We start from the raw sequence: 54,278 nt of genomic DNA, 5'->3' as shown, positions 1-54,278 counted from the left end.
AGAGGATTGCTGGACTGTCCCAGGGCCGAACAGTCGCTGGCGTCTTACCTAGCTCCGGATGCTATATGGGCTTGACAGCTTCCTCCCAGCTGCCACATAAGCAGCCTAAGTTCACCTCCCAGTTACTGCAGAAGAACTATAAAGTACTTGGACAGGCTGCCCATGCTCAGTCAGAACACTGTGTCGCTGCTCCTTGCCTATGTGGCTGAGCTACAGGCTGAGGTTGGTGCTGCCATTGACAAGGGCAAACCAGTGAAGGACTTGTGGGCTGAGATCCGCACCGCGATGGATTTCGTCATGAGATCCACCTGCTGCTCCAACCAGGCTATCGGGAGGGCCATGGGTTTGACTGTGGTAGCCCAGAGACCAGAGACATCTTTGGCTCAATCTGTCTAAGATCCCGGATACGGATAGACATGCATAGGCATGCTTTCCTGGATGCCCCGTTGGACCCGAGCGGTCTGTTCGGTTCCGCAGTCCAGGAATGCAGACTCACTGTGAGTCAAAGAACAGCTACCTCCTCCCTCACAAACTCGCTCTGTCGGCTACAACTTTGGCTGCTGCACAACGCTCTCACTCGCCACGGCCAGCAAGGCACGCACACCAGTGGCTGGCCCAACATGTCCCAACAGCGACAGCTTGCCTCAGCCACAGCCACCCCCCTGCAGCGGTGCAGGGCGCTTGGGCACATCTTCTAACGTTTCAGCTGACACTGGACGACCACCATGCCGTAGCCCAATGGCGAAAAAGAAAAAAACGGCGTAGCGGGAGTGCAAGCCCTGCACATGCCTGCGAGGTATCAGGCCGGCTATCTCACGCCTTGCCCGACACTCACGCATAACCTCCCCACGCATAGCTCTGGGGAAGTTCACCAGTACGGTTTGTCCCACAAGCACATGCGTATGTGACTAAAATAAAGGCTTCGTGCCAACCACGTGTCCCCTCACTCAGGTTATCTAAGTCCCACGGTTCCTCTTTTGGGTCTAGATTGAACACACACTTGTTTCCCCACAAACACGAAACATTTGTCTGTGGTAGAAATAAAACCAGTGCACCCACATGGTTGTTCTGTGATAAACCTTTCTCGACCACTAAAGGGGAGTAGAATTTCTCCCAGTCTGGCGCCTGCATGTGAGGTGTCCCTGGGTTCTGTCTATGATAGAACAGGGCTACAAAACACAGTTTGCTCAACGGCCCCCAAGTTTCCGGGGACTACTACAGTTAGTGGTCAAGTCAAAAAAAGTGCTGAGAAAAGAGATAGAATCCCTTCTCGAGCAGAACACAGTGCGAACAATCCCTCAAAACAAGGTGCATTCAGGGTTTTGCAGCAGGTACAGTACTTTGTTGTCCCCAAAAAAGTCGGAGGCTTACATCCAATTTTGGACATAAGAGTTGCTGAACAGTCACATACGCATATACATTTTCAAAATGCTGATGCACAAACAGCTCCTGGCGTCAATGACACAGGGGGATTGGTTCACGAAGCTAGATCTGAAGCGCACTTATTTTCATGTGGGAGTCTACAAACCTCACAGGCAATCCCTGCGTTTATATTTCGAAGGCAGAGCCCTGGAGTTCCAGGTTATAATATTTAGCTAGCCACTGCGCCCCGTCTTTTCACAAAGGTGATGCAATCCATTATAACCCCCCTCAGGGAACAGGGTCTAAGGATTTATGGGTACATAGACGACATACACACAGAGCTGTTCCTAAAAAACATCTAGAGTCTCTGGGCTTACTCATAAACTACCAGAAAAGCGTGCTTATCCCAGCCCAGACAATAAGCTTTCTGGGCCTCACCCTAGACTCTGTCTAGTTCAGGGCCACAGTCACGCCTCAGCGAGCAGAATCATTCCACAAATGCCTCTCCTCCTTCCAGCTGGGGAGGAGAGTGAAATTTCGCACTTGCCTTCGCCTTCTAGGCTTGATGGCATCGATGATAGCAGTAGTGCCACTGGGCCAACTGTTTATGAGAGACACGCAGAGATGGGTGTTCTCACTGGGTCTGTGCGTGGAGCGGGGCGCACACAGGGACAAAATGATACCAGTCTCCGCATCATGTATGCAAGCACTGAGAATGTGGCGGGACCACGCGCTGCTCTAGCAGGGTGTTCCGATGGGGCTGGTAGCAGTGTGCAAAGAGTTAACCACGGATGCGTCACTGACTGGCTGGGACACCACACTAGAGGACCGGGCTGTGAGCGGCTCATGGTCAGCACTACATAAATGTTTTGGAACTGATGGCAGTGTTCCAGCATTTTCTCCCAATACAATCACACCACCTGTATTGATTTGCTCAGACAATACACCGTCACTTTGACTTTACCATCTTGCCTATCTTATTCTAACTCGGTCGAACGCTCATTTGAAATCGCTCAGAGCCACTCATGTCCCTGGACGACTAAACATAACAGCAGACAGACTTTCGAGGGCCTCCCAATCCAATCAGGAATGGAGATTTCACTCATTGATAATAGAGCGTGTATGGGCCCGCTTCGGACAAGCGGAGATCGATTTGTTTGCATCAAGAGAGAACACTAACTGCAACCTGTTCTTCTCCATTCAGGACAGGGACGCACCATTGGGTACGGATGCGCTAGCTCATACATGGCCGAATGTCCTTCTTTATGCATTTCCCCAGTTCATCTGGTCCCAGACGTACAGGCAAGGGTAAGGGACGGTGGTCTCACCATAATACTGATCGCCCCGTGGTGGATGAACAGGCCATGGCTAGCTGATATTTTCCAGCTTTTGGTCGGAGAGCCTTGGCATCTCCCCAACCGCACGGACCTCCTGTCTCAGATGGGAGAGTTACTTCACCTGAACCCAAGCGTATGGAACCTGTGCGCCTTCCTCGTGAGAGGGAAACACTGAGTTCCGCAGGGCTGCAACATACTGTCATCACGACCATTTAGAGTGCCAGAGCTCCTTCTACGAGGTCTCTGTATGACTTAAAATGGTCAGCATTCGAAAAGTGGTGCGATCAAATGCTTTCCAGTGCTCGATCGCGGCAGTCCTCACGTTCATAAGAACTATTTGAACAGAGTAAGGCTCATTCAACGCTTAAAGTCTACCTGTCAACCATTTCAGCCTGTCATGTAGGCTATGACGGCATCTCCCCTGGAGCGCACCCTCTTGCATGCAGATTTCTAAAGGGTGTCTGCCGCCTCCGTCCGGTGTTCAGACCTATTTTTCCGACTTGGGACCTGGTCTTGGTGCTGAACGCACTGTGTGATGCACCGTTCAAACCCTTACAGCAAGCAGAAATAAAGATTATTTCCTATAAGACAGCCCCCCCCGGCAAAGACAGTGAGTGAGATTCATGCTTTTCCCACACACCCGTCATGCGTTCAGTGCAGGGTTACTTTACGACCTAATGTTGCATTCATGCCAAAAGTGCCTATGTCTTATGGCTGCTCAGATCTGCAGCTCTCGTCTTTTTGCCCCCCTCTGTTCTCTTCGGAGGAGTAAGAGACACTTCATGCGATTTGTCCCGTTCGTGCGTTGTGCGTGTATTTGGAAAAGACCCAATCATTCCGGCGCAGTGAGCAACTGTTAGTGGGCTTTGCAACTGGGGCCAGGGGACGTGCGCTCTCTAAACAGAGACTGTCTCATTGGATTGTGGGTGGAATCTGGGTGTACAGTAGCAGCGTCCTGGGCCGCCTTCCTGGGTGTTCCAATTCAGGCTGTGTGTGCAGGCTTATACGGGCTTACAGACACTGCTTGATGCAGGCTTTTCAGACTGTAATGTCACGTTGTACCGGGTTGTAGCCGCAGTTCTCTGAGGGAGATGAGTAAGACAAAGACCAACGATGTCTCACTCATCTCCCTCAGAGAAACGCGGCTATGAAATAGCCTTACGTTTCTCAAAGTCAAGGTGGGTTCCTTCAAAGCTGTCATTTGAAGGATGTTACATTATCATGTCCCGCGGAAGTACTGTTCCAATGTCAAGCATCCATCAAAGTCTACCAAATTTTACCAAGGCCGTATTCCTTCGTTTTGCCGAATTTTCAAGGATGCATGTGTAGGGTAACCTGACTCTCGCCAGATGAATTTCGTTCCAATAACTAGCATACTCGAGACTCTAACTTCCTACTAGATCTTTTGGTCAGAACCCAAGTTCGTTTGGACCGATGGTTCAGTGATTTTTGCTAATGGGAATTTTTCCTCTGTGTGCTTGGCACACCCACAATCCTGTGCGCACATTTATAGAGGATTTAAAATCTGCACTAAACAAGGCAGTTTACTATATTTCAATGTAAACATTGTCTTATTGGCCCTCATTTATCAACCAAGTGTAGAAACTAGCGTAGATCTGAGCGCAGAAATCATTTCATGACGGGGCTCAGGTATGATTCATGAAACGTTTGTATCACTCCTATTCCAGCGTAAGAAACGTGTGTTGCTAAATGTGGCGGCTGAAAACAAACGTATTTAAATATCACGCCCCTATATACAGTATGTGTCAAGTGTAGAACTTCATTCTAAGCTGTGCCATAATTTGTGAACCCAATTTAAGCTTAATGCCTTAATTCATTTGTGTGCTTTATGTACAGTGTGCCTTATTCATTCTAAGCCCACTCTGCTACCAGTCCCCATTGATGGGGTCAATGTGGAGGTGGTAAGCACCTACAAGTATCTGGGTCTCCACCTGGACAATAAACTGGACTGGTCAGCCAACACTGATGCACTCTACAAGAAAGGGCAGAGCAGGCTGTACTTCCTGAGGAGGCTGCGGTCCTTCAATGTGTGCAGCAAGCGCCTCAGGATGTTCTACCAGTCTGTTGTTGCCAGCGTCCTCTTCTATGCAGTGGTATGCTGGGGAGGAAGCACAAAGAAGAAGGATGCGGGGCGAATTGACAGGCTGGTAAGGAAAGCTGGCTCTGTAGTGGGAGCTGAACTGGAGTGCATCACTTCAATATCTGACAAAAGGACCCTGAACAAACTGATCAACATCTTGGACAATGAGTGTCACCCACTCCACAGCACTATTGTTATGCAGAAGAGCCTAATCAACTGGAGACTTCGCTCACTGCCTTGCACAACAGACAGACTGAGGAAGTAATTTGTCCCCAGGGCCATTGAACTGTTCAATGCTTCACTTAAGGGAAGAGGAGAGATAGACTTCTCGGTAACACTTTACTTGATGGGTGAGTTCATAACACATTCATAGCAGCTGTCATAAACTGCACATAAAGCATTTGTGACTGTTTTATGAGACATGACTCAACATTCATACCAAACCTTTCATGAATGTGGAAGACAGAACGACAACAAAATCGTAAGGCAGCATTGCCGTTTTCAAACCTTTTACCTGATCACGTCACATGTATTTGTGTAACCTGGATACCATTAATTTAATCACTCCAGCCTTTGTAAATATTTCATGAATATCTTATGAAGTCTACATCAAATGTCACTTTACTATACAAGTTGTGAAGTATTCGTAATCACAGAGTTTAACACTGGGAGGTAAACTAGCCTACATTCAGCTGACCCCTATTTGTGTAACCTGGAGCGGTTGGACATTCCCAGTAGCAAAAAATGAGAAATCATCTGCAAAGGTTACATCATAAAACAAATACATTTTTATGAAACAAAAATTATTTGCTTGACCATGTTCTGACTTTTTGACACTGGAGTAGCCTGTTGACTCAGATGTGATGTGAGGTAAGAGGTTTTGAACAAAAATGGCAATGCTGCTTTGCGATGGACTTGTTGGACTTTTATTTTGACAAGTTGTTATCATTCTGTCTTCCACATTTATGAAAGGTTTGGTATGAATGTTTAGTCAAGTCTCATGAAACAGTCATGAATGCTTTATGTGCAGTTTATGACAGCTGCTATGAATGTGTTATGAACTCACCCGTCAAGTAAAGTGTTACCGACTTCTCTGCATAGTCTGTCTGCCTCTTCACCCCCTCCATGTTTGGATACTGTCTGTCCACTAGCCACTTTTTACCACTGTCTTTCTGCCTCACTGTTTGCGTGCTATATTAGCACATTAGCACATATGCATAACCCCTCCCTCCATGCCACAGCCGAACTGTGGCCACACTTATACCTTTTCTTAAAATAGTTATATATATATAGATATATAGACTTATTATTGCACTGTTGCACTGTTGGACTTACTCATTTGCACTATCACCATGACCACTATCACCATTGCACTATTACCGTGACACTCACTCACACAGAGCACCTTACCTTACCTTACTATGCACAGAGAATCACAGGCTCAGTCCCTGCCTCAGTCATTGCAAGCGCCTCTTGATTGATTAATCACCACTATGTGGATACTGTTTTTAGAATTGATTTAGGTTAAGTGTTAGTTAGTATCATTTGTATTTTAGTATATTTAGTATATTCTTTATCTTCTACTGTCCTTATTGCTTAGTTGTGTTTTTATATTACATACTTTTAATGACTTTTTCTGCTGTTAGTGAATGTGTGTGTGTTGTCTGTATACTACTGAGACCTTGAATTTCCCCTGGGGATCAATAAAGTATCTATCTATCTATCTATATGACTGAGCTTGTGTGTGAGCACGGAGTGCTGTGGATTTGCTGTGGACATTTATCTAACACTTTACAAAGTGCTTCACGTAATTATGGACAGCTGCGATTACCTGAGACACAACCCTCTTCGCCCAGCATTGGCGAGATGTGAGACTATGTGGGCCTGGCGTTTTGTTCTGCTGTCTGATAAAAAGCAGGTGCAACGAAGGAGAGGAGGTGAAAAATGGACTGAGAAGGCACGGACACACGGGAGAAAGCAGCAGAGAAATCGGGAGAAAGCAGGCTTGGCAGCGGAGATTCTGTGGAGACTGTGGATTGGAGCGTTATATCTACTGAGGGGTTTGCGGGTGGACAAAGCAGCGACGGAGCGCAGGTCGACGGAAAAGGAAGACAGAGCAACGAGATGCGGAACTTGATTCAACGCTTAACTAAGCTAAGTAAAGGAAAGTTGTCTTGTCTGAGATCTGTGTGTGTTCGCGACTGAGGGCTTTCTTTTGGTCCTTCCACAGTGCTGCAGCTATTTAAACAAGCCCGCGGAGCGGTGTAGAAGGCTGCCAGGTGTCAGCGAGAGATTGCATTGGATGACTGCATTCCACTTTCTATTGTCTCTACCATGAAGGTATTATATATAACTGGAGAGAGTGACTAAGTCCCGCCCTCCATACAAATGAATGATGGAGGCTAGGCTAGTAAATCCGGCCAATTCATAGTCAACGCCATCTTGAACACTGGGGTTCGGATCCAGCGCCAGTCGGCTCTGACCATGCGCCAAGTTCCAAAGCTGGAAATGACGCATGGACCAACGTCGATTTTTATTGGATATTCTGTAAAAAGAGAGTCGTCCTCCAGTAACGGCTCCCACACACAGCTGCGTTCCGTCAACGCATTCCAGTGGGTGTTCCCGACGGTAGCTATGCAAATGACTTGAAGTAAAACCGCAATGTGATTGGTTGGTGCCGTCCGTAGATTGGCTTGATTGGCCGGTGCCGTCTGTCGGTGCAGCAACAGCTGAACTTCTCAACGCGAGCGGCGGGAGAAACGCGACGCGACGGACCCACAAGTTCACCTGTCGAGTTACCATCCAAATGAGGCAGCGGAGTCAGAGGCACAGTAGACGGCCAGAGCATAGCCAGGTGTCCAACATCGTATGATTGCATACTTTCCGTAAATCCTAAATTATGTCCGGGGTCTGCTATTTACTTAGGCTGCGCAAAGCACAGGTATTTATTTGGGGTAGGCTTATTCGAGGCAGACCTTTATTTGTGTTATTCTTAGTCCTTTTTTCTGATTAACAAACTCGGCTGACACCATCAACGTCAAGTTAACGTTAACCAGCTTCCATTGGGCTGATGAGCGCCTTGGCTAGCCTGCCTTATGTCTCTGAAGTCCCTCATCCATCCGTGACGCTGCACATCCAATGTCTGGACGGAGGGATTGCTTAGCAAGGGGGCCTAACTTCAATCTGCAAGAGATCTGCAGCCACGACCACCGAGCTGCGGCTGACATGCGAGCTGCCATGCTAGCATCTACCGGTGCCTGGAGTCTGGATTGAGTGCTAAGAAACTCTGATGACAGCGTCAACCATGAAACAACAAACAACAAACGGTCACTGACCACCGAGCTGATAATCAGCAGGGTCGCCCATCACAAATTCGGACTGTCTTGTCCTTCCAGTGCTCTCCAGACTGCCAGTGAATTCTCCGGGTTGGTCAGTTATAAAGAACTTTGTTGGTGTTGCATCGTGAAGACACAGCTGTGCGCAGTTTTCACGCGGGTCATCTTTGACCTTGGCCATTTTCAGCCGGTTGGAAATTGGACTAATTTTATTTTTAATTTGTATTTATTTTATTTTATTTATTAATGTTGTATGTGTTGTATGTCTTGGTGTCACGGGTACGCTGGCGACTACGCCGCTCCGTCCGGCATCTATTGTCTTTGTTAGTCTGTGTCAATGACAATGTCTTATTGTGTGGAGCGCTTTGGGTTGCACTCTGTGGATGTTAAATGCGCTATACAAATAAATCTGACTTGACTTGACTTGACTTTATTTCTTACATTGTGCGTTTTATTGTGAGACATGCGTTTTCTTTGGAGCGGCATACCAGGCTATCAAAAGCAGACGATTTTCGGTTTTGGTATGGGATTTAATTTACTTTTGGACTTTTATTATATAGTTAAATGTTAAGACTGATGGGCACTTAAATCTAGAGGGTATTTGATGATCACTGTAAAGTTTCGTGTAGTTGAAAAAGTGTTGGAATTTCCAGCTGTTTATTGCGAGACAAGGCCTTTCACTCATTCATTGAACGTGCGCTGTGCTCTGGAAACCTTATTGCATAGCGAAGTAGCCTAAATTGAGTTTTTTTTTTAAATTATGCATGGTTTACTTTTTATTAAATTCGTAGGCTGGAATGCCTCGTGGCAATAATTGTGTTTAAATGTAGTAGCCTAGTGCTTCAGCCTCTGGCAAGCTCCAAAGGGGGCGGCTATGGGTTGAGAGCAACGTGTTGGAGACCCATGGTGTAACGAGACAAGGGCTTTATGCCACTGTTGTGTAATTTATTGTCTTTAATCATGTTTAGGCTATTTTTGTTCGGGACAAACAACAACGAAACAATATCAATACAATTTTCCTTATTTGTCATATGATGCATAAATAACCATAATATGCACGTCTTCTCATAGGCTCCTCAAGAAATACGCACTGAATAACGTTTGGCTGTAGCCGCCGGATAGGTCCCCGTCCATCAACATGTACGCGCATGAGAGCTCGTGCCCAACACGAATTTTCGTGCATGGAGCTGGTTCCAAATGCTCCATGCGGCGCAATACTTGAAAATGGCGTATGCTAACATGCCGAAGCTAACCTGCACGCTCTTGACCCCCTGGTCTCTACTGCTGTAACTACGTGCATTCGCGCGGTTGGACTCGGACTACGTTATTATGAACTGTGTTTCAAAAAGGCGCTTGTTTGGACTCTTATCAGCAACGCGCACCTCCCCTCACATAGACTAATGAACTGTGATTGAATATTGAATATGCAATATGTGCTGTCTATTTTGAGCTGAATGATGGATCCTGTGGTGTTATACTATTGCTTTTTTTATTGCTTATTTATTATAATGTACGGAGCCCCTAAGGGGACATGAGCAAAAAAACATCTAAAGTTTAGTTTCATGTGCTGACGTGAAACTTTCATGTGCTCACCTGAAACTTTCATGTGCCCACGTGAAACTTTCATGTGCGCACGTGAAACTTTCATGTGCGCTCATGAAAGATTCACGTGAGCACATGAAAGTTTTGTGTGCGCACGCAAAACCTTTTCACATGAAACTTTCATGTGAGCACATGAAAGTTTCACGTGAGCACATGAAAGTTTCCCGTGAGCAAATGAAAGTTTTAGGTGAGCACATAAAAGTTTCAGGTGAGCACATGAAAGTTTCACGTGAGCACATGAAACTAAACTTTAGATTTTTTTTTGCTCATGTCCCCTTAGGGGCTCCGTAATAATGTGTCCTGTACTTGTGAATTAAACTAGTTAAACTGCAGCAATTAGTGGTCTGCCTTTTCCTAACAGTGGATAACTTTAAATGCTGGTAGTTAAAAATCTCGCACCAGGTGTGACATGCTCATTTTGGAGACCTCGCCCCTAGAATTTACGGCATGAAGGTGCATGATAGACCTCTGAAGTTCGCCTACAAAAAGGAACCAAAGCTGCCATCTTTTCCCATATAAGGAGATCCGGGTGTTAATTGAACCTAACTACCTGCCCCCATGATTACGTTGTTTTTCCCACTGTGAGTGTTCATGTGCTTTGCCGTAAAACTTGGATGCCACAACAAAGGTTAAAACATCGGCTACTAATCTTAAATAAACAACTGTATTTGCTTAAAAATATGGTGTAAGCGCTTGTGAAAGAAGGATATGCAGCTTTGTGACAAAAACGGCAAATTCCCATGTTCACATTAAAATAGGACATGAAAGTCCACATGGACTACAAATGAACTATCCTACAACATGATGTCAAAAATGATGACAAGCCCCCAACTGGGCAACTCAGCAAAATCTTCCCCCAGTTTCCCACTTCTTATTCCCACATGAAGTGACGTGAATGATGTTTTCACTGGGAAAAATGTTTTCTCATGCACATGAACATTAATGTAAGGCAAGTTGAATTGCAAGTTAGCTCTAGGGTAGCAAAAATCTAAGTTTGCTGTCTTAACGTACCGGAAATCACAGGAGCCACATGAAGGCAGAGGATAAAAGTGTGTTGAGCAAAACGTCTACATTTCAGACTAATTTGTCCCCGCGAGAGTTTAACAGTTGCGATAATTCAAATCCCCCATGTTTTCCCGTAAAAAAATTGCAAGATACTGGATCTTATTATTCAACTTTGACACACGCTAAATCCTTTTTCAGCATTTTCAATCACTAGTTACTCTAGTAACCAGTCACTCTGGTTAATAAAATGGCATTGACCTAGGGGTGTGCATCTCTCCCTTATAAGATGATTCGATACATATCTAAATGCATAAGCTACAACTCGATTCAGAAACGATACATATAACGATTTGGTGTGATTCGATACGATGCGATATGATGTAAAAGGGCCCCAAAATGCAATACAGTTCTTAACATTTGTTTATTTTCAAATTTTATTTTACATTCTATAGTATCCAATTCTATAAATAATTATCAAATGGGTATAGGCTATAAAAGACTGTGGAGTTATTTTTGTTACTTTACAGCATGAGAAAAATTACAATTGCAGGTCATTTGGTTTATAATTTCTCCAAAAGACACAATAGGCCCTATTTCTCCAAAAGACACAATAGGCCCACTAAAATCTTGCAGTAGACCTAAACTGCAACATAGGCTTACTGGGCCTACACCTTGCAATTCCAATTAAATCAAACACTACAATATAAAGGTTGGTTGGTTGGTTGGTTTATTCTGCTAGCCTACATAATTAATGCTTTACTCTCTCTCGCGCGCACACGCACTCCTCATGAGCACACACATCTCTGGAGAGATATCATCCCAGTTAAATATCTCCTCTCTGCTGTGTCATTGCTTTTAAGAAGAGCTGTGCGTGAAATTAACTTGAGCTCATTCAGCTAGGCTTTATTTATGTCAAGTAGTCGCAATAGCACGGGCCTTACAACCGTGCTACCTCTCAATACTTTTGGCAACGTGTTATTATTTTTATTCAATATAATTCTTGCAACTGCGATCATATTTTTTAATGTGTCGGTTTTTCTTGCCATTATGATGAATCGGGCCCTACGCACTGAGAATCGTTTCATGTATATGCTTAGTACGTGTTTTAGTGACATCTGTTCAGGTGTTTCTTATTATTATTGCGGTGTTCTTAACGTGAGGGATAGTTATGACTCCCCAACTCGCACATTTTACATTGCACCAACCTTTCTTGGGCTTTCCTACATGGCCATATTAGCCGCGCAGTCAGACAGATACCACGCAGTCAGTTCGCCTTTCAAGTACTCTCAGCGCATGACGCGCACTCGTACACTGATGGTTATTGTGGCCTACTGGGTCTATGCATTTGTAATAGTTGCTGTCAATAATTTGGTCACCGTTGGTATAGCCAAAAGAGTTACGGGAATAGGGACATTTGTTGGCAACATCTTCACTGTAATTATAATGATTGGACTAAATATCCGTTTGTTTTTCATTGCAAAATTTCAACTGGACCGCGAACCACCAACTGCAGAACGAGAAAATAACCGTGCATCCATTTATCTCATTATTATAGTGGCAGTATTTTTTCTAGCTGCTTGGCTACCAATTTTTCTACATATTATCGTATGCAATTTTCTGGGATCAACGTGTTACGCATTTAGAAACGAAGGAACAGACCCATTACGTATTTTACCTCGCATCAATGCGGTTCTGACACCTTTGCTGTACATTAGGGGTTGCGCAGCTCTTAAAGCCACGCTGTTGACTAAGGTCTGGAGATTTTTTTGCCATCACAAGAGGTAAGAAACCTCGTCTTCCCTGTCCATACACACAAGCGCGTGTACACTCACACTCACAACCCACAGCACAGATGTGTCCAAGCCACAAACTAAATAGCTGGCTCGTTACAGTGCTACTCGTTTCAGTTATTTGAATGATGACATAATTGCATTCTTCATATATATTAAGTGACACATCATATACATTATACTATGATACGACTATTAAAGTCTACAAAGATTTGTTCTTCGAAGAATATTGTTTTGTATGACGTCTAAATACATTAAGTGAAATTAACCCGTGTAACAGGTTCAGCTTCAAGATGTTCACGTTAAAGCTTACCTATTGCATGCAATATTTTCTTGTCGTTCGTATATTTCATCATATTGTCAGCAAAATACTTTATGTTTTCAAATGTGTTGAACGGCTGCTATGACTCTTGAGACTGATTATACTGATAGAATTCAGGCCAAATGTTCTTTTTACTTTTTCAGCATCGAACCAGAATCCGTGGAGCGTCATCGTGTGCTAAACATGCACCCATCATCTGCCAAATAGGACCCATAGGATGCTTGATTTATGCTTTGAGCCAGACACAGCTGAAAATGACTTGATAAACGTGATATGTGAAATAGGATATAGGCTGAAGTAGTTTATAATGGCGCATTCGTTTATTAAAACTTGCATCGACAATCACATGCTTTAATATCTATTAAATGTCTATTGTATGGGAATGTATAGGCCGTTTACATTGTAATTTGATATCATGTCTGTTCCTGTGTTTCTATTCCTTGTGTCAAAAAGAATGCATGGTATGTTTGGTAATGTCTTAATTGCATGTTGTAAGCACTCTCAGTTCTCTTTCAAACTTTTAATCGTCAACAACGGACGTTTCGTGCTGTGCGCCCTTCTTCAGCGTATAATAATTGCTAAAGCTTGTACAATCAACATGCCAACATTATTATTATTATTATTATTATTAGTGGTAGTAGTAGTAGTAGGCTATAGATAGGCTACTAATAATGTTGTTATAATAATAACAATAAAAAGGCAGTGGTGTCCCTCACTGTAATTCAAACTTGAGTTGATAAATAAGAGGCTTGCATACTTAAAACTATAACTTGCTAATGAGTTCTGTCTACCTAATCGAATCACCTGAACTAAATACTGGTGGTGTATGCACAACACAGTGCTTTATATTTGTTGAAAAATGCCAATAAATGTGCTTTTGTTGGCCTTCAATTATCTTGTCTTTATTTGTGAGTGAACAGTTTGGCATTAGGCCTACATACCATTCTATGTCAATAAATGTGTGCAGTTATCAAAAATGAGAGCAAGTAATAATGAATGTACAATAGGAGTTGTATCAACATAAAACACTACTGTGTTTTGCATGCACTGGCTGTATACATTTCAAGACAAATGTAACACAACCTGCCTGACTGTCCAACTAGTCTGTCAGTCTGAAGGCTTTTTGTTTAAAGCAGCAGAACACAGACACACAACACAGAAAGCAAACACACAACAAAGTCTGAAGGTCTATAAGCATCATGCTTGACTCTAAAAATGAAAAACTGAAATGAAATGTAAGGATTGATCCATCTTTGACATATTGTAAATAAGAAATGGGATTTTAACCTATTTACGTTACTTAACAAAGCGTTTTTCAGGGTCAGTTTTAAGCTTGATTCACAGGTTGTCAGGAATGATGTCTGATGACAAGTGGCCAAAGGCCTTTATGAGATATGGATAATGGGCTAAGTAGTGGTGTTTTGGACAGAGCCTAGAGTTTGGGAAAGCTTTTTTTTACATTCACAGTGACTCTGTTAGACAATGCCAATTCAAGGCTATGTTTCATCATTCACAGGGACATAATGACATACCATAAGAGGAAGTCACCTCACAAGGGTCCCATTTTCAATGCCATTTCCTCTAATGGTCAGCTTGGTGATAAATGTTATAGGAATTAAGTGGGGTTTGTTTGTTCTGTCTGGAAATTTATAGGGGATTTGCTGGATTGTATTATTCAATGTGTCCAGTGTGAAATAACCCTTCTTAAGGAGCATCTTGCAGGTTGGAAATATATACACTATAAAGCATACAGTATAGCATTATATAAAGTGTATATAAATGATGAAGGAAATAGATTCTCAGAACAACAAAACATTGTAATAAAATTGTGAAAAAATAACTTCCGCATTTATAAACCATGCACTAACCGGAAGTGAGGTATAACATTTCCATTCAGTCTGTTGTCCCTGTAGATTTAGGTGCAACTAAAACACTGCCTGAAATTGACTTTTTTATGTCATTTTTAACTCACGCTGTTGTGTCAGACATACAGTGCATGCGAAAACAGCGCTTCACTTTTTCCACATTTTGTTATGCTACAGCCTTTTTCCAAAATGGATTCAATTTATTTTGTTCCTCAAAATTCTACACATAATACGTTATACCCCATAATACATAATACAAAGAAATCACTTGTACATAAGTATTCACAGCCTTTGCGATCAAGCTCAACATTGAGCTCAGGTGCATTCTGTTTCCACTGATCATCCTTGAGATGTTTCTACAGTTATCTTAATTGGAGTCCACCTGTGGTAAATTCAGTTGATTGGACATGATTTGGAAAGGCACACACCTGTCTATATAAGGTCCCACAATTAACAGTGCATGTCAGACCACAAAACAAGCATGAAGTCAAAGGAATTGTCTGTAGACCTCCGAGAGACAGGATTGTCTGGAGGCACAGATCGCTGCAGCAGTCCACCAATCAGGCCTCTATGGTAGAGTGGCCAGACGGAAGCCCCTCCTTAGTAAAAGGCACATGGCAGCACGCCTGGAGTTTGCCAAAAGGCACCTGAAAGACTCTCAGACCATGAGAAACAAACTTCTCTGGTCTGATGAGACAAAGGTCGAACTCTTTGGCGTGAATGGCAAGCGTTATGTTTGGAGGACACCAGGCACCGCTCATCACCTGGCCAGTACCATCCCTACAGTGAAGCATGGTGGTGGCAGCATCATGCTGTGGGGATATTTTTTAAGTGGCAGGAACTGGGAGACTAGTCAGGATTGAGGGAACGATGAATGCAGCAATGTACAGAGACATCCTGGAAGAAAACCTTTTACAGAGCACTCTTGACCTCAGACTGGGGCAATGGTTCATCTTTCAGGACAATGACTCTAAGCACACAGCCAAGATATCGGAGGAGTGGCTTCAAGACAACTCTGTGAATATCCTAGAGTGGCCCAACCAAATCCCAGACTTGAATCCCATTGTGTAAATATAAAATATAATTGTAAATTTACATCGTTCTTTATTTCTAATAAATTTGCATTTAAAATGTTGTAATTATGGGGTATTTTGAGCAGAAGTTTGAGGAACAAAAAATATTTGAATCCATTTTGGAATAAGGCTGGAACATGTAACATGTTGTATATGTGTATATATATATATATATATATATATATATATATATATATATATATATATATATATATATATATATAATTTATATATACATATAGCTAATACTATCAACTTTGATCAAAACACACATTGCTGAGCTGTCTGTAATTGAAAGTTGTACATAAAATTACTATACAGACTGCTATTACTATGCAGACAAATTGACGGATTGAGGTTTGGAGTCTGGCTGGGCCACTCTAAAATATTGAAATTGTTCTCTATTTACCATTTCTTGCCTTGTTTGGCTGTATGTTTTAGATCATTGAATGGTTTAATGCAATCCAATGCCGTCTATTGGGGCAGGTCTCTCGGCACACTGCCTGATCTTTTCCTCCAGAATCTTAATTTAGCCCCTTATTTTAGACAGACCTCAATCTGTCAAAAAAAGTGAGCACAAGGCCAGAGTGATGGCAAATAATCGTTCCTGTCTCAAAATCCGAATTTCTGTTTAAAAAGTGCAGTTTAGAATTATTGTGGACAGTGGAAAGGCTTGGTAGGTATGAACCATTTTGAGAGCTGTGAAGGCAAATAAAGATGTTTCCATTGACTATTTAGGGTATGAATAGTTTTGGACACGCCATTTTTATAAAAATGTTAAAATGTCTTTTTTTGATTCCATGTTTCTCCCATATTGTCTTACAACCTTTTGGCATGTGACAGTGTCATTTTCAGTCAGAACAAGCATGATGAAGAGAAAATCAACATTAAATCAATATTTGCCAGGGGTATGAATAATTTAACTGTATCAGTGATCTTACCCTGCTTTTCACCATCTCTTAAAACAATAATAGATGCACGCAGGCAGGCAAAATTGAAAGGTCACGTTGATAGCCTATGACGTCACCTTTCGGCAGCAGCGCAGGTAGACGAGGCTACCACCTTTACTTCTATATTACATTTAAACATTTTTTATTCTCGATTAATTGATTCACACGTTAAGTTTTAAATGTTTATTAGTAATTTTACGAAGCATTGATCATTTAAATAACCACTCAAAAGGGCCATTCCTGCCACAGGGCCATTCCTAGGCAAAGGGGCAGGGGCTCAGGCACCCATAGCGCACCCTTCTGCACGTGCATGGTCCAGGGCAGTTCCTCTGTCAAGTTGTTTAGTTAACTACAACAGTGTTAGTAGTATGCACGAGTCTCCATTCGTATGACTCTGACAACACTGAGACCATCCGTAAAAAGCAGAGAATGTCCAATGTTTTGGGATAATTTCAAACTTATAGAAAAGAAGACAAGGTGCTATGTGTCAACTGCAAAGCAGAACTGGCATACCACAACGGCACGTCAATGATGATTCAAAATCTGAGCCAAGAGCATCCAATTGTTAACACCAGCTCACCAAGCGTAGCTGAGACAAGGCAACATAAACATTGATGTATTAGCTAGTAAGAACATACGGTATTTGTAGTGGCTGTTGCCTAATGTCATGAGTCGATACGATGTCAAGTTGTGGAAACTTTAAGTAGTAAACTAATTCATGTAAAATTTCAAGTGAGCAATACACCAAAAAACTCATCACACACACACACACACACACACACACACACACACACACACACACACACACACACACTCATCTTGTCCCTCTTTTTCTCTCTCTCTCTCTCTCTCTCTCAGAAAAGCATACACACACACTACCGGTGTGTAAGGCTACCTCACCAAATAGGCCTACCCCAGACATAATTATTACAGCCCTTACAAAAAAATAACTGCATTACTTCAAGTGTCAATATTTGCAGTTCTTATGTAGGAAATGTACAGGGATGAATTTATTTATCAACAGCTCATGCATTCACAGCACCTCAGTGAGCCTCCTCTGACAGCTTGGGTCATCCTGCGCTCAGAAACACGAAAAACCTTGTTGGCCTATTTTCCATTATCTTCCCAGATCTATCGTGAGACCTACTACTGCAGTTCTTATGCAGCAGTGTCAAAAAACCCTACTGGCCAAGATTTATGCTCATTTGCCGTTGTAGGAGTGGTGGTAAATGTGTCGGTGGCACTCAAGTGTCAGTCCGTGTCATGTTCCATTTTGACTAGGCTAAGTGGTTAACATCAGTATTCAATATGGATTTAATTCCAATCCCGTAATAGTATTTAGATGTTTTTTCAAGGAGAGAACTCTTTGGCCTGTTTGGACAGGCCTGGCCCCCTAAGGTCCACCCATGACTCAATCTGTCCGTTTATTTCCACAAAACTCACCAGAAGTCATCATTTAAGGGGTTATCCCCCCCCCCCCCAGAGCCCCCTACAATTTCTGAGTTACTAACTTTTTCAAGGGGGGTAGGGGGGCCCTTTTCATGTCTGTGCCCAGGGGCCCAGTGGCTCATAATCCATCCATGGAAATGCAGTATTTCGGACACAAAAAAAACTGCACTGTACTGCATAGTAGCCTACTGTACTTCACTGCAGAAATGCAGTTTTTTGGACATGAAAATACTACTGTACTGCACTGTGGCTCCATACAGCTGGACTGCCATACAGCACAGAGTCACTGCTCATGGCAGCACAAGAGCAGAGCAGGCCCTGAGTACAAGATCAATAGAGATCTACACATACTGTTCACTGGTTTACTCGAAGAGTTGTAAACAGTGTTGTAAGGCTGCGTGTACAAATCCGCTTGGAGCTCCAGTGGAATTTTGATTTGCGACGAGAATTCTCGGTCTAACCGTTGATGTGCCGTGTGAAAGGGCGGAAATAGGCACCCACCACCAGCCCAGCACTAAACTCCGAGCGTGGTAAACAAAATCGGATATTTCAGGCAGTAAATGTTATTTTGAAGTATTAAAAAACATCGTTGTTTTAGAATTTTCGAACGAAAGGTGCAGTAATTGGTGCTTTTACGATACAGGTTAAGTTGTTGCCGGTGTTCCAGTAATTTGTTGTTTTGCGCTCTGTCTTTTAATCATTCTATGTTGTTTTTATATCTTTCAATTATTAATGTTTAAACTATTGCCCTTTTATGCTTTTATGTACTATTACCTTGTGTATTTTATGTTTTCTTTTTTATTCTTTACTTTTTAAACTATTCTTTGTCTATTGCCCTTTATTTGCTATTACTGTTTGCTTTTGTTTATGCAAAGTGCATTGAATGAGCTCTGTGTATAAAATGCGCTATATAAATAAACTTGACTTGACATACAAGGCATGATCCCAGGTGCAGGCTGTGTAAGGCAGCCCCTGAGGCAAGATGCTGGCAGGCAAGGCATACATGGAGTGCCATAATTAGGTGGCTGGGATAGTGTATAGGAACACCTGTGCTAAGTAAACCCAAACTCAAAATGGGATACACCTTCGAAGGTGGCCGAGAAAGACAAAGCCAAGATACTGTGGGACTTCAAGATACAGACTGACAAACTGGAAAAGGCCAACCAGCCAGACACAGTAGAAACGGGATAAGAAGGCTGTGATAGATGTCGCAATACCAAGTGACGGCAACATCAGGCAAAAGGATAATAAGAAGCTTCAGAAATAGCAAGTACTGAGAGAAGAGTTAGAGAAGATGTGGAAGGAGAAGGCAACACTGAGGTCTGTGACTCCCAAACTGAATGAGTGGCTCCAGCAGATTCCAGGAAATACATCTGAGACCTTGATCCAGAAGAGCGCAGTCCTAGGAACAGCCAAGATACTGCGCAGAACCCTCAAGCTCCCAGGCCTAGAAGACCTGAGCTTGGAGGATGAATGACCGCCCACAGGGGACAAGAGGGAAATTTGATATATATATATACTGGGTTTTGCCATGTCATTGTCCCTTCCCTCAAAGAATCTGTTCTGTATACCTGGAATCCAAGGAATGTTAACCTGAGAGGGCTTTTGGGGGACGTTTTCTTCTGGCGCTTCCATTGCCTTATGCCTCTTTCAAGCATGTCATCCCTCGTCACACAGATGCTGAATATTGCTGTATTGTCCACCCTTTCATGGAGCACTTTGTTGACATGGAAAGTGCCTAAACCACTGGAGAAAAAGAAGAGAGGAAATGAAATATGGATCAGTCTAGATGACACCTCCCAGGCTCATTACCTGCACTAATGACACATGTATAAAAGTTACTTTATTTTATTTTAAGATACTTTAAAAAAAAAACAGACTATTCACAGATGAAACTGAGGTGGTCCATCATAAATCTCTGTTATTTGCAGGTCAAGTCAAGTCACTTTTATTTAGGCTATATGGCGCATTTTTGTATGTACAGAGTGCAGCCCAAAGACATTTTTTAATTTGTTTGATGTGATTTCCTGTATTCTGGTGCATTTTGGGGATGTCTAATACTAAATTCAATCAGATTCATAGCCTACATCCTGATTTGTTGATATTGAGGCAATGATTCCATGCAAAGGCTTGGGCTTCAGGGCCCCCTGACCCCTTGGCCCCCTGGGTCAATGTATGGGAAACACTATGTGTGTGAGAGTGTAAAGGTCTGTATGTGTGCATTTAGGATTGTATTGTGGAGGGCGGCAGGGTGTCAGGGCTGTATTAATCCAAAAGGTTGAGAAGCACTGCTCTAAACCCACGTTTAGTACAGTGGTTACAGTTGGGGTTGTTCTCCTTCCCGTTCAGTTGCTGATACTGATTATGTTTAACATCAGAACATATTGATAATAGCTGACTGAGCACTTAGCTTTCAAATGGGTGTCTGACAGTTAATAACAAGATCATTTATTACAAAAAAGATTATGCAATTGTGCAAGCAATTATTATAATATTTAAAAGTCTGCCTACTGAGTGACCCCATATTTTGGGGGTCCTAATCCTATGCAGAGTTTAATACCCTCTGTAAAAATGTTACGATTCTAAAGCTTATCCGACAGTGCTCTTCCATTAATCATTGTTGGCTCAAAGTCAGTCCTAAGAAATATTAACACTTTCTTCCAGACAGTTGCACCACTATGCTCCATAAGGACATTGCTGTTATTTCAGGAAATAGTTTCATAAGCTATGTTTCTCACAATGCGTCTGCCTCACACAAATTAGATCATTTCTGCGCAATACTGGAAAAACAGTGATGAAGAAAGAAAAAAATTCTACAAAATACATTAACAGACTCAGAAAAGAACTTCCAAAACACTGGATCCTATTTGTGCAAGGAATCTGGAAACATCATAATAAAAAAAGCTATTTATTGTTTTTTTGTAGCCAATATCTTGCTGCTGATCTGGTAACTGTAAAATTGTTCTGATGTCATATGTATTAATACTGCTCCAACTAGTGACCATTAGATCAAGGTTTAGGCGATGGATTATTGGTACATTGTTGAGGAAAGATCTTTCCAACCTGAGGAATTACAGATAATTCTCTATGATTAATACAATGCACTAGAGAGCAAAATCATACTGAAATATACAGAAATAAATAGCATATTTCCAATGAACAAGCCGAAGTGGTGTTGTACATACATTTTAAAATACAATTTGTAGCCTAAATAAAGTTGGATTTTAAAATAACTTAAAACACAACATTATTGACAGTGAGAAATATATATATTCACTTTTTAGACTAATGAATTGAGTCTCCTTGATTTTGATGAACAATTCATAAACAGAGATAAATGTATAATCTTCTCATTTGTAAAATTAAAAAAATAATAATAATCTCATTTGTCAAATTTGTCAAAATAAACCACCCATTTAAGACACTGTCCAATGCTGAACATAAATGAAGAGGAAAACATCCGGTGGTGATTCTAGAAAAATGTTGACAGGGTGGCCAGGCTGGGGCACAGAGGAGTGGCACATAAACATAACGTGAAACATAAAACTATACATATTAAAGCCTTACATTCAATATCAAATTATGCATTATTAATAACCAAACTGTTTTATGTAAAGATTAATTGAAAATACACAATTTGACATATGAAGTAACAAATAATTTAAGTTTTAGAACATTTGAAGCACATAACTTTGTAGATGCAATGCAACAAGAAGAGAGTATTTTCAGGTAAAGCAGTAGCGAACCAGAATAAAGTTTTCCACCATATACTGTATAAGCTAGATGCATGGAGAACAACTTCACTACAATGATAGAAATTGGTCCTTGAGTTTAGTGCCACAGGACATTCATAGCATCGCCATGCGTACCAATAAATATAGCCTCAATAATTTGACCAGCATCAAATCAATGTAAAACGCTTGTTTTGGCTAACAAGAAAATATACTTGGAGACGTTTCATCAATCATATTTCTGGTGGAGTGGCCGACTGGATTCTGGGGTGGCCTGTACCACCCTATGCCCCCCATCTGGCTCTGACCCTGAAAACATGTGGGAGGTTGTACTACACAACCTCATGCCATTCTGTTCTATTTTCATAAGGCACATTCCCCCCTCATGCACTCAAATGTCATTCTCCAAATAAGAAGATATTCCACTGTGATGTAATATAGGCCAACACATAAATAAGTAGACCTAAGTCAAGAAAATGACAGGATAACTATGAATTCATAATTACACCCCAAAATTATTTGTTGCCCTCTGTCAACCTTAAAAGGACAAAATAATGAATGAAGTTTCAAGAGGCACAGTTGGATTTAATCTCCCTTTTGATAGGCTGAAGCTTGAGGGATGAATTCAGAGGACAAGTGATCGTGAAGATGCACTGAAGTCTGTCGCTGTAGTTGTCAGAAGATTTGTGCAGTCGGTAAGCCTTTTTAAGTGGAAAACTATGCGCAATTTATTTGTTGTTTCCTCAGTATCGGGCAAATTCTGTGCCAGACGGTTTTGCCCACTGCAGCTCGTAAGGAAGGACTGGCCCAAATGTACAACGCGGGGGTGCAGAGTGCGTTAAACCTTGCCATTACGGCAAAAAGGTTAGTCGCCTCATTTCTGAATCTGAGACCTTTACCAGTCAGTTGTCTGACAATAATATTCACAAAAGAAGGACACCATAAAATTAGGAAGCATATTACAACAAACACAATAATACGCAACGATTCTTTCTTTGTTTCTCTTTCTGCGGTGGGCAACTGTCGGCCTAGTTGATGTCTTGCAATGACATACAATTTTATAGTCATGATAACCTTCGTGAGAACAATTATTTGTAAAGCAGCGACGCCAAACGCGTTAATTTGGGCGGCCTTTGATATAGGCACCATGTTTTGGACAGTCAGTATTACGTATGTATAAATCCAGCAGAATGCGCATATCCAAATAACGCATGCACGAGTAATGAAGCGGTTGTAAAAAAAGGGATGGCATACAGCGAAATACCTATCAAATTGTGCAAACAAAAATGTCAGTACATTCACACCAAGAAATGATGGAAGTATGTAAAAAGTTCCGTTCCTTGATGGATACCCTTCTTGAACATCAAAAAGACCAAGATAGTAAACCGAGAATCCCGTTAGTGTGTCACTGATGCTGGTGTTAAGCATAAAAATAAAGCGGTTTTGTATTCGAAGAGAGCGAGTACCAAGGATGCCAATCACAACAGAACCAGCCAAAAGGGCTGAGCTAGAGGCGAACAAAATATGAAAAATAAATATGAAAAAATCTTCTGGACGATCAAAATTTACAGACAGAGGTATAGTGGAGTTTTGGATATACATATTGGTTATCCTGACTGATCAGAGCAATGTGGCAGAAGTTAGCCATTGCCCTGTTTTTATAGACCTAAAGCATCTTCTCAGTTTGTCTCTTGAGTCTAATGCCAAAACACAAGGGTGCACAATAGCGCACTGAAAACATGTCTGAATGGCTCCTGCCTAATTTGGCCTACATTTTTGTCAGCTCAAAGTAGTCACAACAAAAATCTATCCAATTTTTTGAAGTAGGTTAGGGGCATATTGTGAGTGACATATGTTATACAATATGGTCTATTTTGAAAGTACTTTTAAATTCACATCTTTGATGTCAATTTGAATGACATGACAATTTGATGACATTTTTGATCAATTGATCATTTTTGACAATTTGAATACTTTGGACATAATATGACTGATATGTAGGCCTATGTTTCCCAATATGGTCTATTTTAAGGCCTATTGCTACTGTAAATCTGTGATGATTTCTTTACATTGTAAAGAGGTCCATAACTGTGAATTTTGGCAACATGACTCACACATGACAAGGATGTGAGGAAAGACGGGGTTTCTGTGTATTATAGGCCTAGTATTCCCTCTGTATTATACTAAACTAGTGTGTACTGTAAGCATTTATTGGGTAAAGAAAGCAGCCAATAAGTGCCCTCCTTATCGGTTTATCAGAAAGCACAGGGTGTGCTGGTGGCCATGTTGGCTGTAGTTTGAAAATGGCAAGTCTATTAGGGTTGAATGCTTTTTCTAATTTGTAAATAGTTTGTCATATGCGCTTAATCTGACTCAATATGCATTCATTACCACAACCACACACGTTCTCTGGGATAATATTCAAACATTCAATTTGTGCATTAATGCTGATACCCCACAGTGGTCACAATTCTCTAACCAGCTGCTCTGAAAGTCTATAAATTCTCATACCATCAAAATACCAATAACAGCCAACATACCAACAACTAAATGACTTATCGTTAACACTTTCTATGAAGGTTGTATTTATAACGCCCTATGAATGCATTCATAATGTTTTATAAGGTGTCTATAAAGCATTGTAATGCTCATTATTATCATCTATATGTATTCACAAGTCGTCATAACCAACTTCATGATGCATTATGACAGCTAATTATGAATGATTATCATTTTAATCTGAATAATGCATTATAAATATGTCAAGATCTGCCTACTCACTTGTCAGTTTTATGATGCATCATAACTACTTTGCTAAATGCATAGAGTGATGCATAAAGAGTTTTGACTTCTACTGTAGTCCTATATATCTATATATGCACCCTTTAATTACTCAGTAAACTTGTATCTGTTAATAATAGGGTCATATTCTTGTCACTTTACTTAGAGCTGACAAATAACACTTATGATATTGCATAGCTGTTTATAATTGTGTGCTGTAGGGAGATGTATACATTTGTATAACTTTATTACATATACTTATAGCTATAGATATATAGGACTAAAGTAGAAGTCAAAACTCTTTATGCATCACTCTATGCATTTAGCAGAGAGAAGTAGTTGTAGGCAGATCTTGACATATTTATAATGCTGGGGCGCAAGCTAAGGTAATCTAACTGGCTCATTTGTTTTGGTCGTGGGTAAGGAGAAGTTACCCTTCCTGGGGCGCAAGCTAAGGTAAGCTAACTGGCTCATTTGTTTTGTGTTTGTGATGGACTGTGCCTAGGTTGATGGTACTTGGCTAAGGTTCTTTATGGTTTATGGTTCAGTCCACATCAACGGGACGGACCGACCTAGCCAACTTAAACCATGCCTAGGTTGGTTAAGGGTATTTGGATGCTTGTTGTGGTAATATGGGGCAGCATGGGGCGTAAGCTAACTGCTAACTGCTGGCTAATTTGTTTTGTGTTTGGGATGGGGCCTAAGATAATGGGCTAAGCTAACTGGCTAATTTGTTTTGTGTTTGTGATGGGCTGTGCCTAGGGTGATGGTACTTGGCTAAGGTTCTTTATGGTTTATGGTTCAGTCCACATCAACGGGACGGACCGACCTAGCCAACTTAGACCATGCCTGGGCTGGTTAAGAGTATTTTGAGTATTGGATATTTCAATGTGGTAATATGGTGGTAGCATGGAGGGGAGTGTCTCCAGGACGCTGGTTTCACTGTTAAGCCTTCATGAGGTGTCGTGGGCCTAACTTAACGAAACATCGGTGAATGAGGGTGCCCACTTGATAACCCCAATGACATGCCGCATACTATATAGGCTACTGCTGTTGGATAGGCCATTTGCATTGTGCTTGTGACCATTTGTTGGCGGATTTGTGGGTAGTGTGCTTTTTAAAGTTAAACTTGAGCAGGGGCTTCTGAATGTGTTTTTACCTTGGATTTTGGCACAAGGGATTTTAACATCTAATCCTGTGTATTAATGTAATGCATTATTCAGATTAAAATTATAATCATTCATAATTAGCTATCATAATGCATCATGAAGTTGGTTATGACGACTTGTGAATACATATAGATGGTAATAATGAGCATTATAATGCTTTATAGACACCTTATAAAACATTATGAATGCATTCATAGGGCATTATAAATACAACCTTCATAGAAAGTGTTACCGACATGGTATATTCTAAAATCACTATAACCTGCAATCTCGTTGGGCTGATTTCATTGACTGACACCAGTGTTCACAATTATTCACTTGTCCGATACTGTCTTCTAACTGCCAAAGACACATCTTCCACCACATATTGTGTTTTCTGGAAAATGCACTGTAATTTATTTACTTATTTATTTAGGAAAGACATAGCTTCAGTATAACTGTGGAAAGAATGTAGGTTATACAGAGAACAAACTTCGTGGTGCATTTGTTGCACTGCAGAAGCTGAACCAAAGTCATGTTAGGCAAGTCTCTCCACTCGGCGGCCCTATTGCAATGTATTTTGGGCACTTATCGGGCATCTATTTTGGGCTTCCATCCAGTTGCACTCACGCCCATCATCATGAAGTGCTTCGAGAGGCTGGTCCTGGCCCACCTCAAGACCTGCTTACCACCCTCACTGGACCCATTCCAATTCACTTACCGTCACAACAGGAGCATGGAGGATGCCATCTCTACGGTACCACTCCGCCCTGTCCCACCTTGACAATAGCAACACTTATGTGAGAATGCTGTTCATTGACTTCAGTTCATCATTCATCACCTTCTTCCTCTCTAAACTGATCAATACCTCCATCCTTAACTGGATTCTGGACTTCCTAACCAACAGACCGCAGACTCCTCAACCCTCCCCTGAACACCGGTGTACCACAGGGCTGTGTGCTGAGACCTCTCCTTTACTCCCCCTTCACCTACGACTGCATACCTGTGACTCAAGTTTGCAGATGACACTATAGTGATTGGTCTCATCAGCAACAACGATGAGACAGCCTACAGGGAGATGGTCCAGCACCTAACCTCGTGGTGCACCCACAACAACTTGGCTGTCAACACCAAGAAGACAAAGAGCTCATTGTGGACTTCAGGAAGTCAAAAGCTAGCACACACACCCCCATTCTCATCAACGGGACTGAAGTGGAGTGTATCACCACCTTCACGTGTCTGAGTGTCCACATCTCTGAGGACCACTCTTGGACCCTCAACACCTCTACCCTGATCAAGAAGGCTCACCAGCGTCTCTTCTTTCTGAGGTGAACTCCTACCGCTGCATCATTAGCCCCCTTCAGACCGTCGAGCCAAAGCCGAGCTAGCCAGGCTAATTTACATCTGTGTTAAAGATGTTTGCCTGTCAGTAGGCTAACTCTGTCCAGAGGTCGTCATATAGCACAGTAAAAAGAACTTAAGTTAACTAAAATAGACAAGCGTACCACTAAATTATTCCCAGAGGCAAACCAAGCAACTGCTTGGAGCCCCGGGCTGCTAGGGGCCCCCGACCTGGTCTCAGCGCGTTTGCCTGTGGGTCAAGCGAGAATTTCGTCCATAGAAATTGAATGATGTATTTTGCGTGCTCCTGCCTGTTGTACAAACAGTACGTGCATATGTAGGCCCTATGCTATGGCCTTATGAACAGCGGATCTGTGTTCAAAAAAGTTCAAAGAATCCGCACATATTTAGGCAATTGTGGTAAACGTCAATCGAGGGTGCAGTGAAGACGGATCAACATCGGATTTTGGCATTTAGCCTACTCAATGAAGTTATAGGCTAATGTTAATTGGCAGAAAGATTGAACATGGTTTGCTACATCTATACGACAGTAAACTTCAGCTAGCTAGCGGCAGTTACAACTAGTTAGGCAACGTTAACGTTATGTTTGTATTAGGGCTGTCAGCCATAACATGTTAATCGCGATGCAGTAAGGACCAGTAAGCGTTAATTTGTTAGAACCCGATTGACGCAAAGTGCGTCAAAAAATAGACCCTTTCTTTTTTGTTCAACAAAGAAACCCCTTTTTTGCTTCTACTTTGTTCATGGCAATGCAGTAAAAAGATGTAGAGAATCATTATGAGTGCATACACCATGCACTCAAAATTATATTTTGTGAGATACATTTCAAAATATAAGAATTTTTATAATACGGTTTTTGTATTTTTATTATTTAACATAAAAACCTAATGGTGATAAAACATAATGGTTATAAAACTTGGAATTTTTGCTTGGGGCCCCCACAGACTCTAGAATCGCCTCTGATTATTCCTGCCAGGGTGTTTTATGCTATATATCGATAGTGTGGAATTATTGTAAAAGCACCCATTTCTGCCCCTTTCGTTCGAAAATTCTAAAATAAAGATGTTTTTTAATACTTCAAAATATCATTTGATAAATGAACCTCACATTTTCCAGTAGCCATAGGTGTGTAGATTTGAACAAAGTCTGGTTTGGTTCTTAGCAGGAGTATCTACTGCCTTCAAGATCCTATTTTCTTTACTGTGCGCTTAGAGTTTGGTGCTGGGCTGGTGGGTGCCCTCTCATGCGGCACATCGTCGCGAAATCAAAATTCCACTGGAGCTCCAAGCAAATTTGTACACACAGCCTTACAACACTGTTTACAGCTCTTCGAGTCACGGTAAAATGTCATTTTTGGTACATAGCTCATTTATATACACATATGTTGTGTGTGCTTGCGTTTCTTTAGGAATCTGCCTTCTTGGTTTGTATAGAAATGAATATTAAGTGACATACACGTAAAATGGCAGAAATAGGTGACTGACATCAATAGCATACAGGACAGGATAGAGATATACGTGACTTTTTTTTTCCACGACCATGACAACCAGAGACAACCAGGAGGTGGACATTTTGCACACTTTTTGCCCCTCAACAACCCCCTACCCCCGGACAATTGCACCACCCTATCCCACCCATAGTGTTGTATTTATATTTATAATACATACTGTAATTACACTTATACATAGCCATATTCTACTGCTCTTTGTACTATTCGTCCTGCACATCCTTGAGGTGTCCATTACCATGGCAACCTTGACAGGGACAACAAGGAGGTGGACATTTTGAGGACATTTTACCCCTCAACAGTCCCTTCCCCCCAGACAATTGCACTGCCCTATCCCACCCACAGTGTTTTTATTTATATTTATAAATACTGTTATTACACGTATACACGGCTATATTCTACTGCTCTTTGTATATTCATCCTGCACATACACTTATTTGTACTACTCTTATAATGTTACTGTTACTATAATGCAATGTTACTACACTGCACATAACTGTACATACTGTACATATCTGTCTATATGGTTCATACTGAATAATGTCCATATTTATTCTGCTTTTCTTATAATATATTACTGTTAATACACTGCATATAGATATGTTATTTTTACTATTCGTATAATGTTACTGCTACTACACTGCACACATCTTTACATGTTGTTCATACATTGTCCATACTGCATACCCATATCTATTCTGCACTTTTAAGGTTACTGCTAATACACTGCACATATTTATAGTGAATTTATATCACTGTAAACCATTCCACCTTCTTAACTGTATACTATTGTCTACACTGCACTATATATCTTATACTGTGTATGCACTCCCTGCCTATACTGTGTATATTACATTGCACTTGCATCACATTACACTGCTTTTTTGCACTTCTGGTTAGACGCAAACTGCATTTCATTGTCTCTGTACTTGTACTCTGCACAATGACAATAAAATTGAATCTAATCTAATCCATCTAATCTAATAATGCTGCTATGGTGGTTGCTAGGTTGACATGGTTTAATGTATGTTGATAGATAATTTATTGAATGTTGTAGACAAACAGTTTAATGGATGTGTATAGGTAGATAGTTTAATGGATGTGTATAGGTAGATAGTTTAATGGATGTTGATAAACAAATGGGCTCTGTGCACTAGCTTACTTGAAGTCGGCACACCAGTTTCCTCGTTGACATCCCTCGTTGTCATCCTTGGTGGAAGCTAAAATCGCTTTTATAACGACAAAGAGGCACACAGCAGTTCTCCTTAGATCCTAGCCTCGTAAACCATACAAAGACATTAAGACTCGCTACACAGTACATTGTGTTTCAAATGTTTTGGTATAGCTAAAGCACTCATAGCCATGTCAACGAACAGGAAACTGGTTTGCCGACTTCAAGTAAGCAAGTGCACAGTTTAGCCCATAGTTTAATGGATATTGAAAGAAAGATAATTTAATGGATGTTGATAAGCTGATAGTTTAATGGATGGATGAATGGTTTGAAGAAGATGGGTGGAAACAAGGTAAAAATGTTGCTATGATGGTTGCTAGGTTGTTGCTAGGGTAATTGAGATGGTTGCTAAAGTGTTGCTAAGGCATATGGTGGTTGCTATTCCAAATAAAGTGGTTGCTATGGTTGGTAGAGTAATCATCTTGGTTGCTATGGTGGTTGACATGGTTTAATGGATGTTGATAGACAGATAGATTAATGGATGAATGAATAGTTGGAAGTAGTAAGTAAGTAAGTAAGTAACTTTTATTTATATAACGCATTTATCTATGCACAGAGTGCAACCCAAATAAATAAATAAGAAGAAATTTAGAAAAAAAGTATTTTTACTAGTAGTAACGCATTCATCTATGCACAGAGTGCAACCCAAATAAATAAATAAGAAGAAATTTAGAAAAAAAGAAAATTCCATGTTAACTTAAACTTAGTCTAATTAGACCGATGGAGAGAACGTTGAAAGGAAAGTGGTTTGTGTTAATAGGGTAATTGCGATTGTTGCTAGGGTGTTGCTAGGGTACATATGGTGGTTGCTATGCTAAATAAAGCATTTGCTATGCTGATTGTTATGGTAATCATGTTGAATAGTTTGAAGTGGATAGATGGATTGAAGTGGATGGAGTTAAATAGTTTGAAGTGGATGGATGAGAGACAGTTAGATGGAAGGTGCCTTGTATTCTTGTATAATGGAGAGAGTCTAGGCCTACAAAGTTTTTATGTTAAACGGTTGAAGCTGAATTAAACAGAGAAAGTTTGGTTAGAATAATAATAATAAGTATAAGAAGCTTAGAAAGAATAGTACAGTGCATTTCCATGCACTGTAATTAGCTATTTGAATGGTAGAATGACTTCACTGTTTGTTATCAGTATGTTTTTGTTTTGTTCTTACAATGACATGTTTGTCCTGAAATAGTCCTCCTTGAAAATGTTTTTCTTCTACACCTGTAGGCCCTAATTAATGTCAAAACAACTAAAACTCAGAAGTCCTTAGATTGCCATAATGAGCAAAATAGCCTCATACCCAAACAGATCATTAACAAAACCCGCACAAGAACACAGCAACACATTTCACATCATAACTTCCTTTCTGTGCTGTCATGTTATGGAACATGTCATACCCTTGGGCAAAAAACATTTTACGTACATGATACCATGAGGAGGCACCACAGTATTTAAAAAGGTAATTAACTGTGTGAAATCAGGCTGTCATAATTGAAGGTGATTAATTAACCCAGGGGATGGGGATTTGAGGGAGGGCTGTATGTCCAAACAGAAAAACAAGGCCCATTGGAGTAGTCCTCAATGATGCCCACAGAGACTTATTTAAATGGTGAGTATCAGTGTTTCAGTCCCTCAGGGGAAGAACGTTTAGCCAACAACATTGGACATGAATCTATAGTGGTTATTACAGAAGTCAATAATGAACTGTTCACTTTTAGTAGGACTCTAGCGTGCCCTAATAATAATAATATATGATATGTGCCTGTGTCTGTTAAACGGTCACCACATTTCAATCATCTTTCAACATACAGTTACGTTTGCATGGAGTAGCCTACCTGTCATACCTAATAGAATATTTTCTTCATGATTATTCAAGTATTCCAAGGTAGTCCATGATAAATCTCAAAAATATGATCTTACAGTGAGAAGATGGCTACAGAAGTTCAGTGCCATGGTTCAGATCAAAAACATATCCAAAAAAACTATAACACTATAAAAAGATGAAAAGGCTTAATACGTTTGCCAGGTATAAGCCATGCTTAGGATAGTATAGCCTAATCAATCTTTCCATTATTGACTAGATGTGTTAGTCAAATTAATCATGGGAGGGACTAGCTTCAGACTTTAATTCAGGGTACTGATCTTAAACAAAGGCATATCAAGGCATCATGTGAAAGTGTTGCTCTCTTTTAATAGGTGCTCTCAGTTTGTCTCTGGCATGAATGGTTGTGAGAATATCAATGTAGTTTAGCACCAGTGATATGAAATGAATAGCCAACGGCATGTGGGTAGTTTAACAATCAGGGTAAGTGCTTTGTTTCACAAGGCCTAGGAATTAATCTATTTGTTTAAAGTTTGCATTTTGTTTAATCTACATCCATTGAAGGATAAAAATGTTAATGGCATCTGGTCATTGACAGTTCTTAGATATGTATATGTCCAATGTGTGTTGGAGTGGACATCTGAAAGAAACATATTTTTGCCATCTAAGTGAAAGGTTAGATATTTTCATCTAATATTTCTCATGTATATTATTGTTCCTTGGGTTAACATCATCAAGTAAGACTGATGAAGGAAAATGACTGTTGCAGTGCTATGAGAAATGAAGAAATGAAGCATTTGTTCAATGAGCTGTAAGGATACCAAACAACCTGTTGACTGATGCCATAGTCTCATTTATAGACCATACAGAACATCTGTTGGCAGCCATTGCCTATGGTTGTTAAACACACCATTAGATGTACATAATTTATCATGCCATTTTTATTTCTTTTATTATCTAAAATATCCTGTTGAACGAAGAGTTAATCCTCCTGTTGTATTCCCAGTCAAATTTGACCAATGCGCTTTTTTTGTTACTTTAATTTGACTGTAATGAGGCTCCATGACTTTGTTCTACAGGGCATCTGAACACACATTTTATTCAGTTTTATTAAATTTTTGTATACCTGTGGTGACTGGCCATACGAAATGAATGGGTGAGACCACATATGTGTATAAAACCAGGCACATACCTACTGAGTGTGTTTGTGAGTGTGTGTGTACATTGACACACTCACAAACACACTCCTGCTTCTATGACAGCCCACATGGGGACCTCTCCCCAGTAGAATCTTTCCCCCTCAGAAATGTCACCATTCTCTTTTTTTAATGTGCTATTTTATCATCAATAACTATTTTATCATCAATATCAAGTTGTTTAATCAAAAACATTATAACCAAGTGATATTTTCAGGCATGCCACACATTTCTGTTGTAAGGATTGGAAAGGGCAGTCTTCAATGTTGACATGTAGGTGTGCAAAGCATACTCATTATGCATTGTCTATCAACGGCCAAATGAATCACAGAAAATGTCATTGAGATTGACATGCGTTGCTTAAAAGAGAAAAATGCTTTGTCCTGCAGCACCATCTGGTGACAATTAAGAAGAGGTGTTATGTGTGGCAATAAAATGGTGGGGTTCAAATTTCATTGACATGGGAAATGCATTTGGCAGCAATTTGACAGTTAAACAGTTTAATACCACAAATTTGTGTCCGCTAAGTCATCTCACACGAACATATTTCATTTGTCTTGATGCCCATTAAAGCCTATTTTACATGGTTCCCACGGATCATGGAATTTCTGGAATATCATGGAATTTTGGAAAGTCTATTCCAGACATGGAAAGTCAGGGAATTTTATCATTTTTGGGGCAAAGTCATGGAATATCAGGGAATTTTGTTGTAGCAGTTTAAAATGTACTTACCAAAATACATGAATATAAATATTTCCATGCTGAACTGGTGTATATCTGGTCATTAGCTTTACTGCTTCCTTGAGTATAACTTTGTTTATTCAATGCCCATTTATTCATTCCCTGCTCTGAAAAAAGTAAAATAGTACTATTAATACTAGCCTATGTAGGCTTAACCGGAAAACAATTATCAGCGCTTTGAATGTTTCGTTGCGTGTGCAGAGGGGGTTCTTTTAGATGGGTGTGCATGGGCCTACCATAGCATTCATTCCTGCAGGCACCCCTGCCTAATAACACCGGAATGAAGAAATTTGAATGTTTTTTTTTAAACAATATATAATTAAACTTGCATGGGCTTGCTTTGCCAATACATATTATAAAGAAATTCTGTTTTATAACTATACACATACTGACATGTACATTTTTACAAATAAGAAAAAGCAAGTGTAGTTCCCGGGATCTTCATGTCAAAGAAGTCACTGATGCCAGTTATTTGTGTGCAAATTAATAATTATAAATGGATTTAGGTGTGGAATCTTCAAGATTTAAAGACGATCTGTTTAGAAGAATGGGCCAAAATCACCTGAATACTGTGACTGATTAGTTTCTTCATACAGGATAATGTCTAGAAGCTGTCACTACAAACAAAGACTTTTCCACAAAATATTTAAAAATTTCAATTGGTGCTTTCAATACCTTTTTCCTGTCTCATTACACTTTATGACACATAAATGTATTTACAGACCTTAATGTTTGGATTTCTTTATATGTGTGGATTTCCTGAGTTAATACTAATGTATGAAGAACATTTTATGTGAATAGTCTCATTGGAAATATACTTATTTAAAAAAAATTTCAATGCGTTCAATACTTATTTCCCCTACTGACATTAACTGCCACAATCAGGTGACACATGTTGACCGCAGGTAAACCATCAGCTCAAGAGACCTTGAGAGGCTCCGTTTGGCAATGGAACATGTTCAACCATCTGGTTGTGGCATGAAAAGGGAACAACTTCAAACCTGCTTTAAATCTTTCCACCACCCTGTGTTAACTATTGAGAAGCTTCATTGTCAGACAGCTCATCTATGGAACATGAGCTCAAGATCATTGTGGTAGGAGGCAGTGGTGTTAAGAATAGAGAGAGCAAGCACGCCAGAGGGAGGGGACGTCTTCATGGGGCTGTGCACCAGCAGGTCTACGGTGTCACTGGCTCCGAGTGCTCATGCTCTGAGCCATATGGAGGAACAGGACAGCGAGGCTGGGACGAACTGGGACGAACGACTCTCCATGGTCCAGAGCACCAAAGTCGTCAAAGCCAATGAGACCAGTGGACTCCGCAGTGGTGGCCCCAACCCACCAGCCAAGGGCTATCTGGAACTGGGCAGCAAAAGTGAAGCTGAGCCTCAGACGTCCAGGGAGGCAGAGGAGGAAGAGGACACAGATGGTGATGGGGACCTGGAAGAACTGCTGAACTTCTCTGACAGTGAAGGGAGCCTGAGAAGTGAGTTCCTGGAGTGAAAATGCACAACTGTGTCTGGGAGAAGTCTTACAGTGGTGCCATACAAAGAGGAGTTGGCCCATGTGAAAATACTAGAAATGTACACATGGACTGTAATTGTTTCTAAAAACAAATTTCATTTCTAACACCTGTGAATGGGTCGTGCTTTGTATACAAGATGCAACCTAGTACCCAGGGCTAAACATTTCAAGCAAATTTGAGACTTGCTTTTCTATGTTTTACTTTATATTAAAGGTCATAATTTAAGATTTTCACTCTCACCAAGGCTGCTTTAACTTTATAAAATTAGATAACATGATGTTTCTGATTTTATTTACAACTGTAAACTTAGAAAAAAGTCAATAAACACCTCAATGATTTGTTCCATCCTTTAAAGGAAGACGCCTTAGTAAATTCTTTGATGTTGTTGATGGAAACACTAATAGCAAGGTTGAAAGGCAAGATGCAAAAGCTGTGCCTCGTTTTAGTCAATAAGGCAACCCCCATATTTACTATGATGAAACTCTAGCACCTGCTGTTTCAACAGGAGTCAAAGAATCTATTCTCTTTTCAGTGATGTCATGCTTAGTTGCTGTTGACATCACTGACAGATGATGCCCACTTGGAAAGACCAAAAGAGCTCACTCCTTCCTGTGATGTCACAGAACATGAAAAGCCCATGACAACCAACGCATAACTGCAGTACATCACAGTTCATCCTCTTTCTACACAGGACTTGAAAATGTGTGCTGTGCAAAGCTGCATTATCAGCTTGATGCAAATCAAGTTATCATACATGGACTTTGACACTGCCCTTTTACTACTCAGCACACTAAGACGTGTTCATCTAAAGGTTGATCATTCCCATTTTTATTGGTTAGAAATTAAAACAATGTAACGCAACACAATGTAACAATTAGCATCTACTTTTAACACAGTGGGTACTCCTTTATTCTTATTTTTCAAGTGTTCCGTGAAAGTCTGTTGGACTAGCTTGCATGCTGGCAAAAACATGTTAAGGGGTATCCAGTGTGTATACCTGACGAAAAAGGTCATATTTCCTAGCACACAAATGTCACTTATTGCAATGCCAGGCGTTCTAGGCACAATGGAAATGACAGATGTAATTCCCACATTACAATTCAGTGTGCCGTCAAAATAAATTTTAAGCAGTTATTTCAAAGGGAAAAAGCTAGTGTTGCTATAAATGAGTTTAAGTTTCTTGATTAAACTTCACAAATTAAAAGAAAGCCAATAGCCAACTATTAAATATAGTTAAAGCTTATGATGTAAAGCATTTCAAGACAAGAAAAACACATTTAAATGTTTTATTACAAAAGATTGCTGTGGAATCACCAATCACCTCTTAACCCTTCTGTATATTACTTAACAACTCCATATAACATTAAACAACCTCACTTCATACATAATTCCATAGCCTGCATGTCAGTGAGGCCTTAACAATCTCAAAGGCCGCTTGGGGCTTGATGCATTTTCACAATAACCATGACCTAAAGAGCTGAAAATGTCAAGCATCAGTATTTTCTGAAAGTCCAATCTTGCAGATCCAGGTAAAGCGTCGTTGTGCACATCGAAATTATTTATGGCCTTGTGTTGGAAAAAAGACCTGATGTTCTACATTTATGATGCATCTCACAGTATGTGAACTTGACAAGGAGAAGAGTTTCAGGCTTCAGTAATCAATGGAATAATGTGCAACAAAATGGATGGGGAGCAGCCAAGCCATTTCACTCAAAAGTTCACACTCCACATTTGATCCCCTTCGAGGAACGCATTTGGGCATTACTAATCCATACACCGCTGATGTGAAAAAGGAACAAGACATTCTACCTCCTCCATGTGCATGCACATCTTGAGAGCTTGCTAGGGATGAGAATTAACCTAAAACATTGTGAGAGGGTCATTAACCCCTGAGACCATTTATAGCCATGAGGACAACTGAAACAAAGTGAATAATCAGATGAACATTGAACTACTATAGATATCTACACATGTTCACAGACTCTTGCCAATGAGGTTGAGAAAAAAAAACAACAAAAAAAAACACATTATAATAATTTCAGCTATTGAATTACAAAGAGATTTAGATAAGAGAAAGATTTAACAGACTGATAATATATGGTAAATTGTACTGCAAAAACACAGTATGTGAGAATGACTTCAATGCAATGAGCGCTCGGGATAGTGTCCTCCATGATCCCAAGCCTTTCAGTTCTTTAGTCTGAGACACAATACATGTGCAAAGGCTCTACTGCTGTCCCTCCTTCTTCTCCTCACCACCACCAGTGCTGGAGCCGCCGCTGCCCTCTCTTTCTGACGCCATCTGAGGGAGACAACAGGACAGGACAGGGGTCAGCACAAATATTACAAATCTACATAATTACAATCTAGATAGATATTACAAATCTACAAATTGATACCATCGTTAGTCTATTCTGACTGGCACCCCTTAACTTCCATTTCTGAAGGAGCACTGAAGGGCTTCGTTCTAAACCTACCCCACAGGTATGCAAAACAAACCTGCTAGCATAATAACTGGAGTGACATAGGTGGCATTGTCCAGCTATGAGCTTTTCCTACATATACTGGGTGCTCCATTCTGGACCACAGAGCTATATATTGCATGAGTAGCTAGTAGGAACAAGTGTGTTTATTTGTTCTTCACGTGAGCACATCTAAATGAATATGTAGAATGACATCAACAAAGGTATGTCTTTTTAAAATGGGTAAAAGCTAACTACTTGAAAGATCTCACTTCTACAAAAGGGAACAAACAACCATATGCATAGTAACAACCCTGGCCATACAGTGGGAATCCGTATTTTATTCACTACCAACTGTTAAAGACCAAGGAGGGTTTTTTCCCTTGGTGCTCTTACAATGTTAATGAAATGTTGACTAATTGTTTTTCTGGTGTAGATTTGGAAAACTTAACCATAACCATACCTTCTTGTAAGCCATTTCAAACAACTTGAGTGATGCCTGCTGGAGGTTAGTGGCAGCCTGTTTGATGTTTTCTCCCGTCTCTGTGTCCTTCCGTGACAAGAGGTCTCTGACTTTTTCAATCTCCTCCTTTAGCTTTTTGCACTAGAAGAAAATAAAGCAAAAGGTGTGACAGATTTGTAAGATATCCTCCGGTAACAAGTTCATTTTGACAAAAGTTTTCATTCTTATCCAACTGAAAATATACAGACTTCTGTAAGTAACCATCTAAAGGAGTCTATATCTTATTCATCTAACAGCAGCTTCAAAGCCTACCTCATCAGCTGGAAGCTGGTCTTTGAATTCCTCCATCTTTGACTCTGTATCATGGACAATGCCCTCAGCCATGTTCACAGCTTCAACACGATCCTGTGAAGCACAGCCATTAGTACAGCAAAAACTGCAATACCAAGAGCAAACAACATCCTCCAACACGGTCACTGATGGTTTCTACAAAACGCACACATTACCTTCCTTCTCCTGTCCTCCTCTGCGTATCTCTCTGCATTTTTGATCATGTTCTCAATGTCATCTTTGCTCAACCCACCAGAGGACTGGATCACAACTGGAGGCACAGAAAGTGAAGAGAATCATACACACAGGCTTGGCATTCACACAAGTGAGGACTGTCCATCACGCAAACAGAGGTTCTGTCCAGCCTTTTAACTTACTTTGCTGCTCACGGCCAGTGCCTTTGTCTTTTGCGGAGACGTGGACGATACCGTTGGCATCAATGTCGAACGTGACCTCAATTTGGGGCACTCCTCGTGGAGCCGGGGGAATTCCCACCTGAAGACAAGAGTACCTTGTTCAATAAATCCCCTCACCTATGTACCGGGAGGCAAATAAATGAATCTTAATGTCACCGTCTTACCAAGGTGAACTGGCCCAGGATCTTGTTGTCTGCAGCCATCTCACGCTCACCCTGGCAAACTTTAATCTCCACCTGTGTCTGTCCATCAGCAGCCGTAGAAAAAACCTGGTGGGGTTGTGAGTGAATACATGTTTTATGGTGTTATGAAACTGCAACTTTGTCTTCTGTCAATATACATCATTGTAGAGATGCACCGATATGGAATTTTAGGGCCGATAACGATAACCGATATTTATTGGTTTGTTGTGGCCGATACCGATACGATAACCGATAATATTACTCTTGAAAATAAATTGTGAAAAGTGATTTGGGGAAAGCATTTAATAAGCATAATTTTATTGCAGTAATTTTACCTACCACCAAATGATGGACAGAACTCATAATAGTCCTCAATAGTGTGGCAGTCAACAACATAACAGTAGCCTAGCCCTACAGTATGTGTGGCTCCTTTAAGTGAACCTGACGTCAGTGAATTGCGAGTGAGTGGCTAGAGAGTATGAATCGTTTTCATTTAGGACTAAACGCTCATAAACGGCCTCAGCTGGGAATAAGCTTCAGTATAGTGACCAAATCAAAGTTTGTGAGGGAAACTTAGGTTTAGTTTCAACTGCGGGTAACTGAATAAATCTGCAACTCCTCAGACTGTATGTCCGTCTACTCTGTTGCGCACAACCTGCTGCAGCAGAAATGAAAGGGGTTAGCCCCGAAAGTTTTAATAACTTATTATGATTACCTGTCTGGAACTGAAGCAGGAATGGTTAGCATATTTCTAGGTAGTAATACAAAACCCAAGCTAACGTAATGCAAATATAATACTAAAACACAACTGAGAACTAGGCCTACTTATGTACTCGTCCCACTAACGAGTTTGCTTATTTGTTTCCCCGATCAGCGCGGTAAAGTGCAAACACAACAGCACAAGACGGCTCTAGATAGGGCTGAGCTTCGCTCTGGTAAGGTTAAATGGCGGATCATTCACGAGACGATTTTGAGATGCACAGACACCCAAATGAACGCATATCCACAGATTTTGCTAGAGTGGTGAAATACAGTACATTCACACCGCTGACATTATATTGAGGAAAAAGTATAGCCAACCAAGCTCAAGTAGCTCAGTGTAGCCAGACGGACCTTACGTAGGCCTAAATTAGGACTTTAAAAAATATCGGCGCAAATTATCGGCCAGAATTCTGTTATCGGACCGATAATATTTTCATTTTTTCACTTATTGGCCAATAATATATCGGCCGCCGATATATCGTGCATCCCTACATCATTGACTTTGTAATTCAAAGTTCTCAAACATAGAATCACAGGTTCAGGTCCCTACCTGACTTTTTTTAGTGGGAATGGTGGTGTTACGGTTGATCAGCTTTGTGAAAACGCCACCAAGTGTCTCAATGCCAAGTGAAAGGGGTGTCACGTCCAGTAGGAGCACATCCGTGACATCTCCAGCCAGGACACCACCTTGGATGGCTGCCCCAATAGCCACCGCCTCATCAGGGTTGACCGACTTGCTTGGTGCACGGCCAAAGACATCCTGGACAGTCTGCTGGACCTGGGGAAGGAAAAAGGGCTTAGAATAAGCTTCAGCAGTGTAGAAAGAGACTAGCTGAAACCACAACATCAAAGCATTGTTGTGTGAAACTATGCATTTGTGGGAAAGCAGAAGAGCAACAAAGCCTCTGACATAACCGAAGCAAATGGCCTACACAATCTTAAATCATTTAACCTTAAGGCTATTTTCGGGGCATTTTCACTGCCTTAGTTATAAGGATTTATTCGGTCATTGTAAGTGCCTTTCACACATGCTATATATTGGGGGTTTTTTTCAGCAGAGCCTAGGCTGCCTAGATCTGCCATCATTTGATGTATTAATACTTGCATTGATCAATCACTTCTCTTTCGGCTCACTCTGACCTTTCTGCGCTCCACAGAAATGAACACAGAGCTGTATGTAGGCTGTAGCTATGATGCAATCTATCTATAAAATATAGCTGCAAGCAGCAATGAGGGGGCCAAGCAGTTAGGCCAGAGTAGCCAAGGTGACAAGACTGAATTCAGCAGATACCCGCCATCAACACTTTCAACAAGTTTCACATCAAAACATAATTTATTTTGTGGGGCTGAAACAGGGCTGAGTATTGTCACTGCCTCCGCCAGCCAGCCCCGCACCTAATCACCCCTGCCCGTCCCCCCGTCCTGCCCCGCCCCGCCCTTGCACGCACGCATTAGAATGAACTGGATGGAACATGTTGTCATCAGTTTCGCATCAAAAAATAAAACATTGATAAAACACATCAGCAACTACAGATCAAAATGCAATATTGCTAATTGCAGCACCCCCTACAGGTCAAAGGTCACCAACGTTTTTGAGCGTCCTCCTAATGGGGTCATGAATCCATGTAGTAAGTTTGGTTATGATACATGGCAGGGTTGTTGAGATATGAGCTCACTTCCTGTTTGGCGGCTTCGCCACCAATTTCGATTGGCTGTTATGGGCGAATGCTTTTGTCAATTGTTCCAGAGAGCAATATATTGATGGGTTATGGTCTGAAGATGGTCTGTGCCAATGTTGGTGAAGATCAGATGAAATTTGCGACCTGTGAAAACTTTTTGATGTTTTTGATTAAATCTAACATGGCGGCCGAATCAATTACGATGACATCACAAGTTGGCCTGGGTCGGCCTAAGGACCTCCAACAGTATTACCAAACACCACTAGTACATTTTAATTCCAAACACAACAGCAGCTACAGGCCAAAAGGCATGTTTCTTAATTACAGCGCCCCCTAGAGGTCAAAGGTCACCCGATTTATTGAGTGTCCCCCTGATTGGGTCCGGAGTCCATGCACCCAGTTTGGCTTTGATACATGCAAGGGTGGCTGAGATATGAGCTCACTTCCTGTTTGGCGGCTTCGCCACAAATTTCGATTGGATATTATGGATGAACGGTTTTATTTCCGGAGACAAAACACCACAACTTTTGTGAGGCTTTGTCTGAAGATCATGTGTGTCAAGTTTTGTGTTGATTGGACAAAATTTGTGACCTGTGAAGAATTAGTTGGTTCCATAGGCTGCCATTGACTTCAATGGCGGAATAATAATAATAAGAAAACTAACAAACACAATGGTTGCCTCGCAGCTTCGCTGCTTGGCCCCCAATAATAAGAAGAAATCATAGAAACACAATGGTTGCCTCGCAGCTTCTCTGCTTGGCCCCCAATGACAGAAACGCCTGTCTGTGTGTGCATTTGTGTGTTAACCACATATCTGTCAAACTGTTTGTCCAATTAATTTCAAACTTGGCAGGTGTCTTGCTACGTGCACGAGTAAGTGCAGTCCCAAGTTTGACGTTGTTTAAATCAGAAAAGCAAAATATCCATGCCCAAATTTTGTTCACTACACTTTTATAATAGGCTAATGTATAATTAATATAATATTATGTATTCTTTATTGAATACTTAGCTGGAACCCCCCCCCCCCCCCCACACTTATCGTATTTTTAAAGCAGGCATACCTGCGGGCATGTAATTGGGCAACAGGTTTTCTACAGGAATATTATGTTTGAATGAGCACTCGAGCGTACAGACAATGGCCGGTCTCGTTGGAAAGCCCCGCTTGTGCTTTTGAATGCGATAAATGTGCCATCTCAAATAGTTTAGTAAAATAGTGGAGTAATTTAACAGAGAAGGAGGGGTGTGAATTTTGACGCACAGTGCATCAATCGGGCTCTTAGGGTTAAACAGGGCTTGTTTGTCAATGTCAATCTGCGGCAGTGTCTGCATTTACCATTAAACCAGTGTTCCCATCCCCCCCTAACCTATATGTATTTCATAAACACTACTCAGAATGTAAACTGCATATTCAAAAAAAAGCTAAGTAAACAATGAATCCTTAATTATTTAGAACTAACAACAAATTTGGCTGAACATCACAAATGCTGCACTCACCTTTGGCATACGGGTCATTCCACCGACCAGGAGCACCTCACCGATGTCACTCTTGGCCACTTCACCATCCTGCATGGCCTTCTGGCAGGGGGCGACTGTGCGGCGGATCAGATCAGCTACGATGCCCTCAAACTGAGATCGGGTGAGCTTCATGTTCAAATGCTTAGGGCCAGATGCATCCATGGTCAGGTAGGGCAGGTTGATATCAGTCTGATGGAAGAGATCACGGTGTTAGCATGTTTACATGTCTGGTGTCAAAGAGTTCCATTGAAACACATTCGGCAATCATTCCCATTTATTCAACTTTACATTTATTTGTTACCAATTGTTGTGGCTTTTGCTGAGAAACAAATAGTTCGCAACACACGTTGCACTTGAAACAAACATGCTTTAGAACACAGCTGATCAATTGTCTGCTTTTGATTTAAGTTCCATTGCAAGAAGTGCCCGGACCACTTTCGGCGTGATATGAAAGACGTAAATCAGAAGCACAAAACCCGTTGCCATTGACAGCGGTAATTATATGTTTGCAGCTGTAATTACATAATTTATTTTACTTTAGAACTTTGGGAAATCCCATTCAAGTCAATGGAGCATTCTACTAGCATTGTGATCTAGCAAACTTTTTTCAGCTATGAGGTTAATACAAAGGGGCGGGCTATACATGGGATTACATTTCTTTTCTTCGCTTCACTTTCTGATTAAAGCATTGATCCGATTCTCATTAATAGGCTATTGGGCACTGCAGTTATTACACAGGTGCGGTCAATACAAGGTTTTGTCTTTTTTGACTAGCATAAGGATGGGTAGCTGTACTCACTTGCAAAGAGGATGACAGCTCACATTTGGCCTTCTCTGCAGCTTCCCTCACACGCTGCAGGGCCATGTTGTCCTTTGTTAGATCTACACCCGACTGGAAAAGAGAAACTTTATAAAAACAATCCTGTTCACTACTGAACTGCATTAGTGGTGCTCTGTGTGTGCGTAAAGATATATACATATACATCATTAGAATGTGGTTGGCTTATTTAATTTCAAACAGGGATAAAGTAAATTCAAACCATGTTGACAATTATTATATCACAATTCTATTTCATCCTTTTTACACACTGCTGATGCAATAGTGTAAACACAACAAATCTAATTTTAACCATCCTGTTTAGGACAATATTCAGTTGTGTTGCAATCGCATCTATACATAGTCAGAGTGTAAGTATTTAGCAGGCACGTCTGCCCCACTCAACTCACAAAACATTAAGTAAAAAAAATATGAAAAACAATGTGAAAATGGAGCGTCATTGATATTAGATGAGAATTATGATGAGTGAAATGGCAGACACTTTTATTGGTACAAAAAGAAATAAGAAAATGCTCATAATGTTTTATGAATTTTACCAACCTCTTTCTTGAACTCCTTGACAATGTACTGAAGAAGGTGCTGGTCAAAGTCCTCTCCCCCAAGGAATGTATCTCCATTAGTGGACTTCACCTCAAAAACACCCTTCTGAATTTCCAGGACTGAGATGTCAAATGTGCCACCTCCCAGGTCATAAACTGCAATGCTGCAGAGGGATTAATGAAAAGCCTTTATGCACCCATCCATCAAAATGATTAATCTCGAAACACTAACTTTTTATAAACAATGGGCTCATTAGTTTTTATACTGTTTGTTGATCATGTCTCTTGTGCAACAGTCCCTGTGATTAAATACTTACATTTTGTCCTGAGTTTTATCCAGGCCATAGGCAAGGGCTGCAGCAGTAGGTTCATTGATGACACGCAGAACATTAAGGCCTGCAATTTGACCTGCGTCTTTTGTTGCCTGTAAAAAAGGAATTTATTACTAATTGTTGAATATACTACATAAAGGGTGGATTGGATTTATACAATTCTTACAGCTTTCCAATTATCATCAATATCTATTTAGATATTTTATAATTTAGAAGCATAAAATTTACCTGTCTCTGGGAGTCATTGAAGTAGGCTGGGACTGTGATCACAGCATTTTTGACATTGTGTCCCAAGTAATTTTCTGAAACAAACCCAAAACAATGAATACAATGCCGGCATTTAACATGATAAAGCAGTAGTGAAAAAAACCCCCATTAAGTCACCTGCTGTTTCCTTCATCTTCATGAGCACAAAAGCACCACCCTGGCTTGGGGAGTACAGTTTGCCATGAGCCTCCACCCAAGCATCACCGTTGGAGGCCCGTACAATCTTGTATGGGACATTTTTCCTATGGACATAAAAAGGCGTCTGCTGAAATGCTTATATCGAGGTATACTTAAAATTCACTCACTACAACCGGAAAGAAAACTATGTTGGAGACAAAATGCCACATTCACTATAGATTAACTTGTTTTATGCAACTTCAAGCTGCAAGGGTGTCTTACTGTTGATTTCAATGGAGAATGAAGCAGTTTATTTAAGAAATAACTGCTCTTTAGATTTTTTTTTATGTGTGCTGCCCTCAATCACATGCTGACTCACCCCTTTTTATTTTTTTAAGTAGGAACAAAATGTTGCATTTGGGTATTTAGATGCTCAAACACACATAAATTAAATGAAAAACTCACAGGTCCTTCTGTACTTCAGCATCATCAAAACGACGCCCTATCAGACGTTTGGTAGCATACAAGGTATTGGTGGGGTTTGTGACCGCTTGCCGCTTGGCTGGCATGCCAACCAGTCTCTCTCCATCAGCTGTGAAAGCCACGACTGAGGGGGTGGTTCTGGCTCCCTCGGAGTTCTCCAGGACCTGTTACACATTCAAGAGGTTATGGGTCTCTAACAGAAGACTGCTGCATCCCAATACATTCCAGTTAACAGAGGCTGTTACTAGTCACATGATCTGAGCGGGCTGCACAATTATTGCAATTGCAATATGGACCAACGCAATTACCTAATTGCAAAAGCTACAAATAATCGTGCAGTACATGGTCACATTTATGTCTTTTATATTTATGTCATCCTCCTTGACTGTGCCACTTCTGGTTGGTGGGTGTACGTGTGTAGGTTTTAAGTTACTGTCACTTAGATTTAGACTAAGATTGTCTTGGTAGTGTATAGGCCTAATTGAGTGCCTGTCACTTTGAGGGAACCCTTGCAGTTTTAACACAGTTAAAAGGCTGCTGATATATGTGTGAAGTCAATTCATAATGTTTTTAACGTAGTTCGTTAAAATAAAAGTTCGTACTTCTCCTTGGGACAAGCACGTTTGAGTCTTGGAAAACACTTTTCCTTTTACATCGGGATTTTGCAAACATTCAGTGTCAGAGTCAATAAAATGAATAGAGCCCTGCACGAATTACCCAGTAGAAATTGGCAAGCAGCTGTGACTAAGCATGCTAAGCATGCTAAGCTCGACATCCAAACAGTGTTCTAACGTTAGCTTAGAGATGCGGCTTGATTGCATTGCTTAGTTTAGTCTCCCCAATGTACTATGTTGTGATAAGACCTTAGCAGAGTTAACTTGAATGCAGCAGTTTTGAACAAATTTGCTCAGTATGGTCACAACGTTAAGCGGATTTAATAGCAATTTAGCACGCCGTCTTCTATGCAATGCTTCTATGTGGCATCAACAATCTTTCAACAATGGTTAATGTTTTGTTAAATATACATGTGGAAGAGGGGCAGCGGGTTTGTTACAAGAGAGAAAGGCTGTGTGCATACAAAGCGCAGCTTAATGAAAGGATTTTATCTCATTTAAATAGTACAACATAGAACATTATTGTGTGCCGGCCGGTTTTGATTTCGTGGCGGCCCGCCACAGATTAGTCAATGTATGGGAAACACTGTTCTCTGCTGGTCACTAAGGAACCGCCCTAGAATCATGTAGTAATCTACTCAAAGTCATCCCAAAACCACAGTTCCAGATTTGTGAAATTTGATGCCTTCAGTAAAACTCCAGTAAAGCTCCATGGGGATAATAAGGCCTCTAAGGACTAATGGATTACCTTTCCCATTCGTCCGAGTGGATGACTACAATAAACTTGACCACTAATAGCAATATACATTTCAGAGTTTGACCAAGAGGAGACGAACAGGCTAAACCGACCCTTCATCCTACAGCCTCAGGTCACCTTTCATATGTAATATGCATTGTGTGCACTCTGTGTAGGCCTATACACTGTTCAATTTCTCCCCGTGACACCCTCCAGGTACAGACCATATTCACCTCACTTACAGTTCATGCAAAGAATTCTATTTAGTTTAATTAAATCGGGAGCTATGAAATATCAGCTATAATATGAGATCACACCACATTTGGGTGTGAATACAAGACAAGGTTCAATGCCATTACAAACATATCTGGAGGTGAATTCAATAACATCAAAAAGCAAATTTCCAATCACACAAACATTAATAATGGTTACAAAAAATCAATTGCACTGATCATACAACACAATGATGATCTCACCTTTGCTTGTTTACCCTCCATTACTGCAACGCAAGAGTTGGTGGTACCCAGGTCAATGCCAATCACAGATCCTTTAATTGCCTCTGATCTGCACAGTAAAGAATACAAAAATAAAAATGCTGCTAAAATGTAGTAAAATTAATCAAGACAAGCTTCATCAAAATGTCAAAATAGACTTTCGAACTCACGCATAATCTCTTCTGGTCAAGACTCTCAGCGCATCTTGCCTCAATCCATTGGAGCAAGCCTTAAAGCAAACAAGTTCAGCACATTAGTGTGTTTATGTAATGGGGTGGGGAGATTCCTTTTAGGGAGAAACGTGAATCGTGGAGTCAAAATCGCTAACTAGCTTTGACACTAGGGGAAATGTGTGTGATTTCGGGTTACGGAACACTGCTAGGGGGCTGGACGAGCGCAGTGTTCAGGGACACCTAACGAAGGTCACGAGCAGACATCTCTGTCGCACATGTGGGGAACGAATGAATGAACCAGTTGCAGTACCGGAAAATGGCACCACTCAAGAGCACATACTGCTGTGATAAACATTAAAATCACATACAAATGTTTGCACGGAATGACATTGTTACGGAACCAACAACGAATCAAGTCCCCGATCTTCGCAAACATTAGCGCCAGTCAGCTAATGTAACACACATTTACATAGCGACTACGACCATCTGGTTAAATGCAACAGTAAAACAACACTTCGTTATTAAACGTATTTTAAAAAAAAGTACATCTAACCCAAATAACAAGGTAAATTTACACGATAACGTTACAACACTGGCAACACACATCCATGACTTTACCAACTATCGTTATTTTAGCTAAGCGTTAAGGCTTCGCTAATATCTTGTTACCAATATGAGTTAACCACAGATCATTATTACAGTTTGGAACAGGCTAACATAAAACAATACTGAAGTGATCCAACATAACCCTGTTGATGGGACACCCAAGCAACACATTTGAAATTACAGCAGCTAGCATAGCATGGCTAGCTAACTAGCTAAATTTTGCGAACATCATGTCCAACTAGCATGTCATCAGCTAACCTTAATCGTGGACAGCTTTATCCTTCCATGGCGTAACGTTATACGTCAATATTTTACGCAAACTCACAATGTCAACTCTACAAAAGTATTCTATATTTTAAGACATACCTTCTTAACCAAGGATGATACACCTCTTGTCGTAGTCTGGGAGCGAGAGAGGTTTCTCGAAGCTGTTCTAGCAAAATTCAACATCTTGATTGAAACTGGTTGTAAATAAGAGCTTCAAAAATGGAGACCGGTAGCTAATCTGAAAAAGACAAATCAAGAAAGGGTTCTTTGAGACGTCCTCCACTTTTAACTTTGTTCCCAAATTAAAAATGTCAAGCAACATCAAGACCCCTGAAAGCTTACCTTTCCTCACAGCTTCAGCAACAGCCACTGTCAAATGGCAATCCCTGTGCTACTTCGATGTTACTGTGTTCTGGAATTATCTAACACATGTGAGTTGCACAGATGAGCTCCGGTTGCACCATGCATTGCGCAAAGGACCCTTACACGGTGGCAGTTGGAGTGCCTGAAAGAACATTTTAATTTCACATATTATATCAGAGATGTACTGAGGGATTTTCCATTTTAAGTAGAATTTTTAGTATTAATTAAATGTACATATTATTGTAATTGTCAATAACCTGTGGTTCTTTCAGAAACAAAACGATTTGTGAACAGGCATTTACAGCCTCTGACGCAGAGGATTCTGAAGGTCAGGGTGAAAAAATATATTGTGGATTACATCAGAACCACTTTGTAGGTGATATATTTGAAGATGTTGGGTTTTAATAGTGTGTTTTAAAAATGTCATTGTGCTTAAAATTCAGGACAAAAGTTCCAGTTTTGTCCTGAATTTGCAAATACATTTGTAGTTGCTAACTGACTGTTTGTGCCAAATCATTCAAGTTCAGCTGTTTTGTTGGCTACTTACTGTAGGTGAAAACCACAAAGATGTATGGGAGCAGCCCAACCTCATAACATTGAATGGGTTGTTAGCTGCCATCTGTCACTTTTCTGGTGGACATTGGCTTATGGCTTGTCCATCTTCCTGGAATGTGGGGATTGGAGCTACACAATTATCTGTAAAAAGATAAAGTAGGCCTAGTAATGTTGCACAGTAATGTTGTAATGTGGCCTACTGGTTAGGGCTTTGGGCTTGTAATCAAAAGGTTGCCGGTTCGATCCCCAACTAGTAGGAAAAATGTGGGTGGGGGAAGTGGTTGAGCACTGCTCTCCCATGCCCACATCCACGGCTGAAGTGCCTTTGAGCAAGGCACCTAACCCTGCCCTCACTGCTCCCCGAGCGCCACTGTAGCAAGGCAGCTCACTGCTCTCTGTTACTGTGTGGTTCACCTCACTTGTGGGTCACGGCCCCTCTACCATGGGTGCCTGTGCCATGGCCATTGCCCTGTCTTACTGCAGGGGTCCACCGGGGCACTAGGTGTCCCTATCTCGTCTTGTGTGTCTTACAGGCTTCCTGATTGTTACACCTGGGCCCGGGTGTACCTTTATAGGCTAGCCTGTGGGAGTGTCCTGTCTCTTCCCTCTTCCCCGCTCACTTCGCCAGTGAGAGCTGTCTGGGTGGCTTGACCTGCTTTTGTTTTGTTACTTTCTTTTTTGTAAATAAATTATTATCTTATTAACGCTAACCCCTCGAGTTGTCTCCATATTTGCCATGGTCTTGAGCCAGATCGTGACAAAGAGCACTTGTTTATGGTGAATACATTCAATTCAAATAAAGATGTAGCAGCAGATTAATCAACATCTCTAGCACACAGTGGCGGACCGTGCATTCAGTGGTTAGGCCTTCAATGATGACTATTTTTTGACAAAAATAATAATAGGGGGGCGTTACGGGGGAGATTTTTTTTTACATTTCAGCGTTAAAATGTGTGCAATTTCCCAGCATTTCATGGTGGGGGGAAAAGTTTTCTCTCTCTTACGCGAGTCTGTGTAGCATCTTCGTTACACAAGCAATTAATGCTCCGATTGCATAAGCGGAGGGAGCGGGGGGGGGGGGCAGGGGGGGCGGTCGCTCCGGGCCCACGACCGCAAAGGGGGCCCACTTTTGGCCAAATCTATCTTGATTAATTGTTATATTTACCGATGCTTATTTGTACTAAAATGTTAGGCCTATTAAAGATGCCACTGGTCCGTAGAGTGCGCTCACAATGGGAGTTCGTCTGTCATGCTGCAAATTAAATAGCCCGCACTCTCCCTCTCGCTACACTGTTGCGTTTTAAAAGCGAAACTGATGCCACAACCGGTCTGGGTTTGCCGAAGTAGCCTATGCTACAGGCTGCATTTATTACAGTGTAGGTCTAGTCTACACTGTGCCTATTTAGAGGCAGGAGCATAGGCCTAAGCTTGCCGCGACAACAGCAGTCACTATCAGGCACGCCAGCAGGAATGAATGTTCAGCGCATCTACCCCTCCGCGCGCAACAAAACATTGAAAGGCTTAATATTTGTCCGTTTCCCAGTTTCGTTCATGCATTGGCCACCTAAAAAGTAGCCTAGTACAAAATGCAATATACAACAATAACGCCTAATAACGACCTATTCATTTGGACAACTTTATACGACCCTAAGGGTAAAGTTACCTTTAGTTTTGTTCTGTTTTCCGTTTTGTATGGCTTTAAACAGCGTTCGCGCTTTAACATCAGTAAATATTATAATGGTAACGTTTTGAAAAGCCTTTGCCTACCTTGTTCATCTGAAATAACTCCTCTAGTTTTGCTGCCTCCATCCTTTGCTACCTCCACCCTTTCATTGTTTCCAAAAAACGTTTATATCCATGATAGCCTTGAAGTCTTGAGTTAGTGAATTAGCTTAACATTGTGTGTTGATAACTGGCAACCATAGTAAAATAAAGCAAGTATAGCCTAGCCCACAACTTTTGTAATTGCTGCATGCGTAGGCTACTATTCCCTCCTGCTCAAACAACATTAAAGTTGATTTTGACAACGTGTTTACAAATTTTAAAGAAAATTGTAAATAGCCTATTGTCGAGCAGTTAATGGGATACTGCACAGTTGTGAAGCAGTTGGGAAGTTATGGTGGGCTAACTTTGTGTGAACACACACGGGAAATTCTCTCTCATTGAGTTGCCTGATAATAGCCTACGCACAGCTGCACCGATGCATAAACTAAACGGTAGACTAGGTCATCAGGACATAAACAAAATGCCTCAGCCTCTAATAAGCACAATATGAAGTGGGCTAAATAAAAACATGATGTTGGAATAAACACCGACAGTATAGGGGCCCACTAAAGATCGTCGCACCCCCTATAGTGAAGCATTAGCTCCGCCCCTGTCCGATTGCTTATTGGTCATAGATATATATCTATGCTTATTGGTTAACAGATCATCCTCAGCAGAAAAGTAGGCAAGGGTCCTATGTTCCCCGCTGCTTCCAAGTAGACTGCAGCCGCACGGCAAGGCGCGGGTTGTTGTTGCTCCGTGCCCACACTTTGTTTGTGATGAGGGAAGGAGAGGGGGCGCCGCGAACTGAAGTTCTTTGCACAGAGGCGCAGTGCGGAGCCCAGTGTGATATAGTCACGTTTAATTTTTTATTTAATTGTAGCTGCTTGAAAAGACAGTGGCGTGAGAGTGGTGAATTTCATCAAAAACCGGCCCTTAAAAGCGCGTCTATTCTCCACACGCGAAGAGATGGTAGCTGACCAAAAGGCTGATACTTCACAGCGAGGCAAGGTGGCTTTCCCGAGGTAAAGTGCTGTCGCACGTTTGAGCTCCGAGTCGCCTCTTCTTGGAGGAAGAGCGCATGTTTGAATCTGCAAGCACGTTCACTAATGAACATTTCTTGACGAAGCTGGCCTATAGCGATATATTTGATATATCTTAGCGATACATTGGAGGTTAAATGTCCAGTTACAAGGCAAAGACAAGCACCTACCTCACCTAGCAAATAAGATTACTGCATTCACCAAAAAAACTTGAGTATGGGACAGGCGCCGATCGCGACAGTATTATGCCTTTGAGATTTCTGAGCGAAATCGCTGAAACGTCTGATTGGGAGGCACTCTTGTGATCCATGTATTAAACAGTAGGCCTACATCACATCCCTGCAAAGTTTATTTAAAAAATATTTCCCAACCAGCAGTGCTCAGTATGACTTGATTATGGATCCATTTAATGCAGCATGTTGGCATTTCCTTGAATATATTGTACAATGCTGTATAATGGCCTATGCTTCCTAATATGTTGCTGGAAAACAGAAATATGTGTGTTATGTATTTATTTATTATTCTATCTGCAGCACCAGCTGATTTTAACTCTGTTGAAGAGGATATATTTAGATTATATATTTAGATGACAAGAATTTATTTCAATAAATTTGACAATTTTAGGCCCTGTCCACACGTACGAAACCGATCTTTTTTTCCTCCGTCTTCCCTGAAACCGCATCAAGAATATTTGCGCCCAAACGGATCCATCTCAACACGACTCAACACGTTACTTCATACCCCAGGCCTATAGGTGGCACTGTTTCTTTACAGAAATTGACCAAAACTTGCGCTTTACAAACAGACAGAATAGGCTACGACCAAATGGCTAGTGCAAGGAAACCAGAATTGTTTGTGTGGACTGATGGTGAACTGTCAACTGTAGTCAACTGTAAAACTAATAAACTTTATTTTACGGTTTGTGAAGGGTGCAGTCCCGTCCATTATTTGGCTAATGCAGGTAGGCCTACTAATCACCTTTACTTTCTTTGGTTGTAGGATAGTCCGTGATTCACATTAGTTTTGGCTATCACTGCAATTAGGCTACTAAACGCAGGCTTACCCAAGTTCTAGGCTATTCTGTCGCCACATTTATACTATTGCTATAAAACCTTCGTTAACAGTCAATACTTTTGCCTGCATCAAATCGCGCATTAAATCGCATCGCGCATTAAATCGCGCAATAAGCGTCTTTGTATGCTTATATCTGATTTCACTCGACTGTGAATGCATGTATATATGTTGTAAGACATGTAAAATAAATGAATGACACTGGCACTACGCACAAATTAATGTAGCCTAAACTTACACCGCACTTTCCTAATAACTTAAGTTCTCTCGCGTCACTGTCAGTAGCTAGAATGCATAAAAAAACACCGGGAAAAACCGTGTTCAGTCCACCAAGTCATAAGCTATCGGCGCTGCGCAGCACCAGTTGTGATATTTATCTTACGGAGTGTAATCGTAGGTAATGTCATGTATGAAAACTAGTAGGCAATACTACAAGTGCAAGTCCAGGGCAGCTGAGGTGTGGCAATGACATCATCGCAAGCAGGATGTGCGGTTTCGCTGTCTAAACGAATTCAAACGGGCTACGGTTTCAGATTTCTCCACTCTGGGACCAGGTTGCAGAAAGGTGCGGTTTCGGGCAGTGCGTTTACAGGATTCGTTTGGACGCTCGGCCAAGACGAAGCAAAACCTCTGCGTTTAACCTAAAAAGCGTCTCCGTGTGGACGGGCCCTAAGCTTGACCTACCACTTTCTTAGGGCTAGTCCACACGTACGAAACTGATCTTTTTTTCCTCCGTCTTCCCTGAAACCGCATCAAGAATATTTGCGTCCAAACGGATCCATCTCAACACAACTCAACACGTTACTTCATACCCCAGGCCTATACACCGGTTTCCCGTTTACCAACAAAACTAGATGCGCGCGCAGCCGCGAGGCAGAAGACGCTTGGTGGCCGTCCACAACGTTATAAACTTAACCTAAATAGTCGGCTGCTGTAAGCGACAATCGGATTTTTTTGTATACCCCTGTTGTCTCAATG

General features: G+C 41.1%; 2 protein-coding genes across 2 annotated transcripts; both read right to left on the bottom strand.

Annotated features, from left to right (window-relative positions):
* Nucleotides 1-22,639: 22,639 nt before the first annotated feature.
* LOC143132973 (uncharacterized) lies at nucleotides 22,640-23,524 on the bottom strand. Its single transcript, XM_076292803.1, has one exon. The coding sequence runs from the start codon at nucleotides 23,522-23,524 to the stop codon at nucleotides 22,640-22,642; it is 885 nt and encodes a 294-aa protein (XP_076148918.1).
* Nucleotides 23,525-36,501: 12,977 nt separating this feature from the next.
* hspa9 (heat shock protein 9) lies at nucleotides 36,502-48,971 on the bottom strand. Its single transcript, XM_076292600.1, has 18 exons — nucleotides 48,847-48,971; nucleotides 48,604-48,742; nucleotides 47,629-47,687; nucleotides 47,441-47,528; nucleotides 45,597-45,778; nucleotides 45,132-45,256; nucleotides 44,976-45,049; nucleotides 44,733-44,839; nucleotides 44,417-44,579; nucleotides 43,838-43,930; nucleotides 43,018-43,227; nucleotides 40,395-40,622; nucleotides 39,065-39,169; nucleotides 38,862-38,979; nucleotides 38,661-38,755; nucleotides 38,467-38,559; nucleotides 38,155-38,295; nucleotides 36,502-37,531 (listed from the first exon to the last, which is right to left on the bottom strand). The coding sequence occupies exons 2-18, from the start codon at nucleotides 48,685-48,687 to the stop codon at nucleotides 37,457-37,459; spliced, it is 2,040 nt and encodes a 679-aa protein (XP_076148715.1). The 5' UTR covers nucleotides 48,688-48,742; nucleotides 48,847-48,971; the 3' UTR covers nucleotides 36,502-37,456.
* Between the last annotated feature and the right edge of the window lie 5,307 nt (nucleotides 48,972-54,278).

This window comes from Alosa pseudoharengus, unplaced genomic scaffold, assembly GCF_046254945.1.
Source record: "Alosa pseudoharengus isolate Yale_2024_CS ecotype anadromous, Long Island Sound unplaced genomic scaffold, YU_APseudo_1.1 YU_APseudo_1.1_scf_19, whole genome shotgun sequence".
NCBI classification, from domain to species: domain Eukaryota; kingdom Metazoa; phylum Chordata; class Actinopteri; order Clupeiformes; family Clupeidae; genus Alosa; species Alosa pseudoharengus.
The sequence above is the reverse complement of the archived record's forward strand: the minus strand, read 5'-3'. Positions and strand labels throughout refer to the sequence as shown.

What these genes read in the sequence shown, in the direction of transcription:
- hspa9 (XM_076292600.1), bottom strand. Translation starts at nt 48,687, where the DNA reads ATGTTGAATTTTGCTAGAACAGCTTCGAGAAACCTCTCTCGCTCCCAG. An exon ending in TGGAGGGTAAACAAGCAAAG is followed by an intron (nt 45,779 to 47,440) that starts GTGAGATCATCA and finishes AATGTGTAACAG; the next exon opens with GTCCTGGAGAACTCCGAGGG. An exon ending in TCAATGACTCCCAGAGACAG is followed by an intron (nt 44,840 to 44,975) that starts GTAAATTTTATG and finishes CCTTTTTTACAG; the next exon opens with GCAACAAAAGACGCAGGTCA.
- LOC143132973 (XM_076292803.1), bottom strand. Translation starts at nt 23,524, where the DNA reads ATGTATATCCAAAACTCCACTATACCTCTGTCTGTAAATTTTGATCGT.